General features: G+C 48.0%; 1 protein-coding gene and 1 long non-coding RNA gene across 2 annotated transcripts; one reads left to right on the top strand and one right to left on the bottom strand.

Annotated features, from left to right (window-relative positions):
• Positions 1–4,445: 4,445 nt before the first annotated feature.
• Positions 4,446–5,729, top strand: LOC113931771. The gene is made up of 3 exons (XR_003522864.1): positions 4,446–4,645; positions 5,257–5,412; positions 5,515–5,729. It is a non-coding gene; the product is annotated as an uncharacterized LOC113931771 (long non-coding RNA).
• A 38,522-nt stretch (positions 5,730–44,251) lies between these two features.
• LOC113933567 (cytochrome c oxidase subunit NDUFA4-like) lies at positions 44,252–44,500 on the bottom strand. The gene has a single exon (XM_035722568.1). It carries the CDS (start codon positions 44,498–44,500, stop codon positions 44,252–44,254), a length of 249 nt encoding a protein of 82 aa, XP_035578461.1.
• Between the last annotated feature and the right edge of the window lie 27,067 nt (positions 44,501–71,567).

Below are 71,567 nucleotides of genomic sequence, written 5' to 3' on the forward strand. Positions count from 1 at the left end.
TGTTAGTCACCATACAATACATCATTAGTTTTTGATGTGGTGATCCATGATTCATTGTTTTCGTATAACCCCCAGTGCTCCATGCAGTACATGCCCTCCTTAATACCCATCACGGGGCTAACCCATCCCCCCATCTCCCTCCCCTCTAGAACCCTCAGTTTGTTTCTCAGAGTCCATAGTCTCTCATGGTTCATCTCTTTCTCCGATTCCCCCCCCCTTCATTTTTCCCTTCCTTCTCCTAATGTCCTCTATGATATTCCTTATGTTCCACAAATAAGTGAAACCATATGATAATTGACTTTCTCTGCTTGACTTATTTCACTTAGCATAATCTCCTGCAGTCCCATCCATGTTGATATAAAAGTTGGGTATTCATCCTTTCTGATGGCTGAGTAATATTCCATTGCATGTATGGACCACATCTTCTTTATCCATTCATCTGTTGAAGGGCATCTCGGCTCTTCCCACAGTTTGGCTATTGTGGACATTGCTGCTATGAATATTGGGGTGCATATGGCCCTTCTTTTCACTACATCTGTGTCTTTGGGGTAAATATCCAGGAGTGCAATTGCTGGGTCATAGGGTGGCTCTATTTTTAATTTTTTGAGGCACCTCCACACTGTTTTTCAAAGTGGCTGTACCAACTTGCATTCCCACCAACACTGTAAGAGGGGTCCCCTTTCTCCACAACTTCTCCAACACTTGTTGTTTCTTGCCTTGTCAATTTTTGCCATTCTAACTGGTGTAAGGTGGTATCTCACTGTGGTTTTGATTTGAATTTCCCTGATGGCTAATGATGATGAACATTTTTTCATTTGTCTGTTAGCCATTTGTATGTCTTCTTCAGAGAAGTGTCTATTCATGTCTTCTGCCCATTTTTTGACTTGATTATTTGTTTTTTGGGTGTTGAGTTTGAGAAGTCCAACAGATGACTTTAAAGCATGGTCCTTGTCCAGCTTGGACAAGAGAGCTGGGTTGGTGTTGTCTTCTTTATCTCTTTTTTTTTGTATATTCGGATTCTGCTTGGATTCACCAGAACAGACTTGTCCAGCTCATTCGGCCAACCTTAGGTATGAAGCATGTTATCTTTCCGGTAGCAAAACCAGGTTCCCCAAAGTTCCTGGAGTCCAAAGCCTTGACAGATGGCTGTCTTCCTGTCTCTCCTCTGGGAGCTACTGTAGCCCATTTCCTTTGCCTTTTGCAGAGTTGGGTTTCTGCTAAACTGTAATGGCTCCTCCTGAAATAAAACTGTGTGTGTGTGTGTGTGTGTGTGTGTGTGTGCATTTGCATCCTCTTCTTTCCCTCAATTAGCAACTATTCTTCAAAGGGTCAGGCTAAGTAGGGAGGAAAGGGACATGGCCTCTAAGTCATGTCCCCCTTGGTACATTTTTTTCTATCTCCCAGTTTGTTCAAAGATACTTGCTTTCCATATCTGACAAAGGGTTAGCACCCAAAACATATAAAGAACTGATACAACTTAACACCCCCAAAATAAATAATTCTGATTAAAAAATAGGGAGAAGACACAAACAGACATTTCTCCAGAGAAGACATAGAGATGACCAACAGACACATGAAAAGATGCTTAACATCACTCATCATCAGGGAAATTCAAGTCAAAACCACAGTGAGATATCACCTCCCACCTCTCAGTGCAGCCATGGCAGAAAAACAATATGGAAGTTCCTCAGAAAGTTAAAAATAGAACTACCCTATGATCCAGCAATCGCACTACTAGATGTTTACCCACAAAATACAAAAACTCTTAATTCAAAGGGATACGTGCACCTTTACGTTTATAGCAGCATTATTTACAATAGCCAAGTTATGGAAGCAGCCCAGGTGTTCACTGATAGATGAATGGATAAAGAAGAGGTGGTGTGTGTGTGTATATATATATATATATATATATATATACACACACACACAATGGAATATTATTCATCTATAAATAAGAATGAGATCTTGCCATTTGCAACAACATGGATGGATCTAGAGGGTATAATGCTAAGTGCAATAAGTTAGTCAGAGAGAGATAAATACCATATGATTTCACTTATATGTGGAATTTAAGAAACAAAATAAACAAGCAAAGAAAAAAGGGAGAGAGACAAACCAAGAAACAGACTTTTAACTCTAGAGAACTGACAGTTACCAGGGGGAAGGTGGGAGGATGGGTGAAATACGTGATGGGGATTAAGAATTAAGGAGCGCACTTGTGGCGCTGAGCACCGGCCGATGTATGGGAGTGTTGAGTCACTATATTGTACACCTGAAACTAATATAACACTGTATGTTAACTATAGTGGAATTAAAAAAAAACAATAAAAAAAGACACTTGCTTTCTCAGCTTGATTTTCAAAGTCTTCATGAAATGGGCAAATTCTGCCTTTTTGCCTGATTCTACCACTGCCCCTCGCTGTGGCCTCTGAGTTTCTATTTGCTGGGTACATAAACAGAGTCCAGCCTGTGTATTGACCACCCTGAAGCATCCCAGAACCCGCGATCGCTCAGCCTGCTCCCCAATGGAGCACTCCGCGAGCAACGCCCCTTCGCTGTGGAAACCTTCCGTGATTTCACGGCACGCCAGGCCTTTCCCCCTTACTTCCGCCGTCACCACCTCCACCATGAAAATCGGCCTCTGCCAGGCTCTCCGCATAACACTCGGTGCCAGGCGCACAACCAAGGTGCCACTAGTCTGCCCACATCGGTGAGGCGCACATCTGCGCCGTGTCGCCTGCACACCGGGAGCATCACAAGGGCTCCACGTGCAGCCCGTTCATCCGTAATGCCCTGTACGCCAGCGCTTAGCGGGCGCTAGGTGAGCGTTTGAATTGGAAGTTACTGTGACCTGCGCAACCCTGCGAGCCTCTCCGTCTCCTTCCGCACACCTCCCTCTCCTCTGATCCGGCAGCAGCCTGTGCAGGAGCTGCCCTTGCGGGGGCGGCGAAAGACAGATGGACAGTGTTACAGCACCGGGGCACATAAATATTTACAGCCTGGGTTTATATAGAGAGCAGAGGAGGGTGACAGTCCCCCCCCCTGCCCCCCGCAGTGCTGACCCTTTGGGGCCCTGAATCTTGGCCCCCCGATGCTGGTGGCCCGGATCCCCGGAGGCTGCCAGCTGTCTCGAGAGCCTGAGGCTCACCTGGGGCGGAGGCAGGGTGTGCGCTACCCTCCTGGCCAGTCACCAAGTCCTAGCCTTGACCCCATTTTAAATCCGCTCCGTCCGTGACAATGGACTGTTCTTCCCCCAAGCTCCTTAGTAGAGGCAGGGCTTTGCAGCTTAAAGAACAGACAGCTGCTTTGCAGAGGCCCTGAAAAAAGCATTTAGTCTGATTCAGGGAAGTCGACATTACCCAGTCCCTTCTTTTCCTCCTTTTCAGGCATTCTGAAACCCAGAGGGGTCGACAGGCCGTGGGCAGGAAGGGACAGGCCCTCCCTCACCGCCTTCAGGCCTCCGTTCAAACTCTAGCTTCTGAGAGAGGCCTTCCCCGGCCAACCCTCTGTAAGAGCCCATCACACATCCTTTCTCTCCTTTATCTTGCTTCATCTTCCTCCTTAGCCAGTGTCCCTATCCAGTACATGTGTGTGCAGAGCACGCCTACACGCCTACACACACACACACACACACACACACACACACACACACACACACACACACACACTTTCCTTGTCAGTGTTGTCTGCCTGCCAGCACTGGAGTGGAAGCTTCCTGAGGCCAGACACCGTGTCCTTTGCTCACCACTGTACCCTCAGCATCCAGAACAGGACCAAGTCTCTAGGAGGAGTTCCAGAAAACGTGTTAAATAAATAGTTGCTTCCACGGGAGGTTGTTCCTGTCAGGAACTCCACAAGTCACGTTCTCACAGGTCTGCGTGCTTCTACTGAGTGCTCGCCTGTCCCCAGCTGCTTGTCATTGTTACCCTCTTCCTGTCACACCCTCCTCGGCCCCCTCAGAGATGCTGCCAGTTTCTATAAAGAGAAAGACGAGGATCAGTGTCTGACTGCACCCACAGCCTGGGAGGGACCCGAGCTGAGCAACCCCGGTCCTCCAGCCTCGTGTCCCCCCAGACTCCCCCCACTGGCAGGCTGCTGTCGCTGCCCGCTGACCACTCTACTCGGCACAGAGCTGGTCCTCAAAACCATTTTGTGGATGAGAACATATTTCCCTCCTATCACACACCTGGGCTGTTCCAGCCAGACCTCTGGGGCACCGCAGCCGCACCAACCCGGCTCATCCACACCTCTGGCGGCTCCCATCCTGCAGTGCGGACCGACACCTTCGGGAAGTTTCCCTCACCTCCCCCCCCCCCCGGAATTCCTTGCCCCACAACGCGCGCGCGCGCGCGCACACACACACACACACACACACACACACTCAATCACTCACGCACGCTCACCCCTCCCAGCGTTCCTTTCAGAGCACCTTCCGTCAACTGAAATTAGCAAATAAGGTCTTCAAGCTCAGCGGTGCCAGTTTACCGATGGAACCGCGGGAGCTTAATGTGCGCTTGTCTTCAGGGGACAGCTAGTCACCAGCAGAGGAGGAACAAGAAGAAAAACCTACCTGTCAGGAGGTCTCCTTCCTCCACACCCTGAGACCCCCCTTATCAGCCCCTCGTGGCTTCCTGGAAGGAGAGATGTGAGGCCGGTCTCCCCTGCGGGGAAGGGCGCTTCCTGGGTGGAGCCGGGAGGGGTCTCGGGACCCCTGGGACCCAGGAGAAAGCAGGTCAGGTCAGCAGGCCCAGAACCAATTCTGGTTCTCGCTCTCTCCTGGGGTCTCTCTGGCTGAGTCCGACCGACCTGGCTCAAGAAGCCACTCTCTCTGTCCACCTCAGGGCCACCACGCGAGCTGTGACTTGGTTACCCTCGGGCCATCCGCCTGGCCTGGTTCGGTCATCTGTCGTGGGGGGTGAGGGTGAGGGCAGAGTCGGGAGGATTTCCAGCTCAGGTGTGCCTGTCCCTTCGGCTGCTGGGCCCATGGACTCCAGGCCACCCCCCCACCACCACCTCCTCCCTCCTTTCCCTCCTAGATGTAAGGAGAAGGGGATCTGAGCACTTGTCCACAGTCTCCCAGGGCAGGGCCTGTTTTAGGAACTCCACAACAGAAAGAGCCATTTAAAAGTAAGCCAGAACACAAAGCATTCTTGGCTCTGATGATTAATATTCATGGAGGTCTGTCTCCATTTGTAACTCCCGGGGCGTCCAGGAGCAGGCACAGTTTACAAGCATCAGATTCAAACCCATCATTAGGGCCATTACAGCCAGGAACGCACGAATGCCTTATAGAAGCGCGGTGCTGAGCCCAGAAGCCAAGCTGGGGAGGGAGAGCCCTACCTCTCTCTGCACTCCCTCAAGAAGCCCCCGTGGTTCGCTGCCAGCAGCCCTGCGCTCTCGCCAGAGCCCCAGGTAGGCTCACGAGAGGCCACTTGGAGCACCCCCTCCTCATCCCAGCACCTCCTTGGTGATCCCCACCCTCACCCCATATTATCCACGGCCTCCCATTGACAGGCACCCAGACTTCTCCCTGGATAAGCTGACATACAGCTGCTCCATGCACCCCCTGGAGCTGCCTACTCCTTCTCCGCTGCTGAGGAGAGTCGCCAGAGTGGTGACAGTGACCTGGTTGCACAGACTAGTCTGAATGGACTCCAACTTCTTTTAAAGCAAATGGGAGTATGTCTGAAATATTTCATAATTTTAAAAACATCATTGCTTACTTGGGTTCTTTTTTTTTTAAGATTTTATTTATTTGAGAGAGAGAGAACATGAGCGGTGGGGCAGGGGCTAGGAGCAGTGGGAGAGGGAGAAGCAGACTCCCCGCTGAGCAAGGAAACTGATGCCGGGCTTGATCCCAGGACCCTGGGATCATGACCTGAGCTGAAGGCAGATGCTTAACCGACTAAGCCACCCAGGTGCCCCCTGACTTGGGTTCTTAAACAGTTTTTGTAGCTGCTCATTTGGGACACAACTCACAAAGTTGAAGCCTCACAGGTTGAGAAAGATGCTAGGGAGGATTTCTGTGCCCCAAGGACAGACAAGAGACAGCCAGGCTGCATTCATGCTTGTGAGCCTCATACTCACTAGATGCTAGTGATAAAAAAAGAATGAAGACAGTGCCTGCCCTTGGTGGGGGGGGGGGGCACCCTACTGAAGTGTGAAGTTTGGTGGGAGGTGTCTCCTCATCCCGCAACCATATGTAATTCAAGTTAAGCAATGTTGTGCCATAAAATAACAAATAACTAAAATGCAAGTCTCGGCTACAAATCAGATAGCTACTTGGATGCAAGCTCTGGCCTTGCTAGATGCACCTCTTTTTTCAGTAATCTACTGCTGGTCTAGACTGTGGGATTGCTGAGGGCAAGCCTGGGGGTTTCAAGGCCCTGTGAATCATAGCAGGTCACCTCACCCAGCGCCTGGCGTGTGCCATGTATTCCTTATTTCTTTGGGAAATAGAGTTGAACTGATTGTTCCTGAGTGGTTGGAGTTGATGTTGGGAGGGGAGATGGGCTGAGAAACCCCCTCCCATCAGAAGTCCATTTTTTTTCTCATCTCTGGTGGTGCCGAGGGGCTGTGAGGAAGTGGGCAGTTACAGAGGGGCTCCTGTCTTTAAAAACCCCCTGGCACATTTGAGGGGCACTTCTTATCAAGGGATGATCAAGGTGGCTGGGTTCACCATTGACCACTGACTGCCACAGCTCAGTCTGAAGCAGGACCAGATTCAACCTCTTTACCCACCCACCTGCTTTCCTACTTTTTGTGGCTTCATATCTTTGAGTCTTGAAGGCTTTTGAACAACTCAAGCCTCCTCCTAAGGAGGCAGTGCCTTAAGCTCTTATTTATTTATTTATTTATTTATTTATTTATTTATTTATTTATTATTTTTTTGCCTTAAGCTGTTACTAACTTACACTTTAGGTACAATAACTTCAGCCGGAGTTAGAAGAAATAGAAGTGGGCACAAGATAGCACGACAAATAGTGTAGGTTGGCTGATCCAAACTCCATTTCCAAAGCTGCCCTTTCCCATGGTGGGGGGTGGACCATGAAACAGTTCTACTTAAGGAGACAAAGAAGGAACTCTGCTGTGAGGTTCTTGATCCTTTCTCCATTCTTCTTGTTGTGAATAAGAATTTGATGGCTGGTACTTCAGCAGCCATTTTGTAGTTATGAGGGAATGGTCAGGAGAACCTCGGAGGCTTGAGCCCTGACTTCTGAAGCCCTGACTGCATGGTGCCACTGAATCTAGACCTACTGAGAGAAATTAACCCCTAATTAAGCCTCTATTATGTGTTTCCATTATTTTCAACTGAAACATTACTGACACATAAACATAGATACTAGTTTGTAGGAGAAGCACTCCCACAACCATGCTTGCCTATAGGATCCCCAAATAGCTATTCCCAAAATAGTTTCTGAATTCAGACCTGCTGGATAAAGGGCAGGGTCCCAAGTGACTCAGATCCCTACCTTCAGACTGGTTTCCAGAGCAGCTTGGTATCCTGGGTGCCAGGGACATAGTTGGTGCCCAAAGATGTATGGCTATGAAGCAACACTAGGACTGTTATGGTTTGGCTTCTGAGCGGTGCCCTGTTTAATAGCTATTGTATCACTTACTTTCTCATCTTGCAGTTGTTGAAGGGAGATACGGAGACCACGGCAAGAATTCTTAAAAATCTTCTTCTCTTCTTACAACGATTTCCTTCACACTCTGGGGTTCATTTTCTCTTGCCCCGATCTCTTGGGGTTGGGGGGAGGGACAGTCTACATTTACCCCTGAGTGTGACTGTGACCCCTGTCCCTGTAGGTCCTTCTTCCCTGTGCCCCCCGTAGGCAGGCAGGCCACCCTTTCCCAGTGGGCGGGGGGAAGACTGTGCCACAGGACAGAGCCAGAATTCTCTCCGTGGTGGCAGGAGGCGGCCAACAGGAGCTTGCCTCCACTAACCCTGCAGGAGGCAGGAAAGGAGGGGCAGAGAAGGGGAGGAAGGAGGGGGTTCTGTTCTTCCAGTGATGCATCGTGTGCCCTGCAGCAGGCCACGTCCGCACCCTGGCCTTCTGTGTCCTTTCCCTTAAAACCAGGCGTCAGGGGGCGCCTGGGTGGCTCAGTCATTAAGCAACTGCCTTCGGCTCAGGTCATGATCCCAGGGCCCTGGGATCGCACCCCGCATTGGGCTCCCTGCTCCGCGGGAAGCCTGCTTCTCCCACTCACACTCCCCCTGCTTGTGTTCCTGCTCTCTTTCTCTGTAAAATAAATAAATAAAATCTTAAAAAAAAAAACAAAAACAAAACACCAGGCATCAGGCTGGCTCATAGCTAAGGGCCCATTCCGATTTTTCAGTGCCTGGCTTTATCTCATGGGGGTCCCCTCCAACTTGATCTCCTTTGTCTTTTCAGCTTCTCCATAGATTTCCAAAGTCACGCGAGGACTGTATCTTTGAGAAGGGTGAGGGGGTGACTGCTAGCAACTGGGTACGTTGAAAGGAAGGAAGGGCTGGGATTTGAGCCTGGGGCATCTGGTGCCAAGCCCAAGGCTGGCTCCGCCGTGCCCTGCTCGTGGCTACCAGGGTCCTCTCCCGCCTCCTGGGCACTTCCTTGTCCACAGGCACATGGCACCTGTAGGCACTCTTTCATCCTATCCACAGCTCTTGCGACAGGTTGAGAAAAGTGACAGAGACAGCATGGTGCCAGCTTTGGTGTTGGACTGAGCGGAGCCAAGTCCTGGCCCCTCCATTTACTGTGTGACTTAGGGCAAGTTCCTTGACTTCTCTGTGCCTCCTCCTTATCTGTAAAACGGGGCATGCCTACCTCGTGGCACTCTTGAGGACCATGATATGGAAAGGCATGCAGAGCAGCACCGTAAGCCTCTGTGGGTTCGAGCTACAAGTTGATGGATGGTGCGCAGCCTTGAGCTCTCGTCGTTTCTCCTGAGGTCTGGGCTTCGCTTTCCCAGCAAGCTTCTCTGGGGAGAGAGGGAGGGATGCTGGTCTTTGCCACAGGCACCCCGGGACTGCAGGGGTAGGAAGTGCGATATTCCACAGGAACACGGAGGCTGAGCCTCTGACAGGCCAGAGATGGGCAATCTCTTTTACAAAGCAAAACAGCCACCTTTTGAAGGCTTATCACACAAGCTCTCATCCCCAGGAGGGAAAATGCTCTGCAAAAATGCATTTTAGAAAAGCCGTAAGGTGGCCTGTGGGGCCTTGTTTAAGTAACCGATTTATCTTGATTATCCTATCTAATCCAACTTGTCAAAATTTCCATGAGACAATTTAGGAGGAAAATGATAGACAGGAGGAGGGCCAGAGTGGGGCCTGGGAGGCATTTCCTGCTCCTTCTGTGACAACTGGAGCGAGGACATCCCAGGCCGGGCCCCCTGAGGTCAGCAAGGTGGGGTCTGTCAACTGTGCATTCATGCCATAGTCGCTGGGTGCCGGCTGGGTGCCAGCCAGGGGACAAGGCTATTGACCCTCACAGAGCTCACAGTCCCATGAGAGGAAACAGAAAGGAAGGAACAGGTGCCAAGATCTCCGTTAATAAATGCTCTAGGGGAAGGCTGAGGAGCTCAAGCCACTTAAAAATGGCCTGGGGGAAGGGGGTGGCTTTCAGAAGAGGTGTCCCCTGAGGAACCAAGACCCGGAAAAGAAGAGGGAGTGACCTCAGGGAAATCTGGGGAAGAGTTTTCCAGACCCAGTGAGTGGCAAGTGCTAAGACTCGGAGGCAGAAATAACCCTGTGGGGCTGAGGCAGAGACTGCAGGTGGATAGATGAGCACGTTCCCCCACCCCCCCAAGATTGGGGCAGGGCAGCTTCCAGAGGACAGTGTCCCTTCAGAGACAGGCTCTGTACTGTGACCACCCCCTCCTTCTTCATGCATCCTCAGCCTCCCCCTCTGTACAGGGTCCTTCCCTCTGTCTCTAATTATCCTCCAATGTCCCACCCCCAGAGAAGCAAAAACAATAACCAAATCACTTCACTTTTGCCTCTGCTCTATTTCCCTTCCCCTTATGGCCACACTTCTTGAAAATGCTGCCCGCCCCCTGGATCTCTGTTCCTCGTCCCTTCCCCTCCAGCCCCCCACCTCACCCTCAGGCCAGGAAGCAAGCAGTGGACAGCAGGGTGGCATCTGGCAGGTGCCTTGCAGGCTTGCTTCCTCAGCCCCTCACCTTCTGGAATGTTCCTCCTGACCATGGCTCAGCTGCCTCCACCTGCCTCTGCCCGGTATCCAGCACTCTTACCAGAATGCATCGCGGTGTATGGTACATGCCCTATCTCTGCCACCCAGCCCCGCCACCGCTGGCTTGTCAGTTCTGTGACAGGGACGCATATCCGAGTCTCTAGCATTGTTTCTGGCACACAGTAAGTGCTCAAAAAATGTTCACTGAATGAACAGCCTCTCTGCTTTAGGAGCTTGCCTCATATTGGAAGAGACAAGCTGCAAACACACTGTTACAAATGCAAGGGGCCAAGTATCAGAAGCGGTCGGATCTTACTGGGGCGCCTGCCTGCCGGTGCGAGAAGGAACTGCAGCCCATGAGCTTGGCATGAGCTGGACCTGCTCCGGGAGTGAAATCCTGCCTTCTAGGTGAAGCTGCCTGTTGGTGGCATGCCTCAAACGTTCCTGAGGACACACAGCATGGGCAGCTGGTTAATGCTCTGTCAGTCCTTCGAATGTAAATGTATCTGTTTGTATGAATAAATATACAATTCAGCAGTTCCGTATGACACAGACAGAAAATGACCTGATGGCACAGCCCATCTGGAACTGCAGCACTCTCTTTTCAGTGTAGGTCCAGGACTTGCTTTTATGATAAATAAAGTCCATGTCACAGGCTGGGGGCTTGCTTTCCTGCCCCGGATCTGCCTGGCTTTGCTGCTCCCAGCCGTGTGATCTCACTTCTCTGTGTTCGGGTCCCTCATCTGTACCGCGGGGCTAGTAATCGCATTTCCCCGTGTGGTAGCTGTGAGCATTCGATGAATTAACATGGGCAATAAAGGTCTGCACTTAGAATAGCGCCCAGCCCAGAGAAAGACCTAGAAGGGCACCAAGAGTAGCTGTGATTATGTTTTTACTGTCTCTGCGACTGGGGGGTTTGTTATTCTTCCTGAGCAGCACCCGTCTCCGTACCTATGCAAACATTCACTAGCATTTGGAAAAATGCAGGCTGGTGGCTTCCTGGGGGCCATGGATCAGGAATGGTGCTCCTGGAAGGTAAGATAGCAAATAAAAACTACAGGGAATGCAGCATTCAGTTAAAAAATTTTTTAAAGATTTTATTTATTTGACACAGAGAGAGAGAGAGAGAGTGCACGAGTGGGGGGGGGGAGGAGCAGAGAGACGGGGACAAGCAGATTCCCCGCTGAGCAGTGAGTCCGATGTGAGACTCAATCCCATGACCTTGAAAAAATGACCTGAGTGGAAGGCAGATGCTTAACCTACTGAACCACCCAGACACCGCAGTTAAATTTTTTAAAAAGATTTTATTTATTTATTCGACAGAAAGGGAGACACAGCAAGAGAGGGAACACAAGCAGGGGGAGTGGGAGAGGGAGAAGCAGGCTTCCCGCAGAGCAGGGAGCCCGAAGTGGGGCTCGATCCCAGGACCCTGGGACCATGACCTGAGCCGAAGGCAGATGCTTAATGACTGAGCCACTCAGGCACCCTGTCCCCAGTTAAATTTTAATTTCAGATAAATAGCAAGTAATTTTTTAGAATATACACACACAACCCATGCAATATTTGAGACATATTTACACTAAAAAAGCCGCATCACTGGCAAGGTTTTCTTGGGACATTGTTCTCTGTTGTCTGTAGTCAGCCCAAGTGGAGGAACAGATAGGAGCCAGGATACGAACCTAATGCTTACCAGAGTCTCTTAAGTGTCGCTTCTTGGCCTCTGGCCTTGGCCAGGACACTTCTCTGTGTCTGCCACTGCCCAGAACTACTGGAAGAAACCGTGGTGACTCTGACTGACTGAGTGAGGTTGCGGTCGGCCTGAGGCCTGTGGGGTGTGAATAGAGGGGCCTGGGCACCAATCCTTAGCATTTCCTGCTCATATTTCCCTGAGTGTCTGCAGACTTTACCCAAGGGAACCAGTCCTCCAAGCTCTCCAGCCCCGGAGCCTCCTTCAGAGGGGAGTGACCCTGAAGAGTGGTCTTCTGTGTGTGCATGAAGCCACCACCAGCCATCCCACAATGGCAGACCAGGGGAGCCTCAAGGGGTGTGGTTGGGGGGTCCCTGAGGACTCCGGGTCAGAGATTCTAATCCAGGCCTTTGTGCTCCCGCCTGTAAATCCCAGCTCCACTCACTGAAATGGCGTTTACTCTCCTCATATTTTCCCATTTCTCATTTCAGCCAGGCAGCCTCAGAAGTTGCTCAAAGCACCAGCTCTGCATGCTGTGGTGCACTACTAAGCACGTGATGGGCCTGTGCCGTGGAGGTGCCAAGAGAAACGGTTCCCTCGCTGGAGTGGACTGGGCCAGAGCTGGGAGCTGGGAGCTATCGGTGAATGCAAATTGGGAAGATAGCCAGAGCTTAGAGGAGCTTTCTGGCTTCTTCCTGAAGGTTCCTGGGCCCTAAGAGTGACGTGGGCCTGGAGGGATCAAGGGCAGGGAAATGGTGTCTCGGTAGTAAATAGTACAGACAGATCAACAACAATACCGGCAACATTGGTTGCGGGCTCCATGCCTGGCACCGTTCTCCACACCTTAGTCATCACTGCATCCTCACGGCAGCCACTCCTGTCTCCCCACAGGAAGGTGGAGGGACCGCGCCTGAGAACATCTTCTCTGAAGCCTTGCCTTCTGTCAGACCCTGGATGAGAGGACAGGCTGTTCTGGTGACAGGGGGTAAACTGATTCAAGCCAGAGGAGATGGGGACTTGAACTTGAATGGGAGTCAATTTAAGAAAGAAACCACGATATTTTGAAATTCTAACTCCCCATACACATTCGCTAGGGACACGGGGACACGCGTTCTTTGGCCTTGGCTTTGCCCTGCCTCAGAGGCAGGGAGACCCTCTGGCAGCAGAACCGCTTCTCACACCTCCCAGGGGAGTGGCTGGGAGGGGCTCTGCCTGACAGCCCTTAGCATCCTCCCGGCCAGCCCGGGGCTGGGGACAGGGTGACCCCTGCTTTCTGTGCGAGCACCGGGTGTAGCCGGGTGCCCAAAGCTGCGCCTCACCGGAAGGGCTCCGGCACAGCATCTGTAAGACCACTAGGGGCAATGTCAGTCTGTGGTTTTCAGGGCCAGCCTCCACTCACTGCCTGAGAATCTCCCGCTCTCCAAAACCTGCCCACTCCAATAGAAATGCTGCAGATTTCTCACCCAGTGGGTCTGGGGCGGAGCTCCAGGAACCTGTATTTTGGAAAGCAGCTCCAGTTGGTTCTGATGAGCGGAGGGTTTGGGAGAGACTGATCAAGCCCACCTTCTACCTGGTCAGGCTTCCTCCCAGCCCCTCCCCAGCCCGTGTCCTGACCCTGGGTCATCCAGCCTCAGCTTGAACACTTCCCACGTCAGGGAGCTCATTGCTTCTTGGGCTCTCTGTCAGACGTTCTGAATGCTCAAAAGTTCTTTCTTATGCTGAGTCAGAGGCTAGCCTCCCACTGCATCTCTGACCCATATGCCCCCCCTGCAGGGCCAGGCTGCACCCACATTCCCCCAGTGCCTCGCCCCCTGCCAGGATCCTGGCGGGTCACCGCCTTGTGCACAAGACTCCCAGACTGCCCCCAGGTGCCTGTTCACTTGACATGTCTGTTGACCTTCCCGTAAAATACACACTCAGCCAAATCCGAACCTTACCTCCAAAAGGTCTGGCCAGGGGAGGAGGCAGACACCCTGCCTTCCCCCTGCGCAGACACCGCCCTTTCAGTGAGGCGTATTTAAGCCAAAAAGCTCATACAGTGAAAGAAGAAGTTAAACACAGAATAGTCCCAACCTCACTCCCATACCAGTCTTGTTCCCCAGTTTCTTTGGCTTATTTTTATTTATTTTTTAAAAAGATTTTTAAAAATTTATTTATTAGAGAGTGAGAGGGAGTGAGAGAGAACGAGAGAGAGAGAGAGAGCATGAGCAGTGGGGAGGGGCAGAGGGAGAGGGAGAAACAGGCTTCCTGCTGAGCAGGGAGCCTGATGCAGGGCTCGATCCCAGGACCCTGGGATCATGACCTGAGCCGAAGGCAGTCGCTTAACCAACTGAGCCACCCAGGCGCCCCTACATTCTCATTTATTTATCTATTTATTTATTTACACAGCATGGCATCCTGTGGCCTGTGCTCCAAGCCCCAACTCCTGCCAGGCACCGCTCCTCACCAACTGCTGATCACGTTCCGACGTGCTGGGTCCTTTGTCCATTCTCTTATCTTCCAGCCCCTGCGCTCCTAACCACGCTGCATCCCTGCCCCTTGGGGCAGTGATAGGCTGTCGCTCACCTCATGATACTGTACATGGGGGACCACAGAACAGTTATTTTAGATGTTACCTGTTAGATCATCCTTTGCCAATAACCACAGTTTATGGAGCTAGGCTACCATGAACCGGCCCTGGGCTGGCATCTGGCATACATTATGCCAGGCAATTCTCAAGGCAACCCATGAGAAAGCCATACAAAGCTCCACATTACAGATGAGGAAATGAGGCTCAGAGAGGTTCAGCAAGTTCTCCCAGATTGCACAGCCATGACAAAATAGAGCAGGGGTTGGGACTCAGATCTGTATGACTTCTAAGCCTATGCTTAAGCCACTATCCTCCATTTCAGGAAACGTGGTCTGGCTCACTGTATATTTGAGCCCTTGTGAAAATGAGCTTCAATATAATAGAGTTGCAGTAAACCTTGCTGTGTTTGTCCTTCCCCATGCCAAGCTCAGAGACATGCTTTTTCTCTCCTATGATGTGTGAAAGACATGCCTTTTCAACCCACTGTGCAGCCTGAGCAACTGAGGCACAGACATAGGCCACAGGCCAGGGAGGGATGGGGGACCACAACCCACACCTCACGGTGGCAGGGAGCAGGTGGGAGGCCATGGAGAATGAGGTCCTCGGAGGAAGAATGCCCACAGCGGGCAGGTCCATTTGCAGTTCAGCTCCCGTGAGCCTCTGGCCCCGGAGCCAGCCCACCTCTGTGCCTTGTTTGGGAATACTTTTTGCCCTGGTGCGCCGTGGGCCGGGCTCACGCAGCCCTCCTCCCCGGCCTTTCCTGACCATGCCCACCCGAGGCAATCACGTGCTCCTCCCAACTCCTCTGCAATTATAATTTCAATAATTTATTTGGCAATTAATCATATCCTGCCTTGTGACATCTCTCCTATTCCATGTTGAGCTGTTATTTAGAAGTGCAATTGTTTAACTTCCCAGGAGCAGCATATGCAGCCTTGCTAATCTAGTTGGGGTTTTTGTTGTTTATTTCCTGGCAGTCAATCAAACCAGGAGGAGAAGTTTGAGGCCCATGCTGGGGGGTGGGCAGGGAGGCTCGCTGAAGGCGCAACAGGAGCTGAGGGTGGGGGGCCCTATGGACCACAGCTTCTTGGAGAGTCAGCCCATCACAGTCCTCAACCTCCTTCCCTCCGGGCTCCCCGCTTATGAAACAGCTCCGCATACAGCCAGTCCCAGGAATTTTCCATGCATTTGTACCATCTCCTTGACTGCGGTACATTTCCTGTGGGCAGGGACCATTCATTCTATTTTCACTGAGACTGCTTAACATGATGTGGCAAACTCTGAAATTAGAGAGAACGGTCCCAGATTGGCCTCTTGGCTCTGCTGCCTCCTAGCTGTCAGCCTGGAGAAGCCATGTCGCTTCTTGGCCTCTGACCCCTCGTCACTAAAATGGGGTTCAAATGCCTCTCTCATGAGACTTGACATGGGAATCACGAAGCAAACACACGGACACTCTTGGTGTATTCTGGGTGCCTCACAGACATCAACCCCTTTATCTTCACAAAAACTCTTTGAAGTAGATTCTTTCATTATTTCCATTTTACACAAAGATGCAGGGGTGAGAAGCAGAAGCCTGGAGGGGGTGCTCTGGGGATCACAGGGGAGGCCCCCCAGGAATAACCACGAAGGCATGAGTTCATACCTGCAGGTGTCTGGGGGTGGATGAGGGAGCGCGGTGGTTGGAAAGAGCAGTGGATGGGAGCAGGGACCGGCGGGTGGTCTCTGAATGTTCCCCAGCAGTTTCCAGGCTTCAGGTCTGACACGGACAATGAAGGGGGGTAATGTTCCAGGCTTAAGTGAACTCCAAGATCCATGAATTTGCGTGAGATGAACTTGACCAGGGAAGAGAGGAGCAAAGGTCTGGGAAGAGTGAAAACAAAGGAAATGTGGCTGGAGATGGTTTTTTGGAGCACATTGCTTTTTGAACCCCACATCCTCCCAAAGCCAAGGACTGAAAGGGACCACTGTGATGTAAGGCAGGCCTGGAAAGGAGCCATCACTCTGAGGTAATGGGGTGTGGGAGCTGCATGAGCAAGAAGAAGGTCATCTTTCTTTTTTTTTTTTTTTTTTTTTTGAGAGGGAGAGAAAGAACAGGGGGAGGGGCAGAGAGAGAGAGGGAGAGAGAATCTCAAGGAAGCTTCATGCCCAGTGCGGAGCCTGACACTGGGCTCAGTCTCACACCCTTGAGATCATGACCTGAGCTGAAAATCCAGAGTTGGAGGCTTAACCGACTGAGCCACCCAAGTGCCCCAAGAAGGTCGTCTTTTGCCTGCAAAAGACCCCATTGCTTTTAGATGCTCTCCTAGGACAGAGACCAGCTTGGGAGCTGTGCCCCCATCTCTGCTCTACCCTCAAGATTGGAAATGCTGCATTTTCCTCTCCCCAGATGCAGCAACCTAACCAGACAAGCACCACCTGCCAGGTACTAGACAGGAGCAGATGGGCTCTCAGAGGAGGAAGAGAAGGGGTTAAAAGGAGGAAAGCACCTGAAGGAGAGGAAGAGGGGAGAGAAGAGGGTCTAAGGGGAGGGGTTGGGGAGAGGATGGGGGGAGGCAAGGTGGGAGAAGGTGGGGGAAGGGGAGGGAGAGGGTGTAGGGAGAAGTGTGGGGGGTAAGGGGGGGTGAGAGGACCTGGGGGAGGCTGGAAGGAGAAGGAAGGGAGCTATGGAGTTAAAGAGAGGAAGAAAACACAAACCCCTTGTCTTCTGGGGGCTTACAGTCAGGTGGGGGTGGGTGAAGCTCAAGCATCTTCAGCCAGCCTCTGGAAGAAAACAACACACAGCCTGGGTGGTGTGGGGTTGAGAAGCATTTTAACAGGTAGGCAGGATCCGGAGAGGCCAGGAGGCTGGAATCAGGAGGGAAGCGAGGGGGACTGCATGTGTTTAGAGCCTCTTGCCTCATGTGATCTTCCAAGAGAGTGCCGGCTCCTGTCCCACATGGTCCAGCCTCGGGGAGGGGCACTGAGCACCAGCACCCCCACCAGCAGCTGCGCTCCCCCACCTCCCCCCAGGTCAAGAGTCACTGCCTCCCTGAAGATGCACTGTTCTCGGGGCTCTTCTCCTGACTGGCGTGTGACCCCGGAAACTTGCAGATCTTTCCTGTGCCTGTCTCCACCTAACTGGAAGGCTATGGTGGAGACTGCATGAGGTGGTGAGTGGGGAATGCTTTATAAACGGAAACCTTGATGCCCCCACTTGCGGCTCTTAGCAGACGTTCCGCATCTGCCCTGTGTCCCCCTCCCCCATGAGCATCTCTAGCCTGAACCTACTTGCCATCTCCACTTGGATGTCCGGCACTCATCTTTCCTTTTTCTCTTTCTTGAGTACAGTGGACATAAGATGTTACATTCGTTTCAGCTGTATGAACAACCTGGTGATGTGACAAGTGTATACATCACTCTAGGTTCGCCACATGTGTAGCTCCCATCTGTCCCCGGATGGCGCTATCTCAACACCATTGTACTCCTGGTGCTGTGCCTTTCCTTTCCGTGACTTATTCATTCCAGAACAGGAAGCTGGTCCCTCCTGCTCCCCTCACCCTTCACCCATTTTGCCCATCCCCCACCCCTCCTTTCTGGCAACTACCAGTTAGTTCTCCATATTTATAGGTTAGCTCTGCTTCCAACAGGCATCATTAGGGACTTCAAAATTAACCCCCTAATACCGTCTTCTAAACCAGCCCTACCTTCTCATTGCCAAAGCCAAATCCATGGAAATGTCACTGACTCTTTATTTTTTTTTGCACCTACCCCCCAATCTGAGCCACCAGCAAATCCTATTGGCTCCTGCCTTCGAAATACATCCAGAATCCAGCCACTGCCCCTATGGCCTGGGCTGCCTCTGGCTCTGCCCCAGGCCCTGCTTTAGCTGCCCCGCCCCACCCCCGCCTCCGCGCCGCCTCCGCCCCGCTTGCCTCCTCGCATGTATTCTGTGCAAACACACACCAGGGCATGAGCAGAACAGTACACTGGCCCCTCTGCACTCGGGGCGCCAGCCAGTCACTCCAGCAGAGCACGGGCCTGCAGTCTCGGGCCCTTCGTCTCCCCGCCCCTCACCACCTCCTCCTCCTCAGGGGCAGGCACGCGGGCCTCCCTGCTCTGCCTCAGGTCCGGCATGCACCGCCATCTCGGGCCTTTGCATGCGCCCGTCACTCTTTCTGGAAGGCTCTGCCCCGGACACCTGCATGGCTCAGAGTTTTCACCTCCAGATGACATTTGTCCCCACCTCAGGAGGCTGCACCCTCTCTGCTTTAGTTTTCTTCAGAATGCTTAGCACTTGCAATGGATTATATAGCTTCTTTATTGTCCCCTCTCCACCTCCTCCATCCCATAAATGCTTAAAAGTTTTGTCTGCTTCTCTCCCCTCCCCACTCCGCCCTCCACCATATCCCTGGTTTTTATTTTTATTTAATTAATTAATTTATTTAAAGATTTTATTTATTTATTTGACAGAGAGAGACACAGAGAGAGCAGGAACACAAGCAGCGGGAGTAGAAGAGGGAGAAGCAGGCTTCCGCGGAGGAGGGAGCCCGATGGGGACTCCATCCCAGGACCCTGGGATCATGACCTGAGCCGAAGCCAGACGCTTAACAACTGAGCCACCCAGGTGCCCCTATCCCTGGTTTTTAGAACAGTATCTGGAACGTAGGAGGCATTTGGGACATGCTTGAATGAATGAATGAATGAATGATGAGTGGTTGACTGCGCTCCCCCACCCACGCCAGCCATGCTGGGGGGGAAGTGAAGACACTGCAGTCCTCGGGGTGGAGGGCAGGTTGGCTACATTAAAAGCCCCGCTTGCTGCTCCTACAACCCTGAGGTCTTTCTATCTCGTTCTTTATTAAAAAGACACATCTCTCCCCTTCCAGCACAATCAGTTCAAAATCAGTAAAATAGAGCGTCTCTCTTCCTGTCGGTAAGAACCTCATTCCTTGGGCAGATAGATGCTGGCCAGGCTGGCCGTCCGTCGAGGTGGGAGGGGTCTGCACCCTTCGTTGAGGCTGGAGGTTTAGGAGACTGGGGATGTTGTCCTGTTCCGGTGGGAGCACAGAGCAGAGATGTCTGCCCCTCTGGCAGCGCCGACCTCAGCTGCTGGGACTGAATGCAGGGGTGCTGAGAGGGGGGCTCCAGGGAGTAAGTGGAGGCCAGCTGCAGAATGGGCCTCATGGGATGGCTCAGAGCAGGGGGTGCAGGTGTGAGGAGGTGAGAAGGGGGACACGGAGATGTCTCCCCCACACAGGTAAAGCAGTGATAAATTGGGGCCATCTGTGCTGTTGTTGGACATTCTAAGTTGAGAGCCAGACTCCCAGAACAAAGAAAACAGCTCTTCAAAGAGACAGGGAGGGAGGGAGAGAGAAAAACACAAACACAGCAGCCAGCATCCCGCTCACACACACACGCCCCTCATCTAATCATAAAAACATATTCCAAACAGGTTCCAGAGCTGTCCTTGGGAGGGATGTTTGAAATATATATATATAGATAGATATAGATCCCTGAAATTCTAACTGTCAGATCTCTCAAGAAATGGCTCTGCTTGAACAGACTTTCCTGGACCTTCATTTCATGAATGTTAAAAACAGAATTTTTATAAGATGAAGCCAAACAGAGCTGGTGACAATTGTGCTTGGAGGCCCTTCCCTGTTTTCTCTTCCTCCATATCCCCACCCACTCTCTCATGCCCCTGCCAGTTGCATTTCCCTCATTCCGCAGAGACCCCCATGGCGTCCGGAAGCTCTGAGTGCCTTCCTTTCATTATGCGGGGTCAGGAGCATGAGGAGTGCAAGAGACTGTGGGAACAGGCCCAACCTCAGGAGCAGGGGCCGAGGGGCTGCAATCAGGCAGCCCTGGTTCCTGCAGGGCTGCTGAGCTTGGCCTCTAGCCCTGTGGGGCTTCAGTCTTCTCAGTCCTATAATGGAAACGACGTGCCCACTGCACAGAGCTAGGGTGAGGATTTGAGGAGACAATGGATGTAAATGGGTGAGGGGGTCCTCGGGTCCTTGAGGAAGGCTCTGAAGACACTTTCCTTCCTGAGCTTGGAGGCAACCCCAGAAGGCTTCCTGGCCAGCCTTTTGTATCTGGGCCACAATCCCCTGGGATCACTGCTATTCCCTCTTAAAATTTCTGTTTCTCTCAATTTCTTGACAAATAAGAGGTGGGATTGGAGGCAGGTAAAAAAAAAAAGCGTAGGGGGATGAGATGAAGGAGTTTGGGGCTGTTGACAGGGACGGAACAGACGGAAACAAACGTGTTAAGAGGTTCCTCTATGTCACACACTGAATGTGACATTTTACGAAATCTCAACCATCCCTCCGAAACTCCCTGCCAGGAAGTGGACACTCTTACCCTGTATTCCAGAAAGGAAAGCCAAGGATCTGATTGGAAATAATTTTCCCAGAATGACAGAGCTAGGGTTCAGTTCAGATCTGTCTCTTCTTGGTCCTGCTCCCACTGAGCTGGAAGGTCATCGACACACTAGTCTTCCACTGACTGCTTTGTGACCTCAGGCCTATGGCCTTATGTCTCTGGGCTTTCTCCCCCCACACCTGTAAAGCAAGAGGGGTGGACCAGAGGAACCCGGTGTAAGGCTTCATTATGGGGCAGATTGTGTATTGTCAAGATATTCCCGGTCCATCCCTGAGAGCAGGTTATGACTTCTGCTCCATCACGGCAGGCTTGCCCTCATGACTTGCTTTCTCAGTGAAAGCCAGTGGAAGTGATGTACTCTGGGTCCAAGCAGAAGCCCGAAGAGCCACTGCAGGCTCCCACCATTGCCTCTTTGTTGGCCAGGTGGGGCTGCTCTCTGTCAGCCTGGGTCCCGGAGTGGAGCGGCTGTGGAATGGAGCTCCACAGGCCCGCCCTGAACGTCAGTGTGAGCAAGACAGGACTCCTGGCTGTTTGTTGTAAACCACTAAGATTTGGGGTCATTTGTTACTGCTGCTGGACTTAGCTTGAACTGACAGATACAACAAGGAAAGGAGCAGGCGGGGAGGGGACTGATTCTGCCCCTCCCTGAGAAACCAGGGCACAGGAAGGGCCTGGGAGTTCCCCTGAGGTGTAAATGGCTCACTGACTTAACTGAACTCCTACCCATCTTCCAGAACAGGTGTGTAAAGAATTTGGGGCTGGCGAGGGATGCTAATGTCCCGGGAGCAATGGAGCTGCCTGGTGAGAGTGTTGACATCCACCCCTCCAGTAAGAAAAGAGGAGAGAAGTAGACAAGAGATCCATACCATAGAGGATGCTGCCAGATGGTTCTTCTGTTTCTAACAGGAAACAATGCTTTCAGGGCAGCAGAGACTCATGCAGCTGATTTGGGGCAGCCCTCTTACTTCACAGGTGAAGAACTAGAGGGTCTGGGAGGTTCAAGGACTTGCATGGGGGTCGCGCTGCCAGCAAGGGTCAGAGCTGAGACTTGGGCCTAGGCCCGAGGAGTGCTAGCCTGGGTTGGACCTTCTGGTTTCTTTTTAGATATTAGCAGTAACAATTCTCCCAAAGGAAAGGGCAAGTCACTTGGCTTGAAGGCTAGCAAGGAAGGTGGGAGCTGGGGATGGGGTTCCCTCAGCCCCCTGGGAAAGTGAAGTCACAGGCAGGCAGATTAGGAGGACAGGCCACCACTTACTCCAGCAGGTGAGCGCGAGGATTTGTCCTTGGAGGACAGGACCCAGTGGGCCTAGTATGCACAGGCTTCGGATTGCCCACTTACAATATTTCATCTCCTGCAGATCCTGTGACACAACTGGAAGATTCCTGTTTATTATACAAGTCACTCGAGGCTTAGGGAAGTTAAACAATTTGCCAAGATCTCCCTGCGTGTAAGTGGCAGAGCTGGGAGTGGTACCACATCAGCAGGACCTTGCTGAGGGAGGCGGTGGAGAGAGGATGGGGGCGGTGGGGGCGGGGGCACGGTTGTCGGACTCTCAGCCAGCAGCTTCCGGCCGGGGCCTCCTGGAGCTCACCTGCAAGGGCTCAAGCCTGTGGCCAGACAAGTCTGGGGTCCCTTTGTCATGTTAGCCTGCGTGGCAGGGTGGTGCCCCACCTCCCTTGCAGCAGCTAAGGGATGAGCCAGGTTGCTGGTGTGGTCTTGACTGTGTGGAAAGAGCGATAGGACCCCTGGAGCCCCCAGGGGCCACCTGCTTGGGACAGACCCCAGCTTACAGATCTGTCAGTACAGGGTTCTGGCAGGGAGGGGCTGGGCCAGGGGAGAGCTTGACGGAGCCTGGCTGTGGCCCAATGCACGTTTGTGGCTGGACATTTCCTCCCAACTAATAAACAAACAATCATTATTTTTCTCTGGCCAAATGGAAGCTAGTCTCAGAGCACTCAGCAAGAGAGCAATAATAGTGGGTTATTGACAGACAGGGAGAGCTTAATAGGCCACAGACCGATGCGGATCTGAGATTGATGAGGGCTGTGCTATCGATTATCCGAACCCCCTCCAGCCTTCCTGAGGGGCTCCCCACTCTGTTTTTTGTCCTGGGCAGGGCTCTGGAGGCTCCCCCAGCCATTAGCTGGGTGGTGGGGCAGGCTGGGCCCTGTCTGCCCTGATTCTGAGGGCAGAGAACATATTTGTAACATGAGGAATGTGGTGACTCTCAAAAGTTCATGGCTTCAGCCACAAATCCTGGACACACAAGCCACGGTTCTATTTTCTTCGATAGCAGGGCAAAGATAGCACATTTCATCAAGATAGGAAACACTGACCCCAGATGTAGAACCCCCCACCCATTCTTATCTTGTAGTAACCGGAGCCCAGGGACCTTGCAGTACCCTCTTACTAGGAGGTGGGGCAGAAGGAAGGAGGGGACAGCTGCCCACCCCAGGCTGGCCCTGACAGAGCATGGAATGACAAAGCGACTGGGAACCAGGGAGGCCAGCCAGCAGGATCTACGTCTGTGGCACCCTGGAATTTCGGTCAACCCCTACAATTGTGGATAAAATGTTGTACATGTGGTCCCTAACATTTATGAGATTTTCAAAGGGGTCAATGCAAGCTAAGTACTGGGACTCTGGCTACCCCTCTGCTTTGCTGATGTGAGTGGCAACTCCTGTTGGTGCTTATCTGCATAGCCAAGAGAGGGGACTCCTGAGTCTCACCTGCTGCCACCCTCTCTCTTCTCCCATGGCCCAGTGAGCAGCTGCTCACCTTGTTTTCTGAACATGGGGCACCTCATGCTCGGCAAGGCAGCCCGTAGGGCCCCCGTGCACTGGCCCGCCAGGCCATGACCTCCTAGCCCTCCTGGGGGAGAGCCCTGCTCCCCCATTCCCAGTCCCCAGCACACACATGAAGGATAATGGGCCCTGCAAGACAGCTCCTGAGTACCCACGTGGCCCTTAGTTGAAGGGCCACCAGGGCCCCCCACCCTCCATGAGTGTCCAGCCTCCCTCATGCTGCGGACAGGCGGGGCCTCAGCAAGGTGGGCCATGTGGCCTGCAGGCAGGGAAACGCCAGGGGCTCTGAGGTTGCAGAGGAGGACTCAGCCTCCACTCAGGCCTCCTTGGAGGAATCACCAGAATCTGCAGAAGGGAGGCACAAGGGTGTTTCGAGGGTCTGCACATGGTCCTGTGGGGAGAAGGAGGAGACAGAATTAGCCTGAGAGCTTGCAGCACCATATTGAAAGGAAGAGTCCCCGCTGATGGCCTGGTGCAGCCGCCTCACGAGGAGCTGGTCTGCAGTGGAGGGGGGATGCCGGCAAAGGCCCAGGGGCTTTCACGATTCCGCAGTGCGAGTGGAAGGGAGGAGACCAGATGGTGTCCTCCCAAACCCCATTCCTCCGGCTCTGCCCTCCCTGAGGGCCATGGACAAGAGTCTGCAGCTGGTGCAGAAGCTGCTGTTTTCCCCAGAACCCCTGAGAGCACGGGCAAAAGCATCCGTAAAGACAAAGGACATCTCTCCGACGGCAGTGCCCTGTGGGGCAGGGGCGTCCAGTGGCCTTTGTCCCCCCCTGGGGGAGAGCAGGAGAATGTGAGCAGGTGGCGTGAGCTCCAGGAGGTGTCTCGGGGGGCCTCCGACATGGACCCAGGCACGGCTGTGTCAGAGGAAGGCTCCGGAGACGCTGTGATCACAGGCGGAGGCCTGGCCAGCAGACCCCACACGAGTGCAGGGGATGCAGGCTTGGGAGGCCTGACTGCCAGGACACATGGCCCAGGAGGGGCCTCTCTCGATTTCACACCTGAAAACCAAAGGACATCGAATGGTTCTCCCAGGGACGGAGAAAAATAACGAAGTGCTTTCAAGCCTCACACCAGACAAGTCTATTAACTGGTCACTTGTCTTTTGTCTGTGCTTCAGGACCAGCCATTAATGGTCATTAATAAATGATAAGGGTGGTTGAACTTCACAATTCTGACAGTTTGCACCAGGTCTAACTTCACAGTTTGGACAGTTGGACAACACGTCATTTGTAGACTCTTGTGAGTTAGACCCACAGGTCCTCCTGTCCTTACCTTGTCTTTCTGTGTGTGTGTGTGTGTGTGTGTGTGTTTTAAAGATTTATTTATTTTAAAGAGATTGAGAGAGAGAGAGAATGAATCTCTAGCAGACTCCCCGCTGAGTGCAGAGCCTGAGGCAGGATGCCGGGCTTGATCTCACAACCCTGAGATCACGACCCTGAGATCATGACCTGAGCTGAAATCTAGAGTCAGTTGCTTTTTTTTTTTTTTAACTTTTTACGGTTGCTTAACTGACTGAGCCACAGAGGCGCCCCACCATGTGGTTCTTTGCCTGAAACTGTCATCGTTAGAATCCTTGCCCCCTCTCCTAGTCTTGTCCAAATTGCACAGAGTTTGCTCTACTCCAGAGTAGGACTTCTTCCTACCTACCTCGTTCCCAAACCCGAGGTCGGGTGTATGGTTTGAAAAACTCTCCAAGAGGTCCAGAGCCTGGTCAAGGCTTTACAGTCCTTCTTTATGTCCTGTTCTTGCCCTGAGCTCTTGCCCTGATTCCTAGATACCACTGGATGCTCAGCAGATGACCCGGTCTGTGATGCACCGGCTGTCCTGGCAGGGAAGCTGTGGCCAGCGTCGGTGCCTTGGGGTTCAGCCACAGCTGCCTCAGGCACCAAGACAAATGCAAACTGAACATTGAGGCTTTGGGGACCAAGGTACAAATAAAAAAATAATTAGCACACTTCCAATTACTCTTTCCTGCTGGGATCAAGAGGCACAGACATGAAGCACCCGCATCGCGGACAGGCCACACTCCGCACTAGATGCAGGAACCACGAGTGAGCAGAGCACCCGGACGTTTGTAAGTCAAGTCAGGGCAGCCAGAGAGAGCTGGGACCAAATCTCACCCACTTAATGTTTCCAGGCATGTCTCTCTTTCTGCGGTTATTGTCTTATCAAAGATTTATATCTGTCTCATAAGCATTGTTCAATCCTTGGTCTCTCGTGAGGTCTAAAGCCAAGAATTGACATTTCTTCAATGTAAATAGGAAATATTACAGAATGAATTGAGAACAGTTTTTTTTTTTTTTAAATTGCTTTCTTGACTTTTAACCCTGCAGTCTTGCCGACTGTTTAATTCTACTTGCAGTGGCTCAGGATCAAGCCTGTGATTTCTGTCATGCGACACCGGGGTTTCAAGGCAGACCATCCACCTCTCCAAAGAGTAGCTCAGGTCTGCTGGTCCAAGTCACTACATGAACCCCAATGTTCCAAGAGGGCGGGAGGATGGGCCTGGAGGGAGGCACGTGGTCATGGGCACGTGCGTGGTCCAGCCTGGGAATGAGTCTCATTTATGAACTGAAGAATCGAGCCGGGCACTTGGAAGGCCTTCCTTGGAGAAACCAGGTTAGTGACAGGAGTCGGTCTGTGGGTGGGTTCCCAGGCGCATATCAAACCCGTGATGTCTTCAAGACAGTGCTGTGCAACTGCTTTTCACCTTTTATCAAACAGCTGCTCTGTGCCTTTAGAAACATCGTCTCTTCTGATGTTCACAGCTGTGTGGGGCTGTTCCGAGGAGTCCCCCGTCGCAAGGCAAATGTGAGACATCTGGAGGCCAAGGGTCATGCTGAGGCCACACAGCCCCACAGTCACCTTGACTGTGGTCCTAGGAGTTGGTCCTAGGGAACTAAGGTCCATCTGTGCCCACCGAGAGCCTGGCCACAGGAGGCAGGGATTGAGGGTAGAGTGTATGCGTGTGTATGTGTGTGTGTGTATGCATGTACGCGCGTGTGCACAAGCATGTGGGCTCTGGGGAGGAGCAAGCTGAGAGGAGAGGGGCTGTAGGGTGCCATGGGGAAGACGTGAGGGCCGCTCCCCTGCCCCTTCTCCTGCCTCTCCTTGTCTCCATGGCCCCTGGCCTCCTCCTTCCCCTCCCCTCACTGCTTCCCCTTCCCTTAGCTGCCACCCCTGCCCTGGGCCAGCCCCCAGGGGCTGGGGAGGGGGTGGGCGAGGGCCTCCCTGGCCCTGCCTGTCAGCTGCTGGAAACAGCCCCAAGACACATCATCCTTTCCAGCTCCCAGACGGTGGAGACCGCCAGAATGTGCTCAGGGTAGGTAGGGGCTCCCTTCTTCGCTGAGGCCCAAGCCTGGCGTGCCTGGCTTCTAGAAACTCACAGATGAAGCAGGTAAAGTGTGGTGTGTGTGCACGTGTGTAAGCATGCACGTGCACGCGTGTGTGTGTGCAGTGAGCACAATCAGCTTCCTAACAGACGAGCTCACCTAGGTTACCTCAAACATAGAGCTGGCCTGGATTTAGAGCATCATTCGTATGGAAGACATTCCATTTACACACCCGTTTGCAGAGATGTACAAAGGGAAAGGCACCTTTGGGCAGGAGAAGTGAGGAAATATGTTGGTTTCTTCGCTTTCCTGAGGATTTTCTCTTTTCCTATTCAGGCTCCACTTCCTGGAAGCATTCTGGTACTCAGGTTTCTATTTCTCCCGGAAGGAGACAACACTGCTGGGATTGCCTCCTACCTCCCTGCCCGGCCCCCGTGGGCCTCCCATCGAGGCTCCTGGCCTGGCGCTCTGCCGGGTGCAGAGCAGAAGCTCAGAGCACAGTCAGGGGAACAGCAAGCATTCACCCCTCCTGCCCTGGCCTTGCTCTCTGCCCTCCCCGCCCACCCCCTTCTGTCCCCCCAGCTCTGGGACAGTGACTATATTTTCTGTTTTGCTTCCTTCCTCCCTGCTCCCAGCTCCTCCTTGGCAGAGCCGGGAAGCACAGTGAGCGTGTGTGACCTTGGAGGATGCGATGGGCAGCGGACCCTTTGGCCCTGCTCAGAGTCCAGCACCTCTTAGGGCCCCCGCTGCGTGCTCCCAGGGCTGCTGACAGGAGGGGCTATTTCTGGGTCAGAGGAGAGAGTTACCGAGGCCGACTGGGAGGGTATTTATAGAGCCAACCTTGGAGAACAGGGATGCTTATATCCCTGGAACCTTCTCTCGTTTAGAAGTTTCTAAAGATAGAGCTGTGTGGCATCTGGTATGAGACAAAGTCCACTAATTCCTTTGAAATCCACCAAGAACATTCTCCTAATAAATGCTGACCAGTTTTCTTGGTGCTGACTTCTTCCTTTCCCTCAGCACCCTCCTCCATCCTGCTTCTTGGCTGTCCCGGGTGGATGACCATCCACGGCTGGGGAAACTGAGGGAGCAAACAGTAAAAAAGTGACCTGCTTAAGGTAACGTGACATCTCTGTGATGGTGCCCAACCAAGAGCTGGCCTCAGCAGCGGGGGAAGAAAGGGGATGGCAGCTCACGTTTTTCGTCACTTGCAGGCACTGTGCCAGGTGACACAGGCAGGATGGCGTTTCATCCTTGCACGGTCTCTGTGAAGTCGGTGTTAGAACACCCGTTTTGCAGATGAAGAAACTAAGGCCCAGGGCCTTGCATAAAATTGCTCCAAGCTGGTGAAGTCGAGATGCTACTTACCCAACTCAGCCTAGGACACCGCGGAGGGAGCCAAGAGAATAGTGGCACTGGTCTCCAAATTTCAGATGTGCATTTAGAACTATAACGCTCAAAGCTAGTGGGTTTTAAGGCTGTACTTGGTGACTACTCTTCCCTCTCATCTTTTTCCCTGAAATGAGAACAATTTCTGTACATGAAATGTTGCCATCCCACTACCTGTCCATCACCCTCGACAAAATGAGGATATGATGCAAATGGATGGATATCTGGTGAGTACCTTCTGCAAGCTAGACACCACCTCTCTCTCGCAAGAAGACGCAGACTCTATCTGCTCCCACCCTCCTGGCAAGCCTGGGACTTAAGGGTTTCTTCTCTCCTGGTCATAGATGACATGAGGGCTTGGAGAGGTTAAGTACTGGCTCCGTGTCCCACAGACAGCACGAGGAGGCCCTGTCGAGATGCCGACCTCGGGAACGTCTGCCCCAGTTAGCACCTATTGACTTCCTGGCTCGGGCAGCATCTGGCACAGAGATCGGATTCAGTAGCTGTCTGGTTGGTTTGGTATTTTTGCCAATTCCCCATCGACCACTCCACATCTGACCGCATCGCCTGTGCAGTGGGTAATGGGATTTGATGGCTAAGGTGACCCCTTCTCAGCCAAGCCACAGCCTATCAGTTCCCATTCCGAGCACAAGCTGCCTTCCAGCTCAGCCGAGGGGGGTGGGGTGGGGGCCAACATTGAACTCCCGTGTTTGGACATGGGGCTGTGTGGTCAGGGCTGCTGGGGCGACATTTCATAAGGTACCTGAGGGGGTCCCACTTTGGGGTAAAAAGGGGAATCTGTCACCCTCTAGAAACTGCCCCTCTCCAGGCCGGGGGGCTCCTCTTGAAAACTTGACATCCAATATCCAGGTGCTTTCTCCTGGGAAGCCAGGAGGGAGTGGGCAGGGTGGTAGGACCACACATGAGAAAGGGAACTTGGGGTCTGCTGCTTCCTGGCCGAGAATATTCCAATCTGTCCCTTCCACTGACTTAAACCCTACTCATCTTCAGGGGCCTGAGGTCCCCTCCTTCTGGAAAATGCCTCATTTCTCTACCTACCAGAACACCTGCTTTGTGTTCTACACATTCTGGAACTACAAAATCTATGAACTTCAGAGAACACAGTCGATCTCCTAGCCAACTCTGGAATTCCTTCCCCATCCTCCCTCTAGTGTCCAGCCTCCGCTAGCCTCTGTACTTCTCAAAGCAGCCCATTCCTTGATGAGACCGCTCGGAAGCACTGGGACATTTACTCTCTTTGAACAGAAATAGTCTCTGGTGGCCCATCCCTGAGACCTACCCTCTGGATTTGGTCCATTGGCAGCCGCCAGATCTTTAGAGAAAACTCTTAGGGCCCCTCTGGGTCTTCTTTCCCAAACAAGACCGGAAGAACCTCAGCAAAACCCAAGAAGTGTGCTGCCTAGAGGCTGTGCCTTCGGAGGACGGTGCCAAATGAGGCCATCTGCAGGTGCATTGGGGCACATCTAGTCAAAAGGTTTAAATGACATCATTTTAACAATTCTCAGAACACTGGGATAGTCCCATTAGCACTGAAAAAATTACCAAGTTTCATTAAAAGCAAAAATCAAACTTAGGAATATACAAATTTGCCAACCGTAGTTTAAAAACCTCCTTCTTGCTAACGGCTTACATCTGCTGGGTTGGAGGCTTGTCAGAGGAGGGGGCTTGTGCAGACAGGCAGTGGTCTGACCCGCAGCTCAGGCGGCCATCTATGTGAAGACCCCCGCAGAGCTACCCAGAGGCCAGGCAGGATTGTTGCGGGACATGCATCTTGGCCTTCTGGGGAAAAGCTAGTGTGAAAGCAACACTGCAGGAGCCGTGGGAGTGGGAGGGGGTGTCGTGGAGGCCCTGCTGCCGGCGGCCAGCTACCCGCTCTGCCGCACGGTGGGCGCGGCAGGTAAGCTCCGCCCCGCTCGGGGAGGGAGTCATCCTTGGCCCCGTGTTATACACGAAGGACTGAGGACAGCTGGCCAGGGCCTCCAGAACTGGCAGAAAATGTCCCCGTCCCCTGCCCTCACCCCAACCTCCTGATGACAAAGGCATCCTTTCAATTTAACCAAGAAGGGGTAATCCCTGCCCTGACCCACTCCTCAGGGACTCGAGAGGAAGCTCTTTGAAGAAAGGTACCAAGTATGGTGGCATCATTCTTCTTACTGAGAGTCATAATAATCGTCTTAGCAGCCACTGATTTTCCTGGGTCCCCACTGTCTCTCAGAAGGAGTCCCTCAACTCGGCCCTGGCCTAGTAGAGCCTGCCGCCCCTTGTGCCGACCTGCGCCCTCTGCTGGTGAAAATGAGTCCGATTGTTCAGGAGCATGTCTGGGTGGTGGTGAGAAGTCGTAGGAGGAAGCCGATTTAACACTCAGCTCCATTGTCCTGAGTGCCCACTTTCTTTACTCGTCTCTATCCTCAAATGCCACCCCCAGCCCACCTTGGAGAAAGAGGGAGCAGCGGCACAGAGCCTGATGATTCCGCACCTGCCCCAGCGGAGCCCCCCTCCCCCCAGCCCCAGTGAAGCAAGGGCAAGGGGCTGCCAAGGCTGGGGCCCCAACACGGGCCAGTCAGCACTGCAGGGGGGTGGGCAGGAGCTGTAAGCACCTAATGGTCTGGAGTCCTGGTGCCCAAGCTTGAGTGTAAATCACAGCAGATTGGGCTGCTTGAGAAAAATACACATTTCAGGGCCCCTTGCCCTTTCTTTGTTGATGAACTTCCTCTCTTCCCCTGGGATTTTGCTTGGTTGTGGCCTCTGGGTCATATCATCTCAGTGCCCCCAGAAAGAGCTGTTCTGTTCATCTTGCCCCCAGGTGGTCATCTCTGCAGCCGCATGCCTAGCAGTTTATGCTTTTTAGAGGAGAATTTTGGAATGGTCATCATGTGCCAAGGTCTATGCAAAGAGCTTTATCTTTATTACCTCACCTAATCCTTGCAACCGTTTCTATTGCCATTTACAAACGAGGAGACTGAAGCTTACAGAGTCTAAAGTAGCCTAACATCATATAGAAAATACAGGGTGGGGGTTCAAACCCAGGTCTGTGGGATTTCCAGACCTACACATCTAACCACTACCCCATTCAGCAAGGATCACTGGAGGGCAGCAAATGTTTGGGGAATGAATAAATGGTACAAACATATGAGGGAGGGAGGGAGGGCTATACCTGTATGACCTGAATGACCAGCCACATGTTAGCCTTGATCCATTGGTGATTGTAGGGACATATTAAGGACAGAGACTAGCATGCTCTGGTTTTAGGACAGAGCGCAAAGGCCCTGAGTTTGCCCTGAGTTTGTGAGCCTGTGGAGGTGAGAGGGAAGTAAACCTTGAAGGTGGTGTTGCTTAGAACACAGGCTCCAGCCTCGGCTCTGGAGAACGACCTTCTGGAGAGCAGGGCCTATTTTGTGTTCTCACTTTTCTTCCTTCCTTCCTTCCTTCCTCCCTCCCTCCCTCCCTCCCTCCCTCCCTCCCTCCCTCCCTCCCTCCCTCCCTCCCTCCCTTCCTTCCTTCCTTCCTTCCTTCCTTCCTTCCTTCCTTCCTTCCTTCCTTCCTTCCTACCTTCCTTCCTTCTGTCCTTCCTTCCTTTTTTAAATAAGCTCTAGGCCCGAGATCAAGAGGCGATTGCTCTACGGAGCCAGACAGGTGCCCCCGTGTTCTCACTTTCTAAACCCCACTCTTGGAAAAAGGTGGATGCTTAGTGGATGCACACACAATGCATTCATTAGATCACTGTTTTCACTCATTGGTTCATTCACAGGAGGCCAGTCCTTGCTTCCATGGCTGCTCGTGCACAGGGCTCCCCACTGGCTGCGCTCCCAGGCTCCCCTGCAGAGAGAAGCCCCTGGACCCTGGTGTGGAGGGCACCTCCCTCCTCCGGGCTTCATTCAGTCTGTGAAAAATCCCACAGTGGACTTGGTTCTCGAAGTGCCTCCTGCGCTGGCTTCTCCACCCTAAGATCCAGCCGGGATGGGGCTTGTACACCTGGCTCTGGAGGACACCACTGCCGGCCTTCCTGATCCGGCTGGCCGTCAGAACCCTGTCCCTGGGCCCGTGCCTCCTGCCTCCGGCAGGTGACTCCCTGCACAGCTGGGAGAGTGAGCCGCCGCTTCTGCCCAGACAGCAGGCACTGGAAATTATTCAGGAATAACAAACAGGCCAGAAACATTTGCATAAGGAATCACGCAGAACAATACGTGTTATTTAAACCATCTCTGGTTGGCAACAGAAGCAAAAAGCAGCTGAAATGAATCTGCAATGCAAATCAGCCTTATTTGGAGCAGAGGCTCAGCGTGTTTGGGGGTGGGGGGTGCTGCCAGAGACGGGGAGAAAGAAAGCACCATTGTTTCCCCTGCCCCCCCCAACTCCTCCTTCTCTGCCTGCCTACATTTTCCCATTTCTCTCCTTCCCTCCCTTCTTCAGAGATTAATGGAAATAATTTGTCTTCTAATGTGACGACAGCTTATGAATTCTTTGTCTCACTCTAATCCTTTAAATTATCCACATAATAAAATATGTATCCAGTGATTTCAGGTCATAATTCCATCTTCCAGGGAAGGTGGGGAGGGGTAGGTGAGCTGAAGCGGTCCCTTCTCAGGCTTAGTTCCTCCTCTCCATTTGTCTATACTTGTCATCCTTTTTTTGTTTTGTGGTGTTTGCTTAATTATCTACCACTTGCTTCCTCTTAACGGGCTGGGGTTGGGGCGCAGGTGCGAGCGTGAAGGGGCTTTGCAGGACGAGGGGGCCGCTCAGCCTCCGCAACAGCTTCCCAAGATTCCTGCCTCCCCAGGGCAGCCAGTTCCAGAGAGCCAGGCTTTGACTACCTAAGGTCCAAAGGGTCTTTAAACGCCTCGTCTCCCCGGTCTGTGGGTCTCATGCAGGTGACAATTCAACACTGAGCAGTCTGGGTGTTGCCCCCCGTCTGCAGGACATCACAGTACGACTCCCTGCTAAATACACCGTCCAGTCCTTCCCCAGAGAGTATGGCAAGCTCGCCATCAGTCCCTGGGGGCCCCAGGGTTGGCTGCCTTCAAAGCCATTTAAGAGGTGTCTTACCCGCTGTGCATCTGAGAGCCGGCCCTGCAACTGGGGCCCACGTGCTAGGCACCCTCCTCGAAGCCCCACGGTGTTCCATGCGGCAGTCGTGGCATGTGATCCTGCATCGCATGGCCTGCACTCCAGTGCCGAGCGAAGGGTGGGCTGGAGGGTGGGCCTGCATTGGAAGCGAAGTCTAGTTGTAATTTGCATGAAAGCATCATAAGGACAGGCTTGGCTCTGTCCTCATCACCATTCGGGTTTGCACTGGCATTGGGTCCTGACCCCACAGTGGCCTTGCCCTTGCTCCAATGACTCAGGGCACCCCGTGGAAGTCTCTCCTTCCAAGTCCGCCCTCGGATCTCGTGGGGAGGGTGCACGCCCGCCCCAGACAGCAGGCGGTGCCAGGGATGAACACAGGCCCCGGTGTGCCGAGCATCTCCCCTAGTCTCCTTTGGTGATGCCTCCATTTCAACCAACACCCCTGTCTACATGTCACCGGACCATCACCAGAAACCCCTCTGTGTCACAGGACAGGTGATCACCCAGCGCGGTGCTCTGCAGAGTCTACGCAATGAGAAGCCCCCTCCCCCAGCCCCGTGCAGGGTTGGGGCAGAGCAGCCTAGAGAAGGGAGGGACATGGAGCTCTCAGGGGCAGGATCAGAGAAATGGGCTGTCACAGACCACGGGACGGCGATGGGGGGGGACCCCATCCTCCACGGGACGGAGCAGGGAGGGGACCCCTGAGAGCTGAGTGGGTCCTGGCCCAGGTGGAAGGGGAGGCCAGGACTAACTAGTCAGGCCCTTACTCTCTTAGCCACAGAAACCAGAAAACATAGAGGCTTTATGTAACTCATTTGGAGGCAAAACCTGCCCTGAACGGAGGCTATTTATAGTCCTTTATTTATCCCCACTTGGCGTGAATATTCATGGGTCTCCCTGCAGTAGTATTAATGTGCCTGATTGCTGGGAGTTGGCCCAGACCTGGCTGGGGTGTTTTATACCCCAGAGGGAGTAAGCATCCTGTCCCCTCCATAACATCAGAAACCTTCCGGATTCTGGCACACGTCAGGACCCAGAGGTTGAGGGTAAGGGCTGGGGCCTAGGAGGCATGGGAGAGCATGTTTCGTGTATGAGCAGGTGGCAGTGGGCACAGAGGGGCAGGGGCAGGTGGGCCAGGCGGTTTGAAGGAGGCCTGAGAGGATCAGGCGGGAGAGGGAGGACTGAAGGAATGTGGGTGGGGCGTGAAGGGTGCGGAGGGGGCTCGGATCGATGGCTGGAGTGTAGGCGCCCTTCGGTTTTCCAATAGTGATGATGAGTTTTAAGTCCGACACTTTCTACTAGAGCCTGTCTTGAGAAGGGGGTGCCCGAATGCACTGTCTCCCTTGGGAAAACAGGCTCAGGTCAGGCGTCAGGGAGAGTTGCTGGGGCCCAATTATGGAACCACGAATGGCTCAGGGTGGTAGGGTTTGTGTCTGGGGCACCCAGTGCTGCAGGCCCTTTGGCCTCTCGTCTCCGGTGTGATGGGGCTGCAGCCTGTGTGGAACCCGGAGGAAAACAGGCAAGCAGGGTCACAAACCCTCAGGCTCTGCTCAGGGATTCTCTGCCTAGACATCTGGGTAGGGCCAGGATCTGGGGCTCGGGGGATCCCACTTTGGGAAACAGAGCTCCGGCAATGCCCTTTCCCAGAAGCAAAAATTAATCCCTCCCAAGAGCCCCATCTGCCTCTCTCTCCTACCCCCTCACTTGCTGTCCCAGGAAGCATCCCTGCTAAAGTGGACTGTGACACGGAGAATCTGAAATGGCAGGAAGCCACATCACGTGGTTGTGCAACCCCAAGCCTGGTACCCTCGCGGGCGACAGGAATGCCCCAGAGGGTTGCTTTCTTCTCTGCCTCTCCTCAGGGACAGACAGACTGATGTAAAAGCTTTTTTCTTTTTTTCTCCCAAAGAACATCAGAGCTGGGCTGACCTTAGAGAATATTCAGCCCCCTCATCCCACTTTACAGAGGAGGAAACTGAGGCAAAGGTAGGGAGAGTGGAACCTGACTTCGGAGTTCCTTCTCCCTCCTGAATCGCGTCCCATTGCTCCTCAACAGCCCATCCCCCAGCGTCTCCCTTCCTCATTCCAGGCTAAAAAAAAAAAATTCTCCTTCCTGAGGACTCACACGTTTTAAATGTTTGGAGACTGTTGTCACGTCACTCTGTGGTTGTTGCTTAGCCCAACAATATAGCAATGTATATTTAAGTCCTTTTTTTCCCCTCTGGGTCTGGTACAGTCTTCCCTGCATGCCTTCTGCCCCCCTCTCATCCTGTGGTCGTCCGGCGGTTCCAGTGCCCCCTGCTCTGCTCTTGGGGCCTGGGAGGATGGATGGGCCTCTGGAGAGGTGAAGAGAGAGGACCCTGGGGAGCTGGGCACAGGAAGGAGCCTCTTACCCTCTCTGAGAAGACCCGGAGCCCACCACCCGCACGCTCTCTGTCTGCATGCCGAGACTGGGCAACCCAGGGTTCCCCGGAGGCCGCTCACAGCAGCGAGGAAGCTGGAGGAGTGTGGACTCTGGATCCAGACTAAAGGCCATGGAGTCAGCTCCTGTGTGGTCCTCAATGTCTGAGCCTCTGGTTCCTCATCTTAAAGTATAATAACAGTCATCACCTTAGGGCGAGGTCAGGACTAGGACCTCTGGGGTTACCCTGACCTTATTTATTGATGGCAGGACAGGGCTGACAAGCCAGTTTAGGGGGACAATGGGAGAAATTATTTGAAATTGGATTTTCCATGAAAAGTCCAAGAATGCCTACTTTGGTTGTTCTTTCCATCGGTGGTATTTGGTATTTAATTGTAATTATTAACTAATAAAATTAATTGCCATTTATTCAACATGTTTTAGTTTATTTTAGTAAACGTACTATATTTTCATTTAATTCCCATAAGAATTAAGTCAAGTATTTATTATTGTTATTAAGGGTCCCATTTTACAGATGAGAAAGCTGAGCTCAGAGAGGCCAAGTGACTTTACCAAGGTCATCTAGTGGATGGAATCAAGACCAAATTACCAAGTCTTGTCTTCTAGACGAGTTAAGGCTTATTCCATATTGCAACAATCTAAAACTAGGAAGGCAAATTACTTTCTTGCCTACAAAACCATTCCCATGCCACAACTTTATGCCTTTCAGAATGGGAACTAGAGTGGACATATAAATTATAGCATATTCATACAACGACTGCTACATATCAGTACAAGTAAATAAACTAGAGCTACATATATCAACATGAATATGATTGAAGGAACATGTGTTGAGAGAGAAGTGAGTTGCGGAAGAATATACACAGTGTGATACCATTATATGTTTCAAAGAAGTGTCATATTTTAAAAATAATAGCATGTGCTTACCATAAAACCTAGCAATTGCAATCTCAGCCATTCACATGAGAAGAATGAGAACTTATGTTCACAGAAGAGCTTCTATACAAATGTTCATAGCAGCTTTATTTGGAAGAGCACCAAACTGGAAATACCCCAAATATTCTCCAATGGAAGAATGGTTAAACACACTGTGGTACATCCATACAGTGGAATACTACTCAGCAACAACAAAGAACAAACTATTGATAGATGCAACACTAAATGGATTTCAAGGGCATTCTGTTTACTGAAAAAAACAAACCAACAAACCCAATCTTAAATGATTACACAATAGGATTCCATTTATATTACTCGCAGTGTCAAAATAATAGAAATGAAGAACAGATTAATGGTTGTCAGGGGCCTGGGGAGGGAGAGAGATGAAGGTAGCTTTGTCTGGGTCTCCCTATGGTGGTGGTCACACGGATCTTCACATGAGGAAAACTTGCATGGAGCTAAGTAGAGCTAAATTCTCCCACACACATGCACACATGCATGCTCAAACACACACAAGTGCACATAAAACTGGTGAGATCTGGACAAGGTTAGTGGTTGCATCAATGTCGGTTTTCTGGTTGTGATATTGCACTATAGTTTTGCAAGATGTTAGCACCGGAGGGAACTGGGTGAAGGGTGTGTGGGCTGTATGGGTTCTTTCTATTATTTCTTACCTCTGCATGTGAAGTGACAAGTATCTCAAGATAAAAAGGTGACAAAATAGTGTGAAGTATAAAGACACAGGAGGACAGTAAAGACCCAATTTCAGATGGTGGTAACATCTGGGGTAGAGAAGAGAAAATGGTATTGGCGTACCGTATGGCTTTCCACACATTCGGTATTTCCCTTTTTTAAGTTAGGTGGTGGATACATAGTTGCTTATGATATTATTTGGCCTTTCTTTTGGTAAGTCTGAATTATTCCATAATTAAAATAATGATACAGAAAAGCCCACCCTCTCTGTTTCAAGAACAAGAACTGGAGTGGAGTATAAAGAATTGAAATCTGGCTGTGAGCCTGCTTCTGTCTTGTGTCTTGTGCAAAGCCTTTTTGAGTGAAGGGCTGCCACCTTTTGCTATTTGGCAGATGATATTTGAAGGAACCCAGGAACTCTGTACCATTAACATGGTGCATCTGCCCATCCCAGCCCCACCAACCCGCAGATGTCATTTCAGCAACCAGAGAAAGCGTGTACGAACAGGTGATGTAATTTTAAGCAGCATAAATCAGGGCACATTGTCTGGCCAGCTTCTCCGAGGGCTCCCCAGCTGAAGCCGGGACAAGGGAGTGGGCAGAGGAGGGTTAAGAGGGAGGGAGGGGCTGGAGGGCAAGGAACTTGCTCAGCTGGGAATTGTTGGCAATCAGTGAGAACCAGCTGAGCAAAGCCTGGCGAAGCAATGGAGTGTTTCCCGGGAGCCCTGGAACTGGAGCGTCAAGGTTTTGTTTGGAAATTGCAAGGATTTGGTGTCTGTCAAGTGTCATTAGTGCATTGGGGACTGGGCTGGCCTTGAGAGCCAGGCTCTGGCCTTGCCTCGCAGGCTTATTGGATAAATAACTCGGGGTTGGGACTCAACATCACTGAAGCTGAAATAACAGCAGCAGCCCCGTGGTTTCTTTCTCCAGCTTGTGCTGAGGGTAAAACATCCCAGGGACTCCCAATATCCTTTTTCCACCTGGTGGCCACTGTAGCCCAACCAGGGCCCCAAGCACACAGGCAGCACTATCAGGCAGCACACCATGCCCCCCAAAATCAGCCACTGACCCTAAAAAATGACAAGAGACTAAAGATTCAGGTAAACCTTGAGAGAGGGAGCAAAGAAAGCAGACTGCCCTCAGTATTTTCGCACACTGCCTTCCTGGCTGGCTACCCCACTTAGGCTCTCCACCAGTGGGGTGATTTAGAGCTGGGGAAGAGCAAGTGAAGGGATAGGAAGGTCAGCTGAGAGTCAAAGGCAGAAGGGATGTCCTGGAGCTGTTTGCGCTCAGGACGGTGGTGCAGGATGTACACGGCCCAAATCCAGGAAGGGCCATGCACTTGATAATCTATGGCACTGGTGTCTCCTGGAATGGGGCAGGGCACAACCTGCATGATTATATGTGAGTGGATCCAGGACAAGTCTGCATGCAGCAATACATCGTTAACATTTTAAGCGCTATCCCACATCAGGCACTGTGTGAAGCGTTTTCTGTGTGTGATTTGATTTTTGCAGCAATTTGGCAAGTGGGGATTTTGCCCACTGTTACAGACGTACCAAGGAAGATGCCAAGTATTCGCTTGCCATGTAAAGGTGCTCTGTTTCTCATCGACTTCAAGTGCAAGTTTTAAAAGTATGTGTCCAGCTTGTTTAGGCGCTATGTAGGTGTCCATGTGCACGCATGTATGAGAAAGTAAGATGAGTCTGAATCTTGGGCATTGGTTATAAGCCTGAGTTCTCATTCGTTCCAGGCCTATGATCCCAGTGGTGTACATTTCTCTGGACCGGAGTTTCTTGCCTCCTTTATCCTGCCCCCAAAGTGCTGTGAAGCTGGGCAAGGTCATGTCTGATGATGATAGCAGAGTGGAATCAGGGTGGGAAGCCCACAGGAGATGGCCTCATCTTGGTGGTTTTCCTGCATGCTCATCCACACCCAGGAAAGAGAAATCTCACAGATGCCTGGCTTTGGCCTTTCTCTGGCAGAGGCTCCGGGAGCTAACCAGTGGGGGCCTTGGGGTGCTGTGCATGCTGGCTCCAGCTCCCTGGTCACCTGCACCATCAGGGCTGGTTTGGGGGCTTTCCTCAGAGACTGCCAGCCTGCTGAGGGCGACACGATGACTCTCTGTCACCATAGACCAGGTGACGGAGGCTTAACTGAGGTTGAGCAACTTGCCTGAGAATATCTCACCAGCGCATGGCAGAGACTGGACCACATCTGAGTCTGAACGCTTTATGACATATTGCCTCTCTCCAGAGTTTTGCTGGTGGCTCTCATTCCCGAAAAGAAAGATAGAGGAGCCGGACCTTCACTGTGTGTGATAGCGCCTGGTCCCTGGAGCCCCCATCATAGGATATGAGAACACTTCCTCCGTGGAGTCGTCACCTGTTTCCACCTGCCCTCCCCACCTGTGTTCCCATTTGGACTACTTAAGGGAGGAGCCCTGTGCCGGAAGAGTTTGCTGACACCTGTTAGGCAGCTAATCTGCATCAGGCACAGTATAAAGCGTTTTACGAATGTGATTAATCCTCACAGCAATCCTGCAGGTTGAGATTTTGCTCACCATAGAGATGAAGTAGGAAGAGGCCAAGTGTTTGCCTCCCACTTGAAGAGCCCATCAAGGCTTGCTGACTCAGCCTGCCTGACCGCTCGGAAGATGGTGGGAGACAGAGAGAGGGTGCTTCTACCACCTGTCACCTGCAACTCAAAACTCCACCATCTACCAGCAGCCGTGCCTCGATTGTCCTGGAATGTCATGAAAGCCTGTGAGAAACCTTTGGGAATGGCCCTTAAACCAGAGGATCTCTGCATTAGTTCAAGGCTCCTGGCATTGGGAGGACCAAGGAGAAAGAAGAGCTCCCTTCTGCAGAGCAGGTCCCTGGGCTGACACCTTATGCTCATGGTCCTCTTCTGGGTGGAGGTACCCCACGTGCTGACCTCTGAGGCATTACTTGGAAAGCAGGAAGCGACTACAGAGTCGAGGGAGCCTTGGGGGACAGCCACAGATGCCTAGCAAGGACAGGCCCGTGGAGCTGTTGATCCACTGGCCCAGCTGACATCCCTCTGGGGTGTAAGCAGCAGGGCTCCCTCTCAGGCTTCTCGAACAATTCCAGGTTCTTTCTGCCTGCATTCCAGGCGGATCCTGTATTTCAGAAGGCTGACTGTCCCCTTCCTGGATGCTTGCAGCCTTTCTTTAGCACCTTATCCTCACAAACTAACCGAATCCAAATCTTCTGCTGGTCCGTGCCCTCTTGGTCCCACCCCCTCTTATCTTGGATTTCAGACACCCCAGGATGTCTGTCCCCATCATTCTGTTCCCAGTGAGCTAACGTCTCTCTCATTATGCACCCATAGTGTTTCCCACCCCCACAGGACAGGACAGTGGCCTCCAGCAGCCATAGCTGCTTCTTCCAAAGGGTTCAGAACAGCTTTGGGCAGATGATGCCCAGCCTTCTGCCTGTGTGCTGGGGAGAGGCAGGGAGAAGGGACTAGGAAAGATTTCTATTTCACAGCGTTGCTTGCCAAAGCATCAGTCCATTAGTTGACACCAGATAACACGGTAATTAATAATGTAATATGATGTGATTTCTAGGCACTCGTGCCTGAAGGCCTCTGGTCCCAAGGACCTTGGTAAAAGGTAGAATTAAAAGCAACCATAATCTCAAAGAAGACATCGTGAACAAAGCTCCCTGAGACTGAAGACGACTGAGGGCCACCAGTGGTCCACACTCAGTGGAGAGCAGCTGAGGCTCTCAGCTCGCAAGGGGATCCCCGCTCCTTGAAATTTAGACTCAGCGGGGTAGACATTGGGCCATTTACACTTGACTGCTGACCTCCCCTGCCCAGATCCACGACAGACCTCCCGAGACAAACCCATTCTTTCTTTCACCCATTGGAAGGGAAGGGACAAGAAAGTCATAGATGGGCATAAGTTGGAATCTCAGCTCTATCATTTACTGACTACTGACCCTGAATGCCTCTGAGCCCTCCACTTTCCACTCTACAGGATCTACAGGAGAGCGTGACTGCGAACACCTGCATACCTGCCGAGCTTACGAAGTGCTTATTCGCATGTATTACTTCCTGCTGTTCTTTAATGACTCTCTGGGGTTTTACAGCCCAGACTACCTGCCCAGCATCTCCTCTCATCTGCTTCCCTGCTAACGGATGCCTCCTTTTACTCTATGTGGCAACATGCAAGACTAGAAGACATTTCCCAGCCTCCCTTCCCTGATGGCCAGGGATGGTCGATGAGATGTAAGCAAAAATTTTGGGGGGTGGGGTGGGAAGGAGACCCAGGACAATCCTTGAAAGGGGCTGACTCAGCTGGGAGTATGCCCTTTTGCCCATCCCTTCTTCCTTCTAATTTCTACCTAGGATCCAGACACCACGGTTGGCATTCTGCCAGCCAACTTGGACCAGGGGGTGAACTTGAAGTTGGAAGCCACATGCCCGGGATGGCGAAATAATAAGATAGAGCCTGAAGCCTCCCATGACTATGGAACTGCCATGGCATCTTGAAATGACCTACACATGACAGGATAATAAACCTCTATGTTGTTTAAGTCCAAATCTGCCTTATATGGTACAGATGATTATCCTGTCTTTCAAAGGGGAAACTGCAGCTAAGCGAGATTAAGCAACTTGCCCAAAGCCACCCCTTTAGGTCAAAGGGGGCTACAGTTACACTCCTGAAAGAGAGAGCACTGCCTTCCCACATTCCCAAAATGTTCTTCAGTTTGCAAAGATCTGCAAACACCAAGAATCGGATGCTGTTCTTTTGCTGGAAGATGAAAGCATCTTGCTGCCTTCTGGAGCTGCCATTTCCCGAGGGCTCTTTTTATCTCTCTGGCTTTCTTTTTTATTTCTCTAGCCTCTTTATCCTTGGCTCACTGCTGTTCCGTACTTCCCTAAGCCATTTTACCTACCAGTGGGAGGATACTGTTTGGCAGTCCCGAGCCCTGAAGCACAAAGCGAGTGAAGCCAGGACAGGGGCAGCCCCTGCTTCCGCACGTCCCTGAGAAGAGACTGAGCCATTCCGTCCCTGGAGCTCTCGGAGTTCACAGCCTTGCTCCCCAGCATGGCCGGCACAGAGAACACGTCTTCTAACCCTCCATCAACCTCTTTCCCCACTGAATGGAGAAGGAGTGGACAGGGGTACATGAACTTCTGGGAGGTCTGTGAGAAGCTGGCCAGGAGATGAGGTGGCCTGTCCCAGGAGGGGGAGCTGGGCTCAGTCAGGCCCCTGGTGTGCTGTGGCAGACAGAGGAGCAGACATTCCATGTCCTGGGGAGATGCACAATTTAAGAAGGAAATACCAATTCCACAATGCCCCTCAAAGGGAAACCTTGACATGGACATTTGGCTTTTGCCATCTGCTGATCCATCTGCTGGCTCCAGACACCCTGAATGTTGGTCTTTAGTTTGGCAGGATGGATTCATGAGTGCTAAGTTGGACCGGACAGAGGCTTGGAGTGGAGCTGGCTGTGGGCACCACGTGAATGGGCAGCTCCCATTTCTGGGGCTGGCGTGGGTTTTACTTGCCATGGGAGCAGACAGGGAGTGGCGGAGATGTCCTCAAGAATTGGGGACCAAGAAGATACTAAAGAGTTTTGTTTGTGTACAACGTATTCTGAAGGGGGAAAAGAGATTCATATTAAGTTTTTCCCTCCTTACTCAACCCCACAGCAGTGGAGCCTGGGAAAATGCTTCTCTCTCTCACTGACCAACCAGATGAATGAAGCAAATAATAGTGAGAGCCAGCACACCCACACCAGCCACTGTGCTGGGTGCTGCTGTGTTTCACATGTATTAACTCATTTGATTTTTATGATAACTCTCTGTAGTAGGTGCTATGATTATATCCATTTTGCAAAAAGAGAACACGGAGACACAGAGCAGTTTAGTGACCTGCCCAAGGTCCCCGAGCTGGAGAGTGGTGGAGACTAAGAGGAACTCATTGCAGCTACGTCTTCTCAACAGATGCTGAACGCTGGGGTTTCTGGGAAAGCATGGAGACAGAGCCCCTTTGGTTCAGTCCCCAGCTCTGCCACTCACTAGGCTGGTTTTACCACTAAATGTCCCAGGTAAGATAATTAGGACATTAACATCTGTTTCACATGAGGAATGTATGGAAAATGCCTGGCCCCACTTATTCCATGATAATCCATTATTTTGAATATCGTCTCTCTCCTTCTCTCTCTTTTCCCCCAAATATGTGTTCATTGCTCCTTTAATGTATTCACTGGAATCTTACCACCCACCTCCAGGTCAGATCAGAACAAGGTTAGGTGTAGTTATGCTCACTTTAGAGATGAGGAAAATGAAGCCTAGCAATGTTTCCTGAACTCCTTCCAGAACATTTACTGTCTTTCTTGCCTTTTAAATATTAAATCTTCTAAATGATTCACACAGTACAGAAGAATATACTGTGGTTATCTCATGCTCTTTCTTGGCATTCCCCACTATTATTGTTTTAGTATGTGTCCTTCTAGTCTCTGTTCCAAGCACAGAGCATACTCATGGGCGATTTTGAAGCAGCATGCGTGTGTGTGCTCTTGCGGTATTCATTTGCTGGCCTGCCGAGCTTCACAATATGTCCTGCTCTAGAGGTCTGCTCCTTTTTTTTTTTTTCAAGTTTCAGATATTTATTATTCAGCATAAACCCCAACACAATACACCAACATGATTTTGTGCATTTAGAGGGGAAATATTTCCTGGATAAGTGGAAGATTGTGTGGATGGCTTCTGGAAGACCTTCATTCTAAGCAGCTTTATAATGAAACATTTCATTTAGAAGTCTGGACCTTCTTTCTTCAGTTGGCTGAAATCTACATTCACTGAGTAGAACTTGTATTGATCATTAGGACCCAGTTTGTTCCAGGGTTCTGGGTTATTCTTCCTATCCCAACTGACATTTGGATTGAACAATGCCAGGAGCAAGACATACAGAGCTGCTCCAGTACCTTCCGCCCCAATAAATACAAAGAGGGGGATCAAGCTCGGATACTTCTTGGCCTGACCAATGATCTGGCGTAACATGGTTGCGGCAGAGGCCTCCTGTCCAGGAGAAGAGAAAACCAAACTTGGAAGGCCCGGCACTAAGTAATTGGTCTGCTCCTTTTTTAAAATGGCTCCATGACTAGTATAAGTGTATCATTATTTGTTTATCCACTGCTCTCCAACTGTTGGACATTTAGGTTAGTCCCAGTTTTTGATGACTGTAGTAAGTGTTGCAATGATCACTCTTATGTGTCTGTTTTAGTACACATGCTTAATGGTTTCTGTAGATTTCTAAAAGTGTAACTATGTGTCTAATAGTATAGCTATTCTAACATTTTCAGTACTACCAAATTGCAATCCAAACAAGTTTTGCCAAATGACATAACCACTGAGGCTCCTGGGTGGTGCAGTCAGTTGAGCATCCGACTCTTGGTTTCGGCTCAGGTCCTGATCTCAGGGTTGTGAGATTGAGGTCTGTGTGGGGCTCTGCGCTCATTGTGGAGTCTGCCTGGGATTCTTTCCCTCTCCCTCTGCCCCTCCCTGCTGTGCTCTCTCGCTCTCAAATAAATAAATAAATCTTTTTAAAAAATGACATGTCCACTGACAGGGTCCAGGAGTAGCCCTTCTCTCCTCTCTTGCCAAGACTGGGTATTTTCAAGTTGCTAAATATTTATTTCTCTGGTGGGTTAAGAACAAACACCCTATTGTTGTTTTCTATTGAATTTCCCTGATTATAGGATGAGCATCTTCTAAAAATATTTATTAGCCATTTGTATTTCTTCTTTTACAAAATCTCATTCATATCCTTTCCCTCTCCTTCCATTGGGTTTTGTCTTTTCTCTATTGATGTATGGTAGCTTTCCATAGAATAGATATTGATTTATTTCCCCATTGAATATATTGCAAACATTTCCCCTGTGGTCCTTCTCTCTTGCTTTTTAAATTTGTAATATGATGTCTTTTGATATATAGATGTTTTAAACTTCTAAGTATCACCTTTCTTAATTTTTCAAATTATCAATTGTTCCAAACTTACAGACAAATATAGAATATATAATTTATATACTCACCACCAGCATTATAAAATCTTAACATTTTGCCACGTTGAAATAGTTCCACCATCTTGTAATTTTTATTTGCAGTTTTAGTTTTACCTTTTTATTTTATTTTATTTTGAAGATTTTTATTTATTTGAGAGAGCAAGAATGAGAGAGAGAGAGAGCACATGAGAGGGGGGAGGGTCAGAGGGAGAAGCAGGCTCCCCGCAGAGCAGGGAGCCTGATGCGGGACTCAATCCCGGGACTCCAGGATCATGACCTGAGCCGAAGGCAGTCGCTTAACGAACTGAGCCACCCAGGTGCCCTAGTTTTACCTTTTTAAAAACAAAAATTAATATTTATTTTTTACAGTAAACTGCAATGGCACTTCCTGGCATGTTATAAATTGCAGTGGTCCCCATTGCTCTTTGTGATCTGTACCTTCCCTCTGGATTCACTTTATTTCTAAATGAAGTACGTCCTTGATACTGCTTTTAGTGAGAGGCTGTAAAATTCTTTTGGTATTCTTTATGGCTAGAAATGTCTTTCTTTTGCTTACACTCTTAAATAATAGCTGTAGCAGTGACCACTAGCTGGCCATCCCACATTCTTGTCTTCCGTCTTCCGTAGAACTGGAATTGGAACACTAATTTTATTTGGGGCAGCTGTGTGCTCAGCAGAAAGACTACATTTTCCAGACTCTCATAGTCATGAGTGGCCAATGAGATGTAAGCAGGAAACACTGAGTGGGGGAAATCTTCCTAAAGGGGGCCAATTTAGCTTAGAGGGACACACTTTTACCCTTGTCCTTTGGTGGGACATAGGAGCCTCTATAGAACAATGAAGAGAGAAGCCACAAGCTAAGGAAAGCAGAGCAGAAACAAGGGGAGTGGGACTCCAGGTTTCGTGATGGCCTCTCCCCTTCCACGCTTCTTTGATTTGAGACAATGAACTCTCTCTCTCTTTTTTTTAAAGATTTTATTTATTTATTTATTTGAGAGAGAGAGAGAGAGAGAGAGAGAGAGAACAAGGGGAGGAGCAGAGGGAGAGGGACAAGCAACCTCCCCGCTGAGCGTGGAGCCTGACACCAGGCTCCATCTCACGATGCTGAGATCATGACCTGAGCCGAAATCAAGAGTCCTACGCTTAACCGACTGAACCACCCTGCGACCCCCGACAATGAACTCATTATTTGATTTAAGTCTCTGTTCTTAGGTCTTTGATGCTAACAGCAAAATTCAGTCCTAGGTTTATATTTATTTTCCTTTTGCCTTTTGAGGGTGATATTTTACTGTCCTTGACATCTGCTTTTGTGGATGACAGGTCTGCTATTAGGCTAGTCATTCTATCTTCTTTTCTGATAATTTTAAGATTTCCCCTTGATCTTTGTTATACTTTAATGTGTCTGTGACTGGATTTGCTTTTATTTATCTTACTAGATGCCTTGAATGCATTTTCCATTTAATGACTCACGTCTTCATCCAAATTTGGAAAGAGTTCAGCAATTATCTCTTCAAATACTGATTCTCTGCCATTCTTTTCATTTTCTCTTTTTCTGGAATTAGATGAATGTAAAAGTCTCTCTCTTAATCATTACTTCTTGTCTCTTAACTGCAGTACATAAACTGTGTATGTCTGTGTTTCTGAGTGAATTCCTTGGTTCCATCTTTCAGATTATAAAAACTTTCTTTAACAGTGTCCTGTCTGAGTTTTTACCAAGAATTGAGCTTGTAAAATTTCAGTGACATTTTTCTTTAATTTCTCAGATTTCAGGACACCTGGGTAACTCAGTTGGTTGAGCATCTGCCTTCAGCTCAGGTTGTGATCCCAAGGTCCTGGGATCAAGTCCCACATCGGGCTCCTTGTTTGGTGGGGAGCCTGCTCCTCCCTCTGCTTATGCTCTCTCTCTCTGACAAATAAACATATAAAATCTTAAAAAAATAATTTCTCAGAATTTTAGTGGATTCTTTTTCTTATTTTACTCTTTTTTTTCTGCTTAGTTTAATCATTTCTTATTCTTTTCACTTTGGAAGTTATGGTTTAATTTTCTCTAAGGAGATACTAAAGATACAATACTGAAAAATCTTTGTCCAACTGTTGTGTAAAATTAACCTTATCTAAAAAGTTCTCATCACAAATAAAAAAAATCTATTACTATGTGTAGTGATGGATGTTAACTTGACTTACTGTGGTGATCATTTCACAATGTATACACATAGCAAATCATTATACTATACACCTGAAACTAATATAATGTTATATGTCAATTACATCTCAATTTTTAAAAATGTTCTACGAAAAAAAGAAAAGCCATAGCTAATTATTAAAATACTATTGGAAAAATGCAAATAGAAGGATGGTTGCTAAATATATACATCCACTTCTGCTTAAAACCATTTACAACTGGGTGCCTGGGTGGTTCATGGTTAAGCATCTGCCTTTGGCTCAGGTCATGATCCCAGGGTCCTGGGATCCAGCGCTGCATCGGGCTCCCTGCTCAGGGGGAGCCTACTTATCCTGCTCCCTCTGCCATTCCCTCAGCTTGTGCTCTCTGGCTCTCTCTCTCAGTCAAATAAAAAAATAATATCTTTAAAAAAATAAAAGAAAACATTTACAGCTCTTTACTGCACATAGAATAAAATTATAAAGCTAAGCAAGGTTTGCATGAACTAGTTGGCCACTGGCAACTGCACAACCTCATATCTCACTGATAGCTTCTTCACTCCAGCCATTCTGGTCCATATTTAGTTCCTTAAACACAGTAAGACCTTTCCTACCACAGGACCTTTGAACATACTGCTTTCTGTGTTTCTCTTTGCTCAGTGCTTGACAAGACTGACTTTTTTTCCTTCTGTCCTTCATATCTTAAGTTAAAAGGCACCAAAAAGAGAGCAGTGGTTATCTATCTCTACATGGTACAACTTGATATAATTTATTTATATTTCTTATTTATTTATTATATTTTGGCTTGGATTTTTAAAATCTTTACTCCATATACATTATTTTCCAAAAGGAAAAAAGACCCAATGAATTATTTTAATCTTTACCATGCTCAGTGTGTTTGGGAAGAAACAAAATCACTAATATTACACTTCCCCCCAAATAAATAGATTAGTCTCAATGCTCTTTGTTGGAAAAAAGAATTTCATCTGCAGTGAATTTGTGTTACAAATGCTTCACTGGCTGTCTGTATTAATTTAATTTCTTTACATATTTTGGGATTTTGGTTTGAAGGCTCATTTTGAGCAGAAAGTTTTTGGTTTTTTGCTTTTTGCTCTCTCCGTCTTCCTTATCCTTACCCCTCTCTATCTAGCTGTTTTGTGCTTGCCTTTACATGACCAGAATTGCCAGATAAAATAGAGGATGCTCCGTTAAAATTGGATTTCAGCTAACCACCAAATAACTTTTCTTAGTTCGTGTCTCAATATTGAATGAGATGTGCTTACACTATAAAATTATTTGTTGTTTAGCTGAAATCCAAATCTCAATGAATATTCTACATTTTTATTTGCTAAATCTGGCAACCTTACACCTGACCTTCCGTATCCCTATCCAGATCTTATTATGGGGATTTGGGTTAGCACTCCATATAATATTTAGGTTACCAACTAAAGCAAAACAAAACAGCTGCCTTTTTAGGACCACAGGAAAAAAAAAATCGTGCCAGCTGAGAGATAAGAATTTCCTCTTCTGGGGCAGGAGCTTCCCTCCTGCTTGCAAAGTGTGAAAGACCAGTGCTGGAGGCCTAGCCCTCCCTCAGCTCTCCCAGGATTTTCTCTGATGCCACCATCCACCATGTCAACAAAACCTTGATGTGTCTTGTACACAGGTCAAAATAGTTAGATGTCGTGAAATCATGATTTACCAAAGAAAGAAAAAAAGCAGTTCCTGTCCCCAAAGAGTTTGTATTCGAGTTTGAAGTCAGAACAGATGCAGGAAGAAGCACAAGAAAAAGAATTTCAAAGCAGAAGCAACAACAGTCAGTACCAACGTGACACGAAGACTGCTAACTGAGGGAAGCCGTGAACGGAGATGGCGTTCCAGAAAAGGAAGCTGATGTTTGCTGAGCATTTATTATAAGCTCTCAAGATGATCTCACTTAATTCTCAGTATAGTTTTATGAGGCAGAATTGATCATCCTGATTTTAAAGATTAGGAAGTTGAGGCTCGGTATAATTCAATGTCTTGCCCTATGTCACATGATTAATAAGTAAGTCTTCCATCCGCACACTCTTTTCCCAAAGCCATGGGTCAGTGCTGCTTAGATAGCACTGGGAAATGTTGGAAATGAGGTCAAAGAATAATGGTCCCATTTTAAAACCTTAAAATGCAAAGTTGGAAAAACACCACAGCAATCTTGTTCGAAAAGGACTCCCTTGCGATGTTTCCCAGTGGTTTTTCCCATACTTTCCTAGAGACAGACCTTGGATGGAGCAAAAGATACTGACCAAGGTCGCAGCAGAACAGAAAAAGAGTTCGGAACTATGGCTATTGATGTTTTCATTCGTCTGTTTCGATGTCTATACTCTGACTTCTTTGAGCCCTGGACTAATTCTGGAGGGCTTATAGTAATTTCAATCACCACCTTAAACACCGTGATGACATAAACTGTGTCTGGGTTTTGATGAATTCCTTTGGAAGGTGAGTTACAATGCTCTGAGAGAGCTGGGTGCTATAAAGTTTTATGTCCCCGAGTCGGGAAAGGCTATGTTTCCTCCAAGTGGCAGAGACGCCAGTAACTTATTTTTGTCTTCTCAAATATGTGGCAATGAAGTTTACGGCATCACACACCATCAACCTGTACGCTCTCACAGCTCTTTCCTGGCGTCTCTCAGCCTCTTCCATGTCATTTGCGGGGCGCGAGACGGGAGGAGTGTTTGCCACCGGTTGGGTTGAGCTTGCAGGCTGCCTGTGAGTAGGAGGGGAACTGCACTGGGCTGCCCATGCAGGAAAGGACAGGATTTATGTGAGTGACTCTGAGCACTGAATGGGGGGAAATGGTTAATGGCTGGCACTGGAAGCAAGTTGGGAGACCCAACCGCTGAGTCTGTGTGCTGTGCCTGAGCGGAAAGGACAGGAGAAATTGGAGAGGCGGGAGGATGTGCTCCCCTGAGCCTGCCCCTCCCTCCAAAAAACCTTGAGAAAAGCGATAGAGAGAATTGAGCCAGCAGAGTGCAGATTAAATTATCCACACCACTGCTTCTTGGTGTTAGCAAGCATGATCGGGAGATGCGACTGAACCCTTTCATCGCTTTCGTAATGGAAACTTGTGTTTGTGTTTACTTGATAATTTTCCATTTCCATGCAGCTATTGTCTTGCACATGCATTTATTCAGTAAGTGTTTATTGAGTGTCTACTATGCGTCAGGCATATGGAGCCCTGGGATGCAATGATGAGTACACACTAATATGGTCCCCCCTCTGACAGCTTGTAGTTCAGTGGGACAGGCGGATAGTAATCAGTCAAAAGCCATTATGATATTACTACCAAAAGGAGTTCACTGTATTCTTTTTGTTTTATTTTTTTTAAGATTTTATTTGTAGGCAATCTCTGTACCCAATGTGGGGCTTGAACTCACGACCCTGAGATCAAGAGTCACATGCTGTTCCGACTGAGCCAGCCAGGCACCCTGAGTTCACTGTATTCTGAAGATCCGTTTGGTGGGTCAGGCATTGTTCTAGGAGCTGAGGACATAGCAGTGAGCAGAGTGAAGTCCTGCCCTCATGAAGCTTATGTCCTAGCACAGCACACAAAACACAAATAAACACAACTTCAAAATAAACATACAATTTTAGTTCAGCTGTTTATATGTGCTATAATAAAAATGAGGCAGGAGGATTGGTCAGAATCTGACTGGGTGGCCACTTTAGGTTAAGATGGCCCAGGAGGGTCCCTCTGGAGGGATGAGTCTTGAGCAAGGAACCAGGAGAACTGGAGGAGGATCCCACAGAGATCTGGGGGAAGATCATTCCAGGCCAAGAGACCACTGCAGGCAAAGCTCCTGAGGCAGGAGTGGCGGGAACAAGGTCAACGGGAGGCTGCTGCAGGCGCTTGGGCCAGGTTGTTGGCAGTGGAGGAGGTGAGATGGTGTGCGTTTTGGAATTTCCTTTATCATAAGAGGATTCGACCTGGTCAGGGAAGTCAGGACAGACTTTCCTGAGAAAGTAACATTTGCATGAAGATCTGAAAGCTGAGTAGAAGTAACCAGGTGAAGATGGAAGGACAGAATATTCCAGCACATAAATGAACAGGCTCTGTTGGGAAGCAAGTCAAGTTTGAGACTCTGAAAGATTAGTGTGCCCAGGCAAAAATGAGGAGTGAGGTGAAGTTGGAAAGATGGGCAGGACAGGTCATGGGGGGTTTTGTGAGCCTCGTGGAGGACACTGGCTGTTTTTCTCAGTGCTGTGGTGATGGTGGGGAGTCATGGAAGGATTCTCAGCAGAAGCAACAAAATAAGATGTGCATCTTTGAAAATCTTCTAAATGCAGAGTTGGGGAAGCTCCGTTGTCCTATTGATATTCACCTTCTGAGGGAAGTTCTCATATCCCCATTCTACAGAAAAGGAAACGGAGTCCCAGAGAATAGATGGTGCTTAGCCAGGGACACAGCAATGGCTGACTCTGGAGTCCAGAGCCGTAGCCCTTTGTACCTGTTTACCTTTATTGCTCTGTCCCCTCCCCTCCCCTCCCCAGCCAGCCGCCCCCTGCTCCCAACCAGAGCACTCCACAATGACCTGCACAACTGTGCTTATTTCCACCTGTTCATTCTCAGACTGTGGGGCCCTGTATCCCCCTTGCCATCTTTCCAGGGTTGTGACTTCTCTCTTGGCATTGGAAAGTTTCAGGGATGCAGACGTGGTCTTCATTTCCCTACCCCGGTTAGCATTTTTGAATGAAGCGTTCTGTTTTTCGTGAAGTCCTGGGAGGGTAACATATTGTTTTAACATTCATTTATTTCTGTCACATCATTCCTCCTTCTCTCCCCGCTCCCCAAACTTCTGCTGGGCCTCTTTGTACGCACTAGGCTCCAGGGTTATGGAAACAATCCTTGGCTCTTTGGACAAAGATGACGTGCAAACCAGCAATCGCAGGCTAAACTGATACGTCGGCCAGATGTTTCCCCTTGCTGGAGACCCCGGGGAGGTAAGGACGTGTGCAGGGAGGTAGTGACTGGGCCATGAAACAGGAGAAAGGAGGCAGAGAGAGCTTCCCAGAGAAACTTAGCAACTTTCTTGGCCATCTGGTCCAATAGGAGACCCCGAGTAGAAAAAGGCTCTGTGAAAACATGTGAGGTTCTTCCGGTCCTCACAGACTGTGCTAACAAGAAAGATGGGAGCTGACAGAGTATGAAATTTTCATCAGCTCTGGCACAAGAGGCCCAGAAACGGGGACTAGTGCTCCTTGAGACCACCAAGGAGAGAGATCACCACGGATACTCTGGGGGGGCAGGGGTTCAGCACAGAGGTCAGCTGGTCCCACGAGGGGTAAGGAAGGCTGCTCAGGGATCATTGTTTCGGCTGGCTTTAGGTTGTGTTTATTTGTTTACTGATTTATTTTGCCCGTCAAACCCAGGCTTATTGACAGGCCGGAGCCTGCCCCTGGGTTGTTCTACCCGCCAACTGCAGTGCACAGAGAAATAATTAGTTGCTGAGGTGTCGGGAGCAGATGTTGAGCTGACATCTTCCCTTTACCAGTGTCAAATTCAGCAGTTTTCCTGCTTGCCTATAAATTACCGGCTGCTTGCTGCCTTCCTCTTGCACTGGCCTACCTGGTGGGCTTTCCTCCCTCATTAAGAGCAGAGCAACCCCTCCGCGCTGACCTCGGCCTGCAAGTTTCCCCCTCGTTCCCCCTTTCGTCCTTTTGCATTTTCTTTTTTCTTCTTTAGGTGGACATGGGAGGAGGGGAAGGGGACTGGGGTAGGCTGTTTCCCTCCCTGCTAAGAAAAGCCGTGGTTCTCGCTGCTTCTCAGAGCCCTGGGGCCCCAGGAGCAGGGAGAGGCCATTAATTGCTTGCCATCAGGGCCATGACCTTTGTCCCTGCGTGGCATCCTGAGGCCTTTTTGGCACATGCTAGCAAAGGTGGCTGTGCTCTTCAGAGCCTTGCTGGGTTCTGAACAGTATACAACCTCCATGTTTCAAAACCACTAGAAAAGGCAGGGTAGGGTGTTGGGGGCATGTCAGGGAGGGCGCCAGTCGGGGGCTGCGGGGGAAGCTCCGGAGAACACTCCAGAATGCAGAGCTGTACCAGGCATTGTCCTTTAGAGAGATTGTTGTGAGTGGGGCTGACACAGGGGGTAATACCAGGGCTGGCAGGAAATGGGTTTATTCAGTCACTCAACTAATATTCAGGGAGCTCTTTCATGGACTAGTCATGGTGCTAGGTCCTGGGGATGCTGTGCATGGTCCCTTTGCTCTCACTGAGCCCACAGGGGAAAACTGGGGAGGCTGGTGGGCCATACTAAGGAAGCTGATCTTTATCACAAAGGTGCTCAGACATGAGCAATCTGAAGCAGGGGGGTGATGTGATCCAATTTGCATTTTAGAAAGATCACTCTGCAGGCTAAGGGGAAGACGGATTGGGGGCGGGACACTGAAGGACACCAAGGACCTCATTAGAAAATTTCTAAGTGTCTGGCTGAGATAGGACTCGGGTCCCACAGAGGCTGAGGCAGTAGGTCTGGAGGGAAGAGGAATTTCGGAGATACAGGTAGGAGGACTTAGGGATTGGGGCTAAAATGGGTTTAAATCATGATCTCACTGCCTGGAGAAAGGTAAAGGTCAGGCAGCCTGTAGGACTTGGCAGGACCAAGGTGTGACTCCAGTATACTGTCTCCTAAGTCTCCCGTTCACCACTTGCGAGTAGGTACTGCCCCCTCCAGATGGACACCTGAAAGTTGCCTCACGTCACCTAATCTCGCAAGACCTCAGGTTTGGAAGATGGTCTTGAAGGCGGTCGTGCCCAGCAGTTTACATACTTAGCAATCCATCTGTAGTCTTCCCACCAAAGATGAATCCAGCACCTGGATGCAGGGAGCTCACCATCCCCCACGGCTGCCCACTTCATCCTTGGAGGGCTTCTTCCCCAAGTCACATCGAAATTAGTCTCCAATACGGTCTGCTCTGTGTTGTTAGTCCCAGTCTGGGAGGTCAATAAAAAAACCACAACACAACACCACACACAGCAGATTGGAAAGCTCCTGATGGATAGGGAGTTCTCATCCCAGAAGCAAAATCTACCTGGGTGAGGCACGCGAGCTCAGACGTTGTCAAGCATCAAACACCTGGGGTTGAGGACGGTGGGTGAGTTATGCTCCTCACGCCTGTGAGTGGCGGACTGAGCCACTTCGAGCAGTAGGTGAGGACCCTTTGCCGCTGGGGAGTGCAGGAAACGCATGGGTACTATCTCCCTTTCCAAACACTGGATTTCTAGATTCCACACCTAGTGTCTCCCATCACCTGCTCTCTTGACCCACTGGGACCTTGTTTGTTCCTGTGAACCACTTGCTCATTCCCTTCTGTGTGCGGATGAGGGGTGGGCCTGCGTGAAATCTTAGCGCTGCAACACTACCCTGTTTCCTAATGCTCTGCAGCCAACCTAATCATCTGATTTATCGGCTCAGCTACAAGCAGCAGTGAGGCTCCGTTTTTGACTTTTAATTGGCCGTAAAGTTGGGTGCTCCTGTGACCTCTTGTTAAACTCTTCCCGTTAAGCTTTCATGTTTACGTAGCACCATAAATTTGGCTCATCAGTCCTCCAGAAACTTCTCCAATTTCTGCCTGTTTCTGTGAAGGCAATTATCTTCTTGTTTCCCTGGCAGGCCTACTCGAAGCCTGAGATTTCTTCAACTACAGACACAGGGTGTGTGAATCTGCTCTTCTCTGCCCCCCCCCGCCCCGCCCCCAAGCCCAGAGATGCTCCCGCTCTCGCCTTTGCCCCAGCCACTTATTGTTGGAAGCTTCTTCTCGTTTCCTCTTTCTCATGCATCTCGAGGTCAATTAACCCGCCTCCCCCTTGGATCACCAATAACTTTGATTTTGCCCTTTTTTTTTATTATGTTATGTTAATCACCATACATTCCATCATTAGTTTTTGATGTAGTGTTCCACGATTCATTGTTTGCATATAACACCCAGTGCTCCACGCAGAACGTGCCCTCTTTAATACCCATCACCAGGCTAACCCATCCTCCCACCCCCCCTTCTAGAACCCTCAGTTCATATAACTTTGATTTTTTTTGGACCTTTCCTCAGCCAGGCAATCACACATTTCAACAAAGGACCCTGTGCCCTCCCTCCCTCCCTCCTAAAGTACCCCAAACTTACTAATACACGTTTTGCAGCAGAAAAGAATAAAGAGAGCTGTAAAAGCCCAGGAAAAACATGAATAGTGACAGAAGTGATACAAATGTACACCCAAGCCCCGGTTCAGGCAGTGGAGAAAATATGCCTGGAAAAAAAATGAAAGAAAATTTAAAGCTTAACAGTAATAATAATAACAAAAATAAGCACAAATAGATCAAAACTATTGTTGCTTAATACATATCCTGTCAAACATGAAATATTGTTAGAAATGAAAAAAAAGACGAGAATCAACTGCAACAACAAATGAGTGAGGCGTAAGATGAGCTGGAGAATTAAGAACACAGCAAGATTAAATAAATGACAAAATAGGAAGATTCAGTCTTTGGCAAATAGCAGGAAAGCTTAACAACTATGGAAATAGCAAATAAGGACCTAATAGGAGAATGTTTCCCAGAGATTTTTAATATAGAATTTAATCTATAGAGTCCCTTTCAGAATTAATCACCAGAGAAACATGATCAGAAAATGCCACAACAAAGCTTTAAAGACAAAGAAAGTATATATCAAGGAAATAGAAAGAGGAGAAATAGAATTTAAAGTAGCTAGGATCTTGCAACCCAAACAATAATAGCAGAAGAGATTAGGGGAAGCGTGTGAGATTCTTACCATGTCACGTATCTACACTCCTATATTCCAATAAGAGAGAAGGCAAACCTTCCTTTGAAGGACAAGTCTGTGTTGTTCAGGATTCTCCAAGTTATCTTACAGATCTGATCCTATTAAATAAACAGCAAAAATACTCCATAGAATTAAGTAGAAGTTTTTGCAAATCGTGATATATAAGAATAAAAACAATTTGGAAAGCTTTGTTTATTCCTTCTGTGAACATTATAGAGCCTCTAGGGTACGCCAGGTACTGGATCGGTTGCTAGAAACTTGCCCTTCCAGGCATTTTGTTTCACAACGGCAATTATTAAAATCCTATAGCATTGGCTTAAAAACAGAATATAGGTCACTGTGAGATAACAGAAATTCCAGAAGGAGACTCTAAAGAGGAAACATTTTAAAAATATGTGACAAGTGAAGTATAAGGAACCACGGGGAAACACATAATTTTATGTTTTGTTGTGATCACTAGAAGCTACGTGGAGAAAAATCGAGACCCCCTAATTTATACCAAAGAGCATCATAAATCTAGGTGGATTCAAGATACAATAGTAAAAAAAATAATAAAATAGAATCTTATCCTTACTAAACTGTGGAGGAGACCTAATTTCTTCCTTGCTTGAATTCTAACATTTTCAGCAATAAGGATGACAGGTTAAGATCTACACAGATTTAAAACTTCATGAGGAACAACGGAATCCAGCTATAAAGGAAATGAATAGGAAACGTGTATCTGAGATATGACAAAGAAAAGTCTGAATTCAAAGTATATAAAAAGCCTACCCACATCATCAAGGGATGAAACCTCATGTCTATTGAGCCTGTCTGGAGAATATAAGTAAATATCAAATGCAATAATAAAGTTAGTGAGGAAGATAATCCATCTCACATGTAATTAAAAAAAGGGAAGGAAGATAAAGCAATTGTGAGCTCCCACATCACATCCATTAGCAAAAAAATAAGCTAAAATAATAAACCCCAGGGCTGGGACAGCTCTCTGCAGACAGTTCTATCACCAGTGTCAACGTTAATATTCTGGAGGACAGACTATGAATAAGTAACCCACACATGAACACATACTTTGAGGCAGTGTTTTTCCTTTTTGGAGAGTCAAGGAAATTATTGCCATTAGATTAAAATCTGTTTTTATACAGATGTTCATGGGAGCACTGCTTATAACAGTGAAGGCCAAAATATTCACAAACTGGGGAGAGGTTAAGTAAGTGGAACCTTATCAGTACAAAGGAATATGATAAACCACTGTCCACAAATTGAAAGTTATTCACATATATGGAAAAATTCTATACAAAAGCTTTAAGAGAAAAGCACAAAATGTAAGATCTATTGAACATAATGAGTTACAAATTAAATACATTTATGGAAAATTAAAGGAGACTCTAAGAACTGGTGGTGGTTATGATGATAATAAAAGTCAGCTTTCAGGGTGCCTCGCTAGCTCAGTCAGTAGAGCATGTGACTCTTGGTCTCAGGGTCGTGAGTTCAAGCCCCACATTGGGTATAGAGCTCACTAAAAAAAAAAAAGAAAAAAGCCACCTCTCATTGACGCTTTATTTTTGCCATGCCCTTCATGAATATTATCTCATTTAATCTTCTCAACAGCGGGTGCAATAGGTATTCTCTCTAGTGAAATCTGATGCATGCCAAGTTAAGTACCTTGCCTCAGGACACACAGCTAGTAAATTGCAAAGGTGGGATTTGAACTCCAGAGTCCAAGCTAATACATCGCCTAATACAACCTCAATTATTTATTGAGATTGACATTCTACATGTTCTCTGAATTTTTGTCATAGAGCAGCCCCCAGCTGACCTGTTTTGGTGAGCTTTGAATGCGCTCCTCCAGAAGGTGCTGGCTGAGGCCTTACCTGGGAGGGGGCAGGGATGTCTCAACTGAAGACCTGGAGAATTGTCACCAGAGGGAACTGCTCTCCTACCCCCTGCAGCCCTTATAGTTTAGGTCTACTTGTACTAACTGCTCTGCCCTCCCTCCGTCCAGTTTGTCATATAAGACCCCAGCCCCATGGCCATGGAATTATATGTGGGGTTCATTTCCTGGTGACCACCTTTTCCAGCAAGACCACTTCCAGAAAGGGTGGGCTCCACATCATGTCTTTCTTTCTTTCTTTCTTTCTTTCTTTTCTTTTCTTTTCTTTTCTTTCTTTCTTTCTTTCTTTCTTTCTTTCTTTCTTTCTTTCTTTCTTTCTTTCTTTCTTTCTTTCTTTCTTTCTTTCTTTCTTTCTTTCTTTCTTTCTTTCTTTCTTTCTTTCTTTCTTCCTCCCTTCCTCCCTTCCTCCCTTCCTCCCTTCCTCCCTTCCTCCCTTCCTCCCTTCCTCCCTTCCTCCCTTCCTCCCTTCCTCCCTTCCTCCCTTCCTCCCTTCCTCCCTTCCTCCCTTCCTCCCTTCCTCCCTTCCTCCCTTCCTCCCTTCTTCCTTCCTTCCTTCCTTCCTTCCTCCCTCCCTCCCTCCCTCCCTTCTTTCTTCCTTCCTTCCTTCCTTCCTTCCTTCCTTCTTCCTTCCTTCTTCCTTCCTTCCTTCCTTCCTTCCTTCCTTCCTTCCTTCCTTCCTTCCTTCTTTCTTTCTTTCTTTCTTTCTTTCTTTCTTTCTTTCTTTCTTTCTTTCTTTCTTTCTTTCTTTCTTTCTTTCCTTTCTTTCTTTCTTCCTCTTTAAAAGATTTCATTTATTTATTTGACAGAGAGATAGAGAGAGCCAGAGAGCACAAGTGGGGCGTGGGGAATAGAAGAGGGGGAAGGAGAAGCAGGCTTCCTGCTTAGGGAGCCCAATCTGGGGCTCAATCCCAGAACCCTGGGATCATGACTTGCACCAAAGGCAGATGCTTAACTGACTGAGGCACCCAGGCACCCCACACATCCTGCTTTTCTCACTCACTTCTCTCTCACACCTCTTCCTTCCCAATTTAGCACCAACCCTCCTTAAAATGATTCCGAAAGCATTGTTTTGTGATCAGCCTCTCTGTCTGAGCCAAATGTCTCCTTGAAGGGCCTTTGCCTCTCTACTTCCGCTCCCTCATACTTTACTCACATTCCAACAGGCAGAAGAGAAGCATTTTTGAACACTTCTACGTGGTTTCCTCGAAATAGCATTCCGTTTGAGATCAGGTGGCAAAAGAAGCCTGAGCTGTGATGGAGACCTCCCACAAGTGCTGAGTTAGTCAACCCGGGTGTTTGGGCAGGTCCATTGTGCATTATAGCGGTTCTGGGTATCTTGCAAGTGCCTGAAAGACCTGATCATTGAGCCCTGCCTGAAGCAGGGCCTGGGCAACTAAGACCTGCCACCTGTTTTCATACAATCTGCTAGTTAAGAATTGAAACTAAAACAAAAAGAGTATTTTTTGGTGACATGCAAAATTATGTGAAATCCAAATTTTAAGCATTTATAAAGAAAACTTAATTGGAACATGGCCACCATTTTGTGCCCAATTGAGTAGTTATGACAGAGAGACCCTCACAACCTAGAATGTCTACTCTCTGGCCCTTCACAGATTTGTCTACCCCTGGTCTAAAGGAATGTCTCTTCTCTTTGAAGGCCGCCCTGTCAGCTCAAGCACCCACCTTTGCCGGGCAGCAGGAGCCTGAGCTGCTGGGGATTCACTGTGCCCCTGTTCTAAGCTTCATGTGCAGGGCTCAGTGGAAATACTCCTGCTCTCTCTTGGACCTGCACAAAAGACCTCTCATCCCCATGGGACCTCCTTTTTCATTCTAGGACCATGGAATGAGTCTCTGCAGAGGGAAAATGACATTTGTGACCATACCTGTGGCCCAGAGTAGGGGCTGAGGGCAGGATGGAGAGGTAAAGGCTATCTTCAGAGGGCTTTGATGTTGCCCCCCACCCCCACCCAGGTAGAAACCAAATGATTCTAGCATGTTCTCAGCACTAGAGATATGAACTTGGTCCAATGGGAGCTGATTCACAACCATCAGAACACAGCAAGTCCACTTCCCTCGCCTCGGATGCTGGGCTCACCCATGGGGCTCACCACACAGGAAGGCCATTCTCTTTCTTGAATCTTCTATCTCCCAACTTCATCCGTAGAACTCTTGAGAAGGAGTTTTCACTTAAAAAAAACCCAGCAACAACATAATACAAGTTCAGGCCCACTCTCAGCCCGGAGAGTTTATAAGTTGTCTCAGCATGAGAATTGAGAAGTACTATGACTCATTGTAATAAGGTAGATATTGTGACAAGAAAGATGTTAACATCTTAATGAAAGCCCTGAGGGGAAATTTGCATAACACAGTCTCTTTGTTGCTTATAAAAAAACCACTGATGCCTTATTAAAAAAAAATCAAAACCCAATTCTGTTAAATATTCAGTCTGGGAATGATTTGGAATATTCCCCTTATCTCTTGGGTGTTTTTTTTTCCTCACAGAATCACAGATGCTCTGAGTTGGAGAGGTCTGTTTTCCCTCAGCCCACCTTCTTTGAGGGTCCTGTCTTACTCCTTCCAGAGCCCCGTGCATTCTGAAGTCTGGGAAGAACAAGAGGGCAGAAACTAGAAACTCTGAAAAGATAATAAGAAATCCCATTGCTCACATCTCCCTCTATTCTTAACACTCATCTGTGCCTTTAACTCCATTAAAGAAAAATCTCTTACTTTTGTTGATTGTTTCCTTTGCTGTGCAAAAGTTTTTTATCCTGATGAAGTCCCAATAGTTCATTTTTGCTTGTGTTTCCCAAACCATAAGAGACTCTTAACTAGAGGGAACAAACTGGGGGTTACTGGGGGGGAGCAGGGGTGGGAGGAGATGGGGTAACTGGGTGATGGGCATTAAGGAGGGCACTTGATGTAATGAGCACTGGGTGTTATATGCACCTGATGAATCACTAAATTCTACCCCTGAAACTAATAATACGGTATATGTTAACTAAATTGAATTTAAATAAAAAATTTAAAAAAAAAAGAAAAAATCTCAGTTGGATTTGAGTCTCCTGAAATCTGTTTTTCATTTTGAAATCTGTCCAACATTTCTTGGACAACCCACTGACAGGGAGCTCACCACTTCTTCAGGCGGGATATGCTACATCGGGCTGGAATCTGCCTCCCATTAACCTCCCCTACTGTCCTAGCCTTTCCTTTGGGATTAATAAATGACCTAATCCCTCTTTTCTTATGGCAGCTCTTCACATGGTTGTAGACAATGACTGTATATATTCTTAGGGTCAATAGCAATTTTTCTTTTTCAATCACATAGTAATGTTAAAAAGTTGCACTGAGCCCCACCCCTCTGGCTGGTTTTTGGTGGCAACACAATGTCAATAGATTTTCTGCTACATAACATCGCCATCCCTGGAAGCCAGGTGGTACTCTCCTTTTATGCTGGTGGACCTCCAAAAGGAAAGAGCAGGGGATAGAACTGTATCACCCCTAGCAGTTAAGGCAACTTGCCGCAGGGCAAAATGTTTCAGCTGCAATGACATTGATTGCTCTTTACAAGAAAAGATGAATTTACACTCTGCACCCCACTGGGAGACATGGCAAGGTCTGCATGCATGTGTGCATGTGTGGTGGGGCGCTCGAGGTGGCCTCGACAGCTCCAGCTGACATCAGATGTGATGGAAGGTTTGGAGGAGATGCTTGTACCCTCCTGGGTATATGATACCCAGGAAGGGGATTTTACTGATTGCCAGGGGATAAGGAGAGCAAAGCATTACAGGGCCGTTTGGTCAGTGGGGACTTACTGGATAGGAGAAGGAGAAGGGTCCTAAATGAACCAGGTCAAGGTTACTGGCCGTGCCCAAGGTCAGGAGGTCACTCAGAAGTGGGTGGTGAGTAGAGGTTTCCTCCTTTATTCATTCAGCTGACCACATCCCCCCTCTGTAGTCCAAGGAAGTCTCCTTGCCAGTTCTGCAGATCCAGAATGTGTTCCTCAGTAGGGCACTGGCAGCACCATGGCATCCTGACCGCTGTGGGCACCCAAAATTGTTGCTGCGTTATCTGCCTCCTCACACTGCAGCAGCTTGCATCCCGGCCCGTGGCTGCAATCACTATTCTTGGCAAAGACTCTAGTGGGGACAAGAAACAAACAAAAAAAATGGCCAGCCCTTTTGTGGACCAGTTTCCAAGGTAGGGCATCTATATATAGCCCTTCTAGAGCAGGTCAGCTCCAGAGTGAGGGCCCTGCTCCTGAGGCTCAGATGGAGGCAGACCACAGAGGAGAGGTGAACTCCCAGTGAAATATTCTGGGCCTTGCTTGATTTTAAGCCAACAGCCAGTCTCCAGGTGATTTTATGGATAAGGAAAAAAAGCCCTGCAAGAATAATCTCTGTTTTTCTCCTACATCATGGCCCTCCATCGCTCTCTATACTGTGAAGAGAGTGCGGGTGAGGTGGTCTGAATCTGAGCTTTGCACCTCCCTTTCTTTCATCTTCCTTTTTACTAAACAAGCAGTCGGGGCACCCAGAGCGCTGACATTTAAGCTTTGACAACTGTGTCTCTAGGCCACCTCAGTGGTCATTTACTCAACCTTGTATTTTTTCAAACGAGAAGAACAGACTCTGGGTACCCAAGAGCAGAGCCTCTCAGATGTTTGGAGAGACCTGGGCCACTTCAATTTTTGTACCTCCTTGCATATTAAAATACAAGAAACAATTGAAAATGAGAGTTATAAAACTTGGGGCATATCTTAAATGTTTACATTTTACAAATCAGAAATCTTTACAAAAAAAAATTCAGCCTAATATATCTTAATAGTCACAAAATCTAGAAAAATAGTGGTAAGCTATAGGCACTGTTGTATAGTCACAAACTTAAGGTTGGATGATGAAGTCTTCTTTCTTCAGTGCCATGTATCTTTAGGATTGTCTGAGGAGCTTTATTTGGGGAGGTCAAAGGTATTATTTGGGGTCACAGTGAATGTGGAGCCCAACTGGCTCTTCTGCCCTCTTTGCCTCTTCTGAGCTTTTCCAGCTGTGTGAGCCGGACTACTCATGTCTTCATCAGGGCAGAGGACATAACTTTGTGTTTTTGGCTTTCCTTGATTTATTATCTTATTAAAGGCCTGCTTGTTTGAAATACATAAAAGTCAAAACTTTTACTTCATGGTGGAGCCACAAGTGAAGCAAATTTAGGGGCAGAACAAAGATCCTGGTCATAGCAACCTACTGGTGTTGTGGTAGTCACTTCCAAGATGGCTGCCAATGATCCTTGCCTACATATCCTTCTATACTGAATAGGGCTAACCTTGCAACCAGTAGGATACTGTGGAAATGAGGGAGTATGACTCCCAAGGCTTGGTAGGCAAGGATATTGTGACTTCTGCTTTGCTCACTCTTGGACTCTGAGTGAACCCAGCTACTGTGTTTTGAAGACACTCATGAAGAGGACTGGATGGGGAGGAGCTGAGGTCTACTACCAACAACTAGTATCTGGTGGATCCTCTTGCCCGAGTTGAGGCTTCAGATGACTGCAACCTCTTGAGACATCCTGAGCCAGAACTATCCAATGAAGGCACTCCCAGATTCCTGATATTCAGAACTGAGTGTAGTCATAAACGTTTACTGTTGTTGTAAGTTGCTAAGTTTTGGAGTAATTTGTTATTCAGCAATAAATGACCAACAGTGCCATTTTACATAACAAACATAGTAAAATAACTAACGTGGGTCACCCAGCTCACTGTCTATAGTTATTCACCACCTTCTCCTTGTCTGGCCTGGTGTCTGAAATTCTTGCTTTTGAGGGACATTCTCTTCTGGACACTCTTTCAGGAGTGTCATCTTAAAAGGCAAAAAGCTCTGTACATGTTTTTATCTTAACCCTTAAATTGCAATGTGCTAACCCCTGAATGGACAAAGTTCACAGCCAGCTGAGAGGAGAGTACTCTTGGGAGGTAGGACTTGTGGATAAGAGTTGAGAACAAACTTTTGCTGTTGATGAGAAAGCAACAGAGTGATGAGAAAGCAACAGAGTATAGACTCAGAGTCAGAGGACTAAGCTTGAATTCTTGCTTCATCTGTGTGATCACGGGCAAGCTACGGCCCTTCATGAGCCTTCATTTCTTCTCCTGCACAATGGGAATAATACAAGTATCTAATTCACAATTTCCCCCCTCCCCCAGTCCCCAAGGGATAAGAAACAGTAATACACACAAAAGCATTTTTTATATTTTATTTTTTTTAAGATTTTATTTTTAAGTAATCTCTGTACCCAACGTGGGGCTTGAACTCACACGCTGAGACCAAGAGTCACATGCTCTACTGACAGAGCCAGCCAGGAGTCCCCACACAAAAGCACTGTATGTCAGAAAGACTTATACAAAAGTTAGCTTGTTTAAGTACAATCTCTAAACAACAAAGTTAGCTTCCCAAGAGGGGAATACATGGGCTCTTTTCCCATTTGTTTGGTTTCTTTTCTGTGCCATGCATTATTAGGAGTGGGGACATACAAATGAATAAAATAAGTTTCCTGACCTCAGGGGGTTCAGAGTATGTGGAGTGATAAATAAGAAAACAGGCAATTACAATAAAATGTAAAAGGTGCTATGCACAGGGTAATTAATTCCTTTCTTCATCAAACATTTATTGAGTGCCTTTCCCCACACGTCAATGTGCTGGATGCTATTGATACATATACAATGAATAGGAAGCCCATTGAGAAGGCTGCCAGGAGGAGGCATCATTGAGCTCACTCATAAAGTCTGAGGAAGAGCGAGTCCAGTGAAGTTTAAGATCAACGGTACAGAAGGCAAGGTGCATCAAGGCACAGAGGTGAGCACCAGCACGGTGACTTGGGGGTACTTCCTCCCTCTCAGCATTCTGGGTAAAGTCAACACTATTGAAATGAACCATCCCTCAAGGATGACTGGCTGACCCAGAACTCTGTTTAACCAGTTTACACCAGGTAAAACAGTGTGCCTTGATATCCCAAGTGGGGGTGCTTGTCAACTCCCAATTACCCATCAGTGCTAGCCTAGCCCGTCTCTGGGCTCTGCTCAGTTACGGGCCCTTATGCACTGTTGAGTGACTTAGAGAATACCAACACACTTAAATATTAATTTGGTTAATTAAAATGATAATTTGGTTAATTAAGTTAATAATTAGAATAAATTTATTGTGCAAGAAGTCATCTAAAGTATGCCAAAGCCAAATAAAATTAAAATTAAAATTAACTGCCATTTGGGGTTTCCTGTATCCCTTACCTCACTGTTGGCTCAGACCATCCATCCTTGATTGTCCATATTAAGGAGCCCCTCTTCCTTCATACTCATGTCTGCTGCTCCGAGCTCCGGGCTGCTGAGACAAAGTGGAGAGAGCAAAGTTCCTTTGGGGTCACAAGCTTATATTCCAATGCAGAGAAATATCTCATTGTCTTCAAATGACTAAAGTAAAAGATCAGCTGATTTCATTTCCTCATCAAAATGGATGATTTCCAAGTGCTGAAACTGAACTACATGCTTAAAGCCATTTGCTCCCAAGGCCTGCCCTGGCAGCGTCACCTCCCTCAGCTGCTGTAGCCAGACCTCGGCAACAAGCGAGATGAGCTCAATGTGGATGGGCATTTAATTTGATTTCCAGGATAACATATCCCTCAAATGTGCAGAATTCCCTAAGGAGATAAGATGGGCTTATTATTCACTGGGTAGGGTTATCCAGACACCCCCAAGTATAAGACGGAGCAGAAACAAGTCACATAAATGGGTGCTAGAAGTCTGACGTCTTTGCCCAAACAGGCTCACTGTTTTGAGGGCTTGCCCTCTGGGCAAAGAGCCTGAGGATTTTGTGTCACTCGTGCTTGTCTCTCACACGCAGGCCTTTCTCAACCATCTCATCCTGGCCAACATGCCCAGCTCTGTGTCATTTCTATTTAGGATAATAAAAGGGATGTAGATTGTCATGCTGACAGGAAGAAAGGATTTGCTTGTCTCTTTGGGTTGTTTCTTGCCATACTACACTGCACATGGTGTCGCTGAGCTTAGCTCAGCGCTGGGTCTCTATCTCAGGCTCAGATCAGCTGGTCCTCCTCTTGGCCACCAGCCACTCTGCCCCTGGCTCGCTCCCCTCCTTGAGGTTCATTGCGAAGGGCAGTGCTGCCATCTCTGTTTCCTCCATCCCTTTCACTCCCAGACCCCCTTTGCCTCAAGTTATTTTCTATAAATCCTGAGCTTTGGCCCTCAGTTTTCATTCCTGAGTGTATGACTCAACAAACCCCATGGTGTTTGGCTCTCTCACTGCTCAATGATTCACTCACTGTCCATGGCCACATAGCATATGTGGTTGAGATTTGTGCCTCTGCAAAATCACACACCTACCTCCACATGTCAAAGATTTTAGGGGCTGCTGGTAGAGGGTGAAGGTAATGGTGTTAGCGTCTTGGGTGCCAAGGGTCCACTGAATCAGAGCGCTGCTGGAACACAAAGTATAAATTGGAGATAAGGATTTAATGGGGAACAGCTACTATTATTGTTTGTTGATGCAAAGGATAGCTAGTATGAACAGATAGCGGTCTTAGGAAACTTCCCTAAGTGTACCTTCTGTCCTGGCAGTAATATTCCAACCTTCCTTGGGCAGCCAGCAGTGTTTTGAGCCCACTTGCTTCTGTCTCCAAATTCTCTATACACTGTGCTACCTGGGGTGTACTGTTGTCACGTGGCTCTTTTGTTATATGGTGACTTTGAATGTGGATCTGGTGTTACTTACCTGAGCAAACCAATCACTTGGTCTATGGGGGAGAAAAGGAAATGTTACATATCAACTGAGAGATTTTTGTTTGGAAACTAAAGATGTGAGATAAAATACAGGGAGATCAGGCAAAAGGCCTTTTGTAAATCCATGACAGAGACAGGGAGGGCTTGAAATAAAGGAGTCAGTGGTAGTGGGGTTGGAGAGGAAGAGATAGGAAAGGCACTTAGTAAGTCAAGTAATCAGAACTTGGGGACTAAAAAGCTGGAAGAAGTAATTGAAGAAGACTTTTAAATTTGTTGGTATATTTTGAGACATAAGAGACATAAGAAGGATGAAGGCATGGTAGGGAAGTTTAAGAAGTTTGTAGATGTGGTGGGGCAGGAAATTAAAGAAGTTATGATTAATGATCCTTACATTTTTGCATGTAAATTTTTTTATGGTCAGTTTACTGGACTTCTTTGTCTCATTAATAAATTCAGTTTTGGATATGTTTGCATTTGAGAATTAGAAATCTGGGTTGGTAATAACATTTGGAAGTCACCCATGAGTAGAGGATGTTAAAGTCATAGATCTGGACCAGATCATCTAGGAAGGGTATAAAGCCTGGAAACAGAAGCAAAGAAACAACCTAAAGAAGGGGTCCTGGGGGAAGAGGATGAGCCCCTGGAAAGGGGCAGTAAAGAAAAAAATAGGAAAAACTAGAAGGGAATCTTGTCTTAGAAGATAAAAGGAAAAAAAAAGTTTTAAGGAGCCAATGACAGAGACTGTTAAATGATAGAAAAAAATTAAGTAAGGTCAAGTGGGAAAATATGTCACATTTGATGTTTAGACAGTTTGGGACATCATCAAAGCATTTTCAGGAGACAGCAAAGAGAGAAGTGGAAATGCATTAGGTTGGCTGTGAATAGTCAAGAAAATCTTGAATAAGAAATAGAAATCTTTTCAATAAATGATGCTAGGTCAGTTGGAATATCCATATAAAAATTAATTTTGGGCTCCCTATGCACCAATTTAAAAAATCAATCATAGATAGACGGTAGAGAAAGCAATAAAACTTTCTGAAGACAATGTAGGATAATATCTTTATCATCTTGATAGAGGCAAATATTTCTTAAACAAAGCACAAACCCACTAAACATAAAAGAAAAAAATGATAAATTGAACTATAATAAAATCCAGAGCCTCATTTTATCAAAAGATATTATTAATAGACTGAAAAGGCAAGCTACAGAATGAAATAAAATACTTATAATACTTACATCAAATAAAGAACTCATATCTAGTGTATATAAAGAATTCTTATATATCAGTAAGAAAAAGACAAAATGCCTAATTAAAAGTGAGTAAATACCTTAAAAAGTTATTTCCCAAAAGAGGACAACCAAATGTATCAGTAAACATGAATAGATGCTTAACATTAATTAACATTCATCAGGAAATTGCAAGTTAAAACTACAATGAGCTACCATTATACATCCATTTAAATGGCTAAAATTAAATACATTGATAATACCAAGTAATGACAGGATGTAGAGAAACTGAAACTACCTTACACTTCTGGTGGTGTATATATAAGTACATATTAATACAACCATTTAGGAAAACTGTTTGCAGTGTATTCTAAATTTGAGCAGGGGGGGCACCTGGTTGGTGCCACCGTCGGTTAAGCATCGAACTTTTAGTTTCAGCTTAGGTCGTGATCTCAGGGTCCTGGGATTGAGACCCATGTCAGGCTTCATGCTCAGCAGGGAATCTGCTTGAGGATTCTCTCTATCCCTCTCCCTCTGCCCCCCACTCTCTCTCTAAAATCAATCAATCAATCAGTCTTTAAAAAATAAAGATGAGCACAGGAAGAAGTAAAGTTGAATGTGGATACAAATAAGTATGTAGGTATGGTGGGGGCTGGAAGTTGAAAGAGTTCTGATTAATGATCTTTAGTTTTTGCATATAAGTTTTATCCAACCAATTTAGTGGATATCTTTTTTACTTGCTCTAAAACTTTTTCAGTTAACTCCTTTGGATTTTATAAATGAAGAATCATATTATCTATAGGTAATTAAAATTTAGTATTAGTCAATATTTATACTTTTAAATGTTTTTCTTATCTTATTTCATTGGCAAGTTTGTAAAAAACAATAATGAATAGAAACATTATTAATGAGCATCTTATTTTGTTCCTGACTTGAGTGCAAAGTTTCAAATGTTTCACCATTAAGTATGATGTTGGTTGTAGATTTCTGGTAGATGTACTTCAAATAACAAAGAAGTTCACTTACATTTCCCCTTTACTAAGAGTATTTTATATTAAAAATTGATGTGGAATTTTATTAATGCCTTTTACCATCTATTAAAATGACATGAAAAGTCATTCTCTTTATTAATGAAATACTTTGCATTACAGATTTTCAATTTAGCCATATTTGTGTTTCCAAAATAAAGCCCTTGAAAGGCTAAAATAACAAAGAAATTATGTGTCTTTTAAGATTTCATAGAATTCATCTTTGAATCTGACTGTACACGGAGACTTCTTTGGAAGGGAATTTTTTTCCAACTATTTTTTTCTATTTCTTCCATGGCTATTGATCAGATCTGGGGTTATATTTAAAAACAAATAATTTTAATAATATATAAATTCCTAGCAAATAATCCTTTTGATCTGAGCTTTCATATTTAGTGGTAAATGTACGTAATACACTTTTACAATCTTTACAATTTCCTAAATAGCTGCAGTTATGTACTTATCTTCATTCATGTTTTCTTTTCTTTCTTGACCATATATGTCAATAAATTGTCTTTCCTTTTTAAGAACCAGAATTTATTAGGTTTATTTTATATTTTATTATTATTATTGATGTACAGCAGACACACAATGTTCATTACATTAGTTTCAGGTGTGCAACATAATGATTCGACAAGTCTATACATTATGCTATGCTTACCACAAGTGTAGCTAACACCACACAATGCTGTTATAATACCATTGACTATATTCTGTATGTTGTATCTTTTCTTTTTTTTTATTACATTCCTTTCTTGACTGTATTCTGTATGCTGTATCTTTTTCTTTTTTTTTTAAGATTTTATTTATTTCTTTTGAGAGAGAGAGAAAGAAATAGAGAGAGCATGAGCAGTGGGGAGGGGCAGAGGGAGAGGGAGAAGCAGACTCCCAGCTGAGCAGGGAGCCTGACTCAGGGCTCCATCCCAGGACCTTGGGATCATGACCTGAGCCAAAAGCAGATGCTTAACTGACTGAGCCACCCAGGCACCCTTGTATGCTCTTTTCATCTCTGTGAATTTTTCATTCCATAACTGGAAGCCTGTGCCTCCTACTTTCTTTACCCATTTTGCCCATCACCCCTCATTGTCCTCTGTGGTATCATCAGTTTGTTCTCTGTGTTTATGGTTGTTTCTGATTTTTTGTTTGTTTGCTCATTTGTTTTTTAGATTCCATTTTGTTTTTTAGATTAGATTTAGATTTAAATTTTAGATTTAAATGAAATCATATGGCATGTATATTTCTTTGACTGACTTATTTCACTTAGCATTATACCCTCTAGATTTGTCCATGTAGTTGCAAATGGCAAGTTCTCATTCTTTTGTACAGCTGGGTAATATTCCATTATCTACATATTTATAAATATATCTCATCTTCTTTAGTCATATATCAATGGATACTTGGGTTACTTCCATATCTTGACTATTGTAAATAATGCTGCAATAAACATAGGGGGGCATATACCTTTTCAAATTAATGGTTTTGTTTTCTTTGGGTAAATACTCAGTAGTGGAATTCCTGAATCATATGAATTTTTATTTTTAATTTTTTGAGGAACCTCCATACTGTTTTTCACAGTGGCTGCACCAGTTTACACCACCACCAACGGTGCATGAAAGTTTCCTTTTCTTCGTGTCCTTACCAACACTTGTTGTTTCTTGTCTTTTTGATACTAACGATTCTGACAAGTATGAGGATTATTTGGCCTATTTTAAAGAATCATTATTTTTCAGTTATATTAATTCCTTCCTTCTATTAAAATTATTTTGCTGTTTTTGAGCTTACAACTCTCTCCCTTATTTATAAATTTGAATTGTGTTTTTTTATTTGACTTTTAGCCTTAGCTCAACATATATACTCAATTTTCTATTACTTTCTACATTTCATTAACTCAGATAAGACATACAGACAGCTAAATGAAAAAGATTTCTAGGGTACAGTTTGATAGGTTTTGATAAATGCCTACAGTCCTGTAAAGATATAGAACATTGCCCTCTTCCCACTCTCACATTCACAACTATTCTGATTTCTATTGCCTTACAGTAACTTTACAATCACTTTATTGACTTATGATAACAGTAACTTTGCCTGTTCTTGAACTTCATATAAATAGCCAGACAAACAAATGTTTGAAATTCCTGGGTTAAGACTCGGTTTTATTCATTCTGAAACCT

Source organism: Zalophus californianus, chromosome 10, assembly GCF_009762305.2.
Source record: "Zalophus californianus isolate mZalCal1 chromosome 10, mZalCal1.pri.v2, whole genome shotgun sequence".
NCBI classification, from domain to species: domain Eukaryota; kingdom Metazoa; phylum Chordata; class Mammalia; order Carnivora; family Otariidae; genus Zalophus; species Zalophus californianus.

What these genes read in the sequence shown, in the direction of transcription:
- LOC113933567 (XM_035722568.1), bottom strand. Translation starts at nt 44,500, where the DNA reads ATGTTACGCCAGATCATTGGTCAGGCCAAGAAGTATCCGAGCTTGATC.